Below are 71,844 nucleotides of genomic sequence, written 5' to 3'. Positions count from 1 at the left end.
GGAGAGGCCAGTGGAAAATATGGCTGCCTGGTTCCATTTGGGAACCAAAAGTATGCATGCATGCATGCGTGCTAAGTGGCTTCAGTTGTGTCTGACTCAGTGCAATCCCATAGACTTTAGCCTGCCAGGCTCCTCTGTCCATGGGGATTCTCCAGGCAAGAATACTAGAGTGGGTTGCCATGCTTTCCCACAGGGCCTCTTCCTGAGCCAGGAATTGAACCTGCAGCTCTTACGTCTTCTGCATTGGCCGGCGGGTTCTTTACCACCAGTGCCACCTGGGAAGCCCCCGCCAAAGGCTATGCTGTAATCCTGGATATCTATGAATGTGATCTTATTCAGAAAAAAATCTTTACAGATGTAATTAAGGATCTTGAGATGAGATCACCCTGGATTATCCAGCAGGTCTTATATCAAATGACAAGTATTCTCATAAAAGATGGAAGAGAAGACACAGACACAGGAAGGAGACCATGTAACCATGGAAACAGAGATCAGGGCGAGGCAGCCACAAGCCAAGGAATGCCTCAAGCCAGAGGAAGCTGGAAGAGGTGAGGAAGGACCTTTCCCTAGAGCATACAAAGGGAATATGGGCCTGCTGAAGTGGGCCTTAGAAAGCATCACTACGAACAAAGCTAGTGGAGGTGATGGAATTCCAGTGGAGCTGTTTCAAGTCCTGAAAGATGATGCTGTGAAAGTGCTGCACTCAATATGCCAGCAAATTTGGAAAACTCAGCAGTGACCGCAGGACTAGAAAAGGTCAGTTTTCATTCCAGTCCCAAAGAAAGGCAATGCAAAAGAATGCTCAAACTACCGCACAATTGCACTCATCTCACACGCTACTAAAGTAATGCTCAAAATTCTCCAAGCCAGACTTCAGCAATACGTGAACCATGAACTTCCTGATGTTCAAGCTGGTTTTAGCAAAGGCAGAGGAACCAGAGATCAAATTGCGAACATCTGCTGGATCATGGAAAAAGCAAGAGAGTTCCAGAAAAACATCTATTTCTGCTTTACTGACTATGATAAAGCCTTTGACTGTGTGGATCACAATAAACTGTGGAAAATTCTGAAAGATATGGGAATACCAGATCACCTGACCTGCCTCTTGAGAAATCTGTACGCTAGGTCAGGAAGCAACAGTTAGAACTGGACATGGAACAACAGACTGGTTCCAAATAGGAAAAGGAGTACATCAAGGCTGTATATTGTCACCCTGCTTATTTAACTTACATGCAGAGTACATCATGAGAAATGCTGGACTGGAAGAAACACAAGCTGGAATCAAGATTGCCAGGAGAAATATCAATAACCTCAGATATACAGATGACACCACCCTTATGGCAAAAAGTGAAGAGGAACTAAAAAGCCTCTTGATGAAAGTGAAAGTGGAAAGTGAAAAAGTTGGCTTAAAGCTCAACATTCAGAAAATGAAGATCATGGCATCTGGTCCCATCACTTCATGGGAAATAGATGGGGAAACAGTGGAAACACTGTCAGACTTCTATTTTGGGGGCGCTCCAAAATCACTGCAGATGGTGATTGCAGCCATAAAATTAAAAGACGCTTACTCCTTGGAAGAAAAGTTATAAGCAACCTAGATAGCATATTCAAAAGCAGAGATATTACTTTGCTGACTAAGGTCTGTCTAGTCAAGGCTATGGTTTTTCCTGTGGTCATGTATGGATGTGAGAGTTGGACTGTGAAGAAGGCTGAGTGCTGAAGAATTGATGCGTTTGAACTGTGGTGTTGGAGAAGACTCTTGAGAGTCCCTTGGACTGCAAGGAGATCCAACCAGTCCATTCTGAAGGAGATCAACCCTGGGATTTCTTTGGAAGGAATGATGCTAAAGCTGAAACTCGAGTACTTTGGCCACCTCATGCAAAGAGTTGACTCATTGGAAAAGACTCTGATGCTGGAAGGGGTTGGGGGCAGGAGAAGAAGGGGATGACAGAGGATGAGATGACTGGATGGCATCACTGACTCGATGGACGTGAGTCTGAGTGAACTCCGGGAGTTGGTGATGGACAGGGAGGCCTGGCGTGCTGCGATTCATGGGGTCGCAAAGAGTCAGACATGACTGAGCAACTGAACTGAACTGAACTGACACCTTGGTTTCAAACTTCAGGTCTCCAGAGTTGCAATAGAATAAGTTTCTACTGTTTCAAGCCCCCAAGGTTAGAGTGACTTTTTTATGACAGCCTCAGGAAACAAGTACACCCCATATACTCATCATGCAGATTCAAAACTACGATTTTGCCATATTTGCTTTACCTATTCTTTTTCCTTTCTGTAATACTCTCTCTCTTCTGAAATGCTTTAAGGCAAATTCCAAACATCATGTTTTTTCACCCCTATATACTTTAGAATACATCTCAGAATTTATGGATATTTAAAATCTTCACTGCAATACCATTATAACAGCTAACTTAAATAGCAACTAAATAACTAAAAATAAGTACATGGTATCCAAAATGTCTTTTTATTTTGCTTTAACTCAATCACTAAAATACTGTTAGATATTACCCCTCTTTGAATTACTCTGTTTTCCATCTATCTTTCTAGAAAAGAATTGCCCAAGATTAAATGCATTATTACAGGTTTGGGCTTGTAGATGTATGGGTTCTCTTATCCACTAAGTGATGAAAAATTCTTGGAATTTTTTTCTCTAGTTAAAAATAAAGACTTCTTTCTTCTTTTAAAATATAAGCTTTTGTCCAGGACTGACATTCATAAGTTCCACTTCAAAGTCATACTGGAGGTGGACAAGAATAAAGTCATGATAGAGAAAAGTAATCTGGATTCTAACATCTTTCCCCAAAATGTAGAAGATATTTGCTTTGAAAATATGAAACAGGGGCAAAAGAAAAAGGTGAAAACCAGGAAGTTACTCTACACTGGATTTTAAATAGCTCTTTCACAAGTTTCTCTTTTCTCTGAAAAACTTCTCCACCAGTTTCAAAATGAAAATTGTATGCTGTGAATAATGGCATTTGGCTAGCCTTTCAAGGAGAAGTAGGGTACCCATGGGCTGCATTCCAGTGTCTCTTCCTTTGGCACTTTTCCTGTGGTTCTAAAATTACTTTTTTTTTTTTTCTAAAGAGATTAATATTAAACTTTTCCTCTGCCCACTAATGAAAGGGATTAAGGGTAAATCATTTCTATGAAATGAGAGGATCTATAAGCATTGAGAGGATATGGTGTCAGAGGTTGGGTAGGATCCTCTGCCTGAGAAGCATAGTCTATATATCCTTGGTGACTATCTTAGGAGTTTCTTCTTGCTAAGGGAGCCCTTGTCAAGATTTACATACTCTCTGGGAAAGTCATACCTTTGCATGTTCTAGGATGTGGTCATGCAAGCAAGAAGATCATTCCTGTAGCTGATGACTACCTGAGAATCAGACTTTCAAAAACTGGGTACTGGATATTTTCAGAAAGATAGAAGAGAGGATTGTGCCATAAGAACTAGAGAAAGGCAGCCTAGATAACAGAAAAGGGTGAGGATTCCAAAGATAAACCCTCCAGATCCTTCTCCCATTTTTTTTTTCCCTTCAAACCCCATGTCTTGGGCTTAAAGCTAACTTGGCCATCATGGCAATTGCTGAGTTTCACTTTTTCTGCCTGAAAACAGTGGAACCTCCTCATCTGAAGTGGGTTTAGTCAGATCTTGAGATCTAGCCAAGTGACTCCCCCTCCCTTGCCTTCACTCACATATATTCCATGAATGGCTTTCTTTCAACAAGGCAACTACAACTCCCTCCTCTAGACTTTGAAGCCCTTGATTTATGTGACCTATTTGTGCATGCTTAAATGAAACCCTTGGCAGAGTAGAAAAGCTTGTTCAAATCTCTTCTCCGGGGTAGTATTTTCTTCTATCATAACCCAGTCAAGAGGAAGGAGGAGTGTATCTGATAAGCACACAGCTTATAGCATCAAGGGTTAGGAACTAAGAACGATGTGGATTGAATGTCATCACTTCGCCTCCCTTCCTTGCTAACTTTCTGCTTTAGTGTTCTCAGCTCTCTACCAGAAGGAAGGGTGAATAGAGAGTAGGCATCTTTCTCAGTATAGAGGCCCAGTTTCAGTGACAACATGTAAAATGCTTGGAAGTCATTCCTCCTGTTCTTACAATAAGAAAACAACAAAGCCAGCATGGGGGAAAAAAATAGTCTTACACTTATATAGGAGCAAAGATAGGAATTTTATCTGACTTCATCAGAAACCATGCAAGCAAGGAAAGAATGGAGCAAAATATGTAAAGCATTTAAAAGAAAAAACCCCACCAACCTACAGTTCCATAGCCAGTGGAATTATCCTTCAAAAGTGACAGAGAAAAACAACTTATTCAGACAAACAAAAAATTCATCACAGTAGACTTGCCTATGAGAGACATTAAAAGTAGTTTTTCAGAGAGAAGGAAAATGATATAGGTCAGAAACTCAGATCTACATGAAGAATGCTGGAGACGAATAAATGAAAATAGATAAGATCTTTTATTTTTCTATTATTTTTTAAAGGGTTGTTTTTATTTTTATTTTATTTATTATTTTTGGCTGTTCCACACGGCATGTAGGATCTTTGTTTCCTGACCAGAGTCGAACCCATGTCCCCTGTAGTGGGAGCTTGGAGTCTTAACCCCTAGACCTCCAGGGAAGTCCCTATTTTTCTTATTCTTAATTTATCTACTAGACAGCTGAGCAAAGTAATAGTAATAACAATGTATTAGATGATGATAGCATATAGGTCAGTGAAATTGATGACAGCCATGTTATAAGGGATGGGAGGAAGAAATCAGAAATGCTCTATGAAAAGCTATCTGCACTTTCCATGAATTTGTACAGCATTATTTGAAATGATTTGATAATTTCAACTTCACTTTCACTTCACTTTCATGCATTGGAGAAGGAAATGGCAACCCACTCCAGTGTTCTTGCCTGGAGAATCCCAGGGATGGTGGACCCTGGTGGGCTGCCGTCTATGGGGTCACACAGAGTCGGACACAACTGAAGTGACTTAGCAGCAGCAGCAGCAGCAGACTTAAGTTAATTGCAAATATGTACTGCAAATTCTAGGGCATACACCAAGAAAAATTTTTCTGAAAGATGTATAATTGATACACTGAAAGAGGAAATGGATTCACATAAAATGCTCAACTAAACAGCAAAAAAAAGATAAAATTTTCAAAAATAACAAGTGCAACAAACAAAAAAATGGTGATAAACATGGTAGATATTGATCCAAATATATCAATTATCACCTTACATGTGAATAGTCTAAATAACACCAATTAAAAGATATAGACTGTCAGAATTTAAAAACAAGATCCAAGAAATACACTTTAAGTATAAAGACAGAGACAGGTGAAAAGTAAAGAGCTGGAGAAAGATAAATCCATGCCAACACTCATTAAAATAAAGCTAGGGTAGCATGTGAATTTCAGACTATAGAATAAGGAAAATTATCATGGATAAAAAGAAGTATTACATAATGATAAAGGGGTCACTTCTTTAAGAAAGCATAACAGTCCTTAATGTATATGTGCCTGACAACAGAGAATAAAAATATGGGAGGCAAAAACTGCCAGGAGAAATAGATGAAGCCACTATCATAGCTGGAGGCATCAACACACTTCCATCAGTAGTTAATAGACCTGGCAGGCAGAAAATCAGAAAGGACATCGCTGAACGGAACTGTACTGTCAATCAACTGGACCTAATTGACATTTACAAAATATAGGCTACCTGACTTTAAACAAAATTGGAAATATGAAAAACACACTTAGGAAACCAGTAACTTTAGGTGCAATAATATACAAAAGAATTCTTCAATTTGCTGAAGTGTGTATGTCTATTCTTTATTGTACCTAATAATTTTTATAGCTTCCCTTTAAACATTTAAATTTTCCCTTTAAACATTTAAAGATTCCCAGATGGCTCAGTGGTAAAGAATCCACCTGCCAGTGCAGGAGACACAAGGGACAGGCTTCGATCCCTGGGTTGGGAAGATCCTCTGGGGTAGGAAATGGCAACCCACTCCAGTGTTCTTGCCTGGAAAATCCCACATAGAGAGGAGCCTGGTGGGTTACAGTCCACGGGGCTGCAAAGAGTTGGACATGACTGAGCAACCGAGCACACCCAAACCTGTAAATTACGAATCCAGTTAGAAATTTCCTGTATCTTTTAAAATAAACCATCATCATCCCCTCTAGATATTTGGAAAAGTGGACCTCAGAAGCATCAATGGATGTCACTGGCGATGTGACCAGCATACATACAACCTCTTAAGGAGCTCTTGCCAAAGAGCTTGCCTGGTGATTATGGGTTTTTCCCCTTCCTAAGTCTGAAGGAGAGAGTGACAGAGGGGTGCTGTTCTTCCAATCTGGGGGCCCCACTCTTTAGCGGCTATTAGGGGAGAGGGTGTTGAGGCTCATCCTTCACCAGGGCATCCCTGCAGGCTGCTTTTGTCTGGTTAATGCTTGACCTTCATTCATTCTTTCAGTAACATTTACTGAGCACCTGCTGTGGGTCAGGTGCTGCCCCAATTGACCCCAGACACTCAGGTCAGCTGGTGAGTCATTAACATTACTATATAGGTCAAAGCAATAATGACAGGCTAGAAAAAAATGGAAATTCTCAGCACAAGTTGCTCACTTTTGCATCTATTATCACCCATATGATCCTTAGGAAGATGGAATAAAAGTCACAGTAAATCAATCCCAGCTCTTCATCTATTTCCTCCCCTCTTCCTGTTCTCTGGGTGCACGGAAGCAGAATCACTGGTTAGCTAGTTGGGCCTTATTTCCTGAAGAGCTTCATGAAATTTTCATTAAACTCTTAATTAAATTTTCTTTTTCATTAAACTTCCATGAAGTTCTCCCAGCCACTTTGAATCCTTGGCGAGCTTCCTCTAGGACTTAAGGTAATTGTTCTCATTCATTCTTTCATACATTCAGTGCTCACTAGGTACAAGATATACTGTGCTGGGGATTATACAAAATGCAAAAATAAATAAGCCTCAGTCATTGTCCTTTAGCAGCTTGCAGTCTATCATAATCTATTCAAACAGTTCCCGCAAAGTTCTTACTTGTATCCTGCATTTCACAAATCTGGTTGCCCGCAAGTATGTTCAGTCATGTCTGACTCTTAGCAACCCCATGGACTGTAACCCATCAGGCTCTTCTGTCCGTGGGATTTCCCAGACAAGAATACTGGGGAGGGTTGCCATTTCCCCCTCCAGGGGGTCTTCTTGACCCAGGGATTGAACCTATGTCCTTTGTGTCTCTTAGCATGGCCCGGCAGACTCTTTACCCCCAAGCCAGCTGTGTGGTGACAAATTTGGTTACTTTTATTCAATTATGTTTTCTTCCTCACTTTTTACATGATGTGGGAATAATATAATTATCTATGTATACTGATAATTTCATAATCATCAAAAACAAAACCCTCCATAGCACAGATTTAAGAATTGAAATGTCTGGATCTGAGCCCCATCTCTGCCTGTGTGACCTCAGACCAGCCACTTAACCTCTCTGAGTCTCAGTTACTTTGCCTATCAAATAGAATTAAATATTTCTACCTTACATATTGCATAGTTGTGTGTGTGTGTGTGTGTGTGTATCAGACAAGCAAATGTACATGCAATCCTTTTCTACAACATAAAATGACACAAAGATGTAAACTGTTATTAAAACTCTGCAATGGAATCAACTTCAGGGTTTGCTTGTGTGTACAGTCCAAGTGCCATAGAAATAGTAACTAAAAGCAGAATTTGGCCCAGGGCACTTAACTACAGCATTTTTTATTTTAAGGGCAGAAGGAAAAAAAAAAATCAAAGACTTTTTATTCAAAGCAGAAAACTTTCAAACTAGTGTCAACACTTGCCAAGGATATAGTTACTGAGTGGCTCTCCTTGAGGGAAATCAGAGCGTGAAGGCCGGCTTCACTGAGCGGGACTGCCAGAGAGAAGTCTTTAATGTTATCATCTTCCTCCTCCGCCCGTGCTCAGAATCCCTTATCTAATCAGCTGGAGACACACATCTTAACGGTCAGACAATAAACATGGGATTCGGTCTAAGTATGGATCACGACAGAGGCCAAAACACATTCTGGTCGGGTGGCTATCATCCTGCCCAGAGGATGACACTTTCGCTTTAAGGGAACTATTAATACAAATCAAACTCCTCTCTCCTAGATTTCTGAAGTGTTTTGTGGTGAAATCTGCCTAACACACAGTGCTAAAAATGACCTTTTGTCCCCAGAACCTAGCAAAGTTTATGCGCAGCTCCTCTGATACGAAACGGGGAGGGCGGTGGGGGGCAGAGGAAGGAAGGACTGCAGCCACTCCGAATTTTTCCAGCCTGGCCTCCGTATCCAGACAACCGGTTCCAGAAAAATAGAAATAGACGGGTTAGTGGAAGTTTGCTTGGTGTAAGAGATGAAATGAAAACTGGTAAAGAGAACTGGAGAACAGTGACTGCTTCAATTAAAAACAAAGAAAAAGGGACCTCCCTGATGGTCCAGTGGTTAAGACATCACCTTCCAATGCAGGGGGTGTGGGTTGGAACCCTGGCCAGGCAGCCAAGATTCCACGTGCCTCACGGCCAAAAAAACCAAGACATAAAATAGAAGCAATATTGTAACAAATTCAATAAAGACTTTTAAAAAAGTCCACATTAAAAAATGTCTCTTAAAAAAAAATAAAGAATCTGTGTATTTGCGGTATTAAAGAAAAAAAAGAGAAATCTTAGATCCATTAGAATGGCTACTATCAAAAAACTAGAAAAAAAGCAAGTGTTGGCAAGGATGTGGAGAAACTAGGACCACTGTGTGTTGTTGGTAGGAATGTAAAATGATGCCAGCCCTATGGAAACAGTATGGTGATTCCTCAAATATTTTAAAACAGAATTACCATATGATCCAGCAATCCCACTTCTGGGCCTATATCCAAAGAATTGAAAACAGGAACTCAAAGTAATGATTGCACACCTGTGTTCATAATGGCATTGTTGATAATAGCCAAGAGATAGAAGCAATGTCCAGGTATCCATCAATGGATGAATAAATAAATAAAATATATGCTAGAGCTATACAATGGAATATTATTCAGCCTTGAGAAGGAAGGGAATCTTGTCACATGTCACAACATGGATGAACCTTGAGAAATAGTATGTTAAGTGAAATATGCCAGTCACAAAAAGACAAATACTGTATGATTCCACTTATATGCAGTACCTAAAGCAGTCATATTCATAGACAGAGAAAGCAGAATGGTAGTTGGCAAGGTCTGGGAGGAGGAAGTAATGGAAAGGTGTTGTTTAATGGGCACTGCGTTTTCGTTTTGCAATATGAAAATGTTGTGGAGATGTTCTGATCAACATTCTGAACAGGCTTAACTCTACTGAGCTGCATACTTAAAAATGGTTATGATGGTAAAAAATTTATGTGAATGTGTTTTTAACATAATTTTAAAAATTTATTTCCAACGAAAGGAAAAATCTAAATGAAACCTCAGTGTCCAGATTAACCTTAACTAATAACCAAGCCCTACGCTTATAGTTTTCCATGCCTGGAAGGTCCAAACTCTAGAACAGCACCAGTAGCCAACAAATGTTTAATGCTGGGCAAATCATGTCAGTCTTCTGTCGAGAATCCTCCAGTGGCCACAGTCACTTTTATGAGGGCTTCAAACGACTGGCATCATCTCCCCAGCCTGCACCCCGCTTCTCTGCCCTCACCTCCCTTCACAACCCCCTCAGTTACTCCAGCCCAGAGTGGCTTCCTTCTTGTTCTCTGACCCACTGGGCACGTTCTCCCTTTAGCGCCTTTACAAAGGTCTTTATTCTCTTCCTGAAATGTTCCTCTCCGAGGTTCCCACCTGGCTCACTACCTTACTGACTTAGGGTCTTTGATCAAGAGCTCCCTTCTGGAAATCCCCTTTCTAACCATCCCGGGAACTGCACCCCAGTCCATCTCCACCCCAGCACCCCCTAACTCCATCCCATCTGTATTTTTATTTATCTCCCTCCCTTCCATCACACTTACTACCAGGTGACATCTACTGTATTTATTTCTGTGGTCTTTTTCTCTTCATTGCAATGTCAGCACCACAAGGGCTAGCACTATTTTACTCTTTTAGTCACTGCTTTCTAAAAAATCCTCAGCATCTTGAACAGTGCCAACATATCATGAGCTTCCAATAAATAGTTGTCTAATGAATTAAATGACTGGATGGGATTTCCCTGGTGGTACCATGGATAGGAACCTGCCTGCCAGTGCAGGGGACACGGGTTGGATTTCTGGCCTGGGAAGATCCCATATGCCTCCGAGCAGTTAAGCCTTCACACTGCAGCTACTGAAGCCCATGCAGCCTGGAGCCCGTGCTCCACAGCAAGAGAAGCTACTGCAATGAGAAACCTGCACACCACCACTAGAGAACAGCCCTCCTTGCCCCAACTAGAAAAAGCCTGAGCACAGCCAAAGACCCAGTACAACCAAAACTACATAAAATAAGAATGACGGAGTGACCACAGAGAGCATTTGAAGTATAAGGTTACTGAATACTTTCTAATTGTTTATAACCCAAATCTTTTTCCTGCGACCACCATCCTGGGCTTGGGGAGGGGGGCAGGGAATTGCAATACAAGCTCTTTTTTGTCTTCATTGTACAGGACTTAACCTGTACACAGTAGCAACTGATTGCTGTTTTTCTGCTGGCACACTCTTTAATCATTTCCCATCAGAGATTAAAAGCAAAGGTCATGTTGGATAAGCACTCAATTAAGTCTTTAGATGATGTGTAAACAGACTTATTAGTCCATATGCGTAATTAATTCTCATGCTACTTGCAGATTGCTTCAACCCCGTGGTAACATGATTCCTGATAACTTGCTACCTGTATTCTATTATGAGTCTCAACCTTGCAGTAAGCCCCCTCCCAACATGTAATTGTGGAAATGTTTCAAAAGTATGGGCAAATGAAAAGACTGTGCAGTTAACCTCCATATACCTGCCCTTTCAATGCTACTATTAACATTTTAGCATATTTGCTTTAATACTTAACAGTGTATCTCTAATGGGGGGGGGTACAGGATACTTCACAGATGGCACATGACAAGGTAGGGCTCCTTAGCCCCTCCTCATCTTCAGGGTTCTGGGGTGGAAACTGTGTTGAGGATGGGAGATGCTCAGTGTGTTGGGGAACCGGGGTGGGCCAAGGTCTCCCCAGCAGCTAAAGGCCTCTCTCGTCTTCTCATGTTCTCACTGAGGCTGGTGGCCCAAGGGGCTCTTACTTCTCAGAGGCCACGTGGGCTCTAAGCCCAACCACACTGTTGCTGTAGGCAAAGCCATTGCCATACCAAGAAATGACCTTGACAAAGCGGTCATGAGGGGCAAGGCCAACCCCGGCACTGACTAAAGGAGAGCAGGTGCCACTGTTACAGGAGCCAACCTGGTCCTCAGTATGGCCCAGGGTGCTCTTTAGGGAGAACTCTGATGTCTGCTTCACCACCTTTTCTTAAAACATTTACTTATGTATCATATGTATTCATTTGGCTGCACCAGCTCTCAGTTGCAGCAAACAGGATCGTTAGTTGCAGCCTGTGAAATCTTAGTTGCAGCATGTGAGATCTACTTCCCTGACCAGGTTTTGAACCTAGATCCCTTGCAGTGGTAAAGAATCGGCTGCAATGCAGGCAGTGCAGAAGTAATCCCACTCCTGTGCATGTACCCAGACAAAACTATAATTCAAAAAGATACACACACCCCTGTGTTCATACCAGCACTATTCACAATAGTCAAGACAAGGAAAGAACCTAAATGTCCATCAACAGATGAATGGATAAAGAAGATAAGGTACATATATACAATGAAATACTCTACTCAGCTGTAAGAAGGAAAGAAATCATAACATTTGTAGCAACGTGGAGGGACTTAGAGGTTATCAGACTAAGTGAAGTAAGTCACAAAGAGAAAAACGAATACCACATGATGTCATTTATATGTGAAATCTAAAATATGACATAAATGAACCTGCCTGAGAAGCAGAAACAGACTGAGAGATCAGATGCATGGTCGCCAAGACGGAGGGATGGACTGGGAGTTTAGGGTTCAGTTCAGTTCAGTCGCTCAGTCGTGTCTGACTCTTTGCGACCCCATGAATTGCAGCACGCCAGGCCTCTCTGTCCATCACCAACTCCTGGAGTTCACTCAGACTCATGTCCATCGAGTCAGTGATGCCATCCAGCCATCTCATCCTCTGTCGTCCCCTTCTCCTCCTGCCCCCAATCCCTCCCAGGATCAGGGTCTTTTCCAATGAGTCAACTCTTCGCATGAGGTGGCCAGAGTACTGGAGTTTCAGCTTTAGCTTCATTCCTTCGAAAGAACACCCAGGACCGACTCCTTTAGAATGGACTAGCAGATATAAACCATCATATATAGAGGAGATAATAAGATCCTATATTTAATGTCCTGGGATAAACCATAATAGAAAAGGACATAAAAAAGAATGTATATATATACATCCTGTGCTTATCCACTCAGTCGTGTCCAACTCTTTTCAATTCCATGGACTATAGCCCACCAGGCTTCTCTGTCCATGGGGATTCTCCAGCCAAGAATACGGGAGTGGATTGCCATACCCTCCTCCAGGGGATCTTCCCAACCCAGGGATTGAACCCAGGTCTCTTGCATTGCAGGCAGATTCTTTACCAGCTGAGCTACCAGGGAAGCCTCATATATGCATATCACTTTGCTGTAGAGCAGAAATTCACACAACATTGTAAATCAACTACACTTCAATCAAAAAAAAAAAAAAAAAGAGGGATATGGTAACATGGAAAGCAGTATGTGACAAGAAAAAAAATAAGATTTTTCCCATCGGTGGCCCCTCTAACCAGTGTGGATGATTCCTCAGGTCAGTAGTACTTCACATGTGGCTGATACAAGGAAGCCTCAGACCAACCCCTTTGAAGAAAAGTGAAAGTGTTAGTCGCTGAGCCGTGTCCAACTGAATGGATTGTATCCCACTAGGCTCCTCTGTCCATGGAATTCTCCAGGCAAGAATACTAGAGTGGGTTGCCATTTCCTCCTGCAGGGGATCTTCCTGACCCAGGGATCAAACCTGGGTCTCCTGCATTGCGAGCGGACTCGTTACCATCTGAGCCACCTTGGAAGCCAGCATCCCTCTGAGCCTTGCACTAAACTCCATCACCAGCGTGGGAACAGTCCTCATCAGCCTATGTAACAGATGCAAAGTTTACAAAGCTTGAGTTGGCAAGAACGTGAGTGAAAAATAAATTCTAGCAAAGCTTTGATGATGGTGTCATTTGCTGGCTGACATCTGAAAATCGTTGGCAGTGTTTTGGGGCATATTTTGCCTTAACAAGTAGGGAAGATGTTTTAATTGGTGCCCTTTATTTATCATTTTTGTCATTCATGTACATGGAAAATTCTAGCATCTTCCACACTCCATCATTGGCAGCATACCAGACTAGCAACTGTTTCAATAGCGAGAAGTTTTTTCTCTCACTCAGGAAACATGTTTTATTGCTTGGAAGATTGCTCTCCATGAATGTTACCCAGTAAATCTTAATCCAGTTTTATAGATTAGAGCTATCCCCCTCATAACTGATTTTTCTATCATCCCATTTTAAAGGGTTAGTCAGCGTTGAATGAGTGCTCCTGTATCTCAAATTCTGTATGACACAGGACCGGGTTTACTCAGGGGTGATAAGAAACAGATGAGTCGTCACACACAGCACACATTATTATTATTTTTTGAAATCAGAATTTTTAAGTTAACTTCGCCAGAGTGACCTAGTTGCTTCTATTTATTTTTTATTATGGTAAAATATATGTAACATAAAACTTACCATTTTAACCATTTTAAGTGTACAGTAGCATTAAGTACACTGACAAGTGTTGTGTAATTATCACCACTGTCTATTCCAGAAACTTTTCATCACCCCAAGCAGAAACTCTGTAATCATTAAACAATAACCTCCCATCTTCCAGGCAGCCACCATTCTATTTTCTGCTTCTATGAATCTGCCTCATCTAAACATATAAATGGAATCCTACAATATTTGTCCTTTTGTGTCTGGCTTCTTTCACTTGGGAAAATGTTTTCAAGGTCCACCCATTTATAGTACATGCTGAATCATGGGTCAGGACTTCAGGATTTCTTTTTAAGGATGAATAATATTCCATTGTATGTATATGCTATATTTTGTTTATTCATTCATCTGTTGATAGGTATTTGGTTTGCTTACATCTTTTGACTATTTTGAATGATGCTGCAGTGAACACTGGCATACAAGTGTCCACTTGACTCTCTTCTTTCAGTTCTTTTGGGTATATTCCTAGGAGTGGAATTGTTTGGTCTTATGGTAATTTTATGTTTTGCTTTTGAAATACCACCAAACTGTTTTCCATAGAAGTTGTTCCATTTTACATTCTTATCAGCAAGGTGCAAGGGTCCCAGTTTCTTCACATCCTAGCCAATCCTTCTTATTTTCTGTTGTTATTGGGATGGTGGTACCATTTCCATCCTAGTGAGTGTGAAACAGTATCTCATTGTGGTTTTGATTTGCATTTCCTTAACACCTGGTGAAGTTGAACATATTTTCACATGCTCATTAGTCACTTACATATCTTCTTTTTCAATATTGTTTTGGCTATTTGAGATCCTTCTAACTTCCATGTGAATTTGAGGACATCTGCAAAAAAGGCCATTGACATTTTGATTGGGATTGCACGGACTCTGTCGATCTGGGAAGTATTGACATCTTAACAATATAAGTCCTCCAATCTATCTCTCCATTAATTTACATGCTCTTTCCCTTCTTTGAGCAATGTTTTGTAGTTTTCGGAGCACAAGTCTTACATCTTCTGGATTAAATTTATTCCTAAGCATTTTATTCTTTTTGATGCTAGTGTAAATTGAATTTTAAAAATTTGGAATTTTTGAATGTACTGTTTGATGAGTTTTAGTAAGTTTATACTATTGTTCAAGACTCATCACGATCTAGTTTGAGAATACTTCCATCACCCCCAAAAGTTCCCTGTGTGTACTGCAGTCAATCCTTGCTCTCACCTCTTAATCCCAGGCAACCTCTGAACTGTTCTCTTTCTCCACATTTTTTTCTGTTCTGCACATATAAGCAGGTGCTTATATTTATATAAAATGTAATTATCAGTATAGACAATGGAACATCCATCTTAGGACTCAAAAACAACACACATCCTGGCCAGTCCAAATGACCTCACCTCTTATGGTATAAACTAGTTAAATGAGATCTTGGCTCATCCTTATATCTGAAAGACAAGGAAAGGAAAGTTAGTCACACAGTCGTGTCTGACTTTTTGTGATCCCATGGACTGTAGCCCATCAGCTCCTTTGTCCATGGAATTCTCCAGGCAAGAATACTGGAGTGGTTGCCATTCCCTTCTCCAGGGGAATCTTCCCAACCCAGGGATCGAACCTGGGTCTCCCCCATTGCAGGCAGATTCTTTACCAACTGAGCTATTAGGGAAGTCCCACTTATGTTTGAGGAAGATATCAATAGTCAGGCTAACCAGAGCAGGCTCTGAGGGGGTTAGTTCTTGAGAAAACATCAAGAGATGTGTCTATTCTTCTAAGTATCTGAGGCTTGCGAGCATGCACTGAGTTTCTATTGGACAAATCTACCACAGAGAGAGACTCAGAAGGAGAGAGGACCGTTACGGTTCTTTCACTTTCTTCAAAACCCCAAATTACAGATGTTGTCCAGCCACCGTTTAGAATCCATTAGAAACTGCTGTGTGTGGTTAGCTTACTAGAATAAAGTCATGCTGGGAGTGAGGTTCAAGAGCTGCAATTGTGTGAAATGTGAGGTGGCATTATTAAAAAGTGAATGAAATGAAAACAGGGGCTGGCAGAGGAGGAGAGCCAATCACGGACTGCGAATACTGGATTCAAACACAGCTCCACCGTCCAAGCCTAAATCCTCTGGATGATGCCCAGGCATCGTAATAACTACAGGGTTTTCTGTACTCCCCTCTCTCCCGAGCCTTTGTTGCTCTTCCCTTTGAATTCCCAAGACCTCACATTTATGTTTTTGTTCAACGGTTCTCCTAAGGAGGGTCGAGCCATTGCAAACAATGACTCAAAGTGCTTTCATTAGCTCAGATAAAAGGCTCAGTTACTTTAGCCTACTTCTTCCTGCCAACTACAAAGGCAACAGGAGGCTCAGATGTTACTAGGAGTTGCTAAGAAGCACTTTGCTATTGAAAAGAATAAGACAACCAGGTTTCTTAGAAGACATCAAAATCTCTTCTCCTGAGGGGTTTAGGAATTGTTTAAAGGGTGGGAGATGGGGTTGCATTTTGCCTTGGGATGAGGGCCTGAGAGCCTGGGAATTTGAAATTAACCAGGTAAATATTGAAGCAGAGTTCACTGGAGCTGCTGCTGTATCTTTGTCAACTCTCAAGGATATGCAAATATTTATCAAGGACCTACTATGCGGCAGGCACTGTACTAGCTGCTGGGGATACAGCAATGAACAACATGGGCAAAAGTCCCTGCTTTTCTTTCATTCCGGTGGGAGGGAGAAGACAATACAATAAAGAAAACAAATAAAGGAAATGTATGTGGTGCATGGTGCTAAGGAGAAAACTAGAGCAGGGAAGAGAGCGAGTTCTAGGTGAGGAGGGATAATCAATACCTATGACTGTAAATCGAGCGGCCATGGAAGGCTCCACTTAGAACGTGGAAATTGAGTGAAGACTGAAGGAGCTGAGGGAACCATTCATGCAAGCATCTGGGGAAAAAGCAGGCCCAGTGGAAGGCGCAAAGGCCTTGATCTGGGAGCGAGCCTGGTATGAGCAACATCCAGGAGCCAGGAGGACTGCAGGGGAGACAGAGAGGGAAACAGGGAGATGAGACAGGGGGCAATGTGGATGGGGCAGGTCACTGGGGCCTTACAGGCCATTAGGATGCCTTTCGCTTTCTCCCAGAGTGGGATGGGAGCCATCGGAAGCTTTTGAGCAGAAGAGGGACGTGGTCCGATTTAGGTCTTGAGTTTTTGTCTCTGGTTGCTCTATTGACCACACTGGTTAAGATACTTGGCATCCTCCTGGGCACACGGTATGCATTCCATGAATGCCCATGTTTTGGTGTCTCTCAAATACATGCAAGCTATCCTTGATTGAAATTGGGAACATTTACTCATATAACTCTATAGTCCAAAAGTAGCACCTTCATTAACGTGTGGATGGTTTGCGATTGTTCAGCCATTCATTCGTTTACCAAATTTTTATTAACAGGTGCCACAAGGAGCCAGGCACTGTCCATTTTAAGCACTGAGGACTCAGTGGTGAGCGAACAAGCTAGAAAAAGTTCATGCCTCAACGGGGTTTTCATTGGAGTGATAGCAGGGCAGAAAACGAACAAATAAATAAATAAACAAATACACATATAATGTCAGGTGGTAACAAGTGCTAAGAAGATAAAGTACATAAAAGGTTACTGAGGGTGGGCCATTTTAAATGCAATGGTCAATGATGTGCTTCTTTAGCTCAACAATAGTTGTTCAGTTCTCACTGTATCAATGGACTTGAGTTTGAGCAAACTCCGGGAGATACTGAAGGACACAGAAGCCTGGTGTGTTGCAGTCCATGATGTTGAAAAGAGTCGGACCTGACTTAGCGACTGAACAACAACTCTATGTGCAGGCTCTCTGCTAAGCTCTGAAGCATTTTGTATACAATCTCTGCCCCCCAGGACCTAGTCTGTAGTGGGCAAAATTCTACGGTGGCCTCTAACATTCCTGCCCTGGTACACGCACCCTGCATAATCCTCAAGACTTGTGACTATGACATGAGAATCACTCCTTTGATTGGGTCATGTCATACGGCAGAGCTAAGAAAGGGAGGTGACCTGCTGAGTCTGACTGAGTCATGTACGTTCACCCTGAAGAAAAGATTGAAAGTGGGAAAGGGACTCAATACCAGGAAGGTTCTCTGCTGCTGGTTTTGAAGGTGGAGGGGGACACAGGGCAATGGCTTCTAAAAATCGAGAGTGACTTGAGATTAACCTCTACCAAGAAGACAAGAGACCTCAGTCCTACAACCACAAGGAATTGAATTATGTCAACAACCTGAGTGAGGCTCAGAGCAGATTCTTCATCAGTCAAGTCTCCAAATCAAGCCCAGCTGACACCATAATTTCAGCCTTGTGAGAGCCTGAGCTGAGAACTTGGCCATGTTGTACCTGGTTTTCACACTGGCAGAACTGTGGTATAATAAATCAGTATTATTTTAAGTAGCTAAATTTGTGGTAATCTGTTATTTAACAATAAAAACAAAGATAAACTCTAATAAGACTTCTGGTTTCTGGTCTAGCATATAAGAAGCTAAAAGTCACCTCTCTATCCTAACAACTCATGAGAGTCCCTTGGACTGCAAGGAAATCCAACCAGTCCATCCTAACGATCAGTCTTGGGTGTTCATTGGAAGGACTGACGTTGAAGCTGAAACTCCAATACTTTGGCCACCTGATGCGAAAAGCTGATTCATTTGAAAAGACCCTGATGCTGGGAAAGATTGAGGGCAGGAGGAGAAGGGGGTGACAGAGGATGAGATGGTTGGATGGCATCACTGACTCGACGGACGTGGGTTTGGGTGGACTCTGGGAGTTGATGATGGACAGGGAGGCCTGGCATGCTGTGGTTCATGGGGTCGCAAAGAGTCGGACACGACTGAGCGACTGAACTGAACTGAACTGAACTACCCTAACAACAAGTAAAAATCTGAACAAACTTGAGAATCAACTCTTTTTAAATCTGTAAGAGAAGGGAGGTCACAGGACAAACTGCTGCCCCCAGAATTAGACAGACTGACAAGCAAATACAAAGAATCACAACTTACTGGAGCAGAAACCTTTGCGGGAACCAGGGCTGGAGTAGGGAACTTGAGCTGTAGTTGACAAATTGCTGGAGGCTCCATGTGGATAAGACTAAGAGATAAAAACTCCAGAGGGACCCAGTAATTGGGAGCCACTCCACATTTTTGTGAGCTTTGCCTTCAGAATCTCTAGCAGGTCCTCACAGTGAGTTTCAGAGAAAAATCGCCTTGTGATTCCAGCAGAAGAGGAAAAGAAGTCATTTTGAAATACACCTGAAATACATTCTGCTCTTAACAAGCCCTGTTCTCAGGAGAAACTACTTAACCAGAGCTAATCTTCTGGGGTTTTATCAAAGACTAACTGATCTTGGGGGAGAAGGCAATGGCAACCCACTCCAGTACTCTTGCCTGGAAAATCCTGTGGACGGAGGAGCCTGGTAGGCTGAAGTCCATGGGGTCGCTAAGAGTCGGACACGACTGAGCGACTTCACTTTGACTTTTCACTTTCATGCATTGGAGAAGGAAATGGCAACCCACTCCAGTGTTCTTGCCTGGAGAGTCCCAGGGACAGGGGAGCCTGGTGGGCTGCCGTCTATGAGGTTGCACAGAGTCAGACATGACTAAAGTGACTTAGCAGCAGCAACTGATCTTGGGAGAGGAAAATACTTAACTAGCTGGCTCGAGCCTTCCACGTGACAGAAGAGAAATACCCAATTCCAGAGCCCACTCCAGTCATCCTGTCCTACTTGAAGAGGAGGCGGGAAACTGAGAATTATGTGTGAAGTTCACAGTCCAGAGGCTTAGGCGCACTAAAAGACCAAGTCCCAGGACTTCCCTGGCAATCCAGTGGTTAAGACTCTGTGTTTCTACTGAAGGGGGCGTGGGTTCAATCCCTGGTTGGGCAACTATGATCCCACGTGCATGCTACAGACAAAAAAAAGTTTTTAAACAAAAGAAAAAAGACTGAGTCCTAATCATAGGATGATTTAAAAAAGAAATGCTCCCCTTTATGTCACCCCTTATCAGCACATCACTGAAGGCCTGTTTATAGGAGTGGTTTCTTTTTTAAAACTCAGTACACCACATCCAGCATCGAATGAAAGACTACAAGGCAGACTAAAAGGCAAAAAACACAGAAGAGATGGAGCAAGCATGAGATCAGGCTGAGATATCACAGAGGTGTTAAAATTATCAAGCCAAGAATTTTAAATAACTATGATTAATATGCTAAGGGGTCTAATGGAAAAAACAGACATCGTGCAAGAATAGGCAGGGTAGGGATTTTCCTCACAGCTCAGTGGTTAAGACTCCATGCTCCCAAAGCATGGGGCCTAGGTTTCGTCCCTGGAGGGGGAAACTAGATCCCACATGCTGCCCACCACAGTGAAGATCAAAGGTCTTGAGTGCCGCAGCTAAGACCCAGTACAACCAAAGAAATAATAAATATGTTTTAAAAATCAATAACAAAGATATTAAAACCTTTTAATTTTTTTCTTCTTTTTCTCCAGGGACATGGTCATTTTCAGTTCCTTGGCACTTCCCCACGCCTCCTGCTGATGCTTCATGGAATTACCTCCCAAATAAACTAGAGTCTCAGGGTCTGCAAAGAAAGTACTCAAGTAGGGCTAGCTTCACGTGTGTGTGACCTATGAAAGACCTTGTGTCTGATTTAACACTCTCCTGTTGCCATCTTGAAATTATTAATAATTCGTAAACAAGGTGCCCCATGTTTTTATTTCACACTGGGTCCTGCAAATTATGTAGTCAGTCTTGACTTAAGACAGTGGTCTAGCCTTCCATTTAGGATTGGGGTCCTTAATAACTGTGTCATTCCTGGGCTCTGCAATTATGATTCATCATTCTATTACAAAGGCATGATAGAGAACTTAAGAGAATGACTGAATTTCACTCTTCTGTCAGGAGTCACACTTTGTGCTGTAAGACTTCCATTGGTGATCACATAGCTTGGGTTGGGGTTATTCCTTTAAGGTCAAAAGAAAGCTTATTATATTTGTAATGTGTCATCACTGATGCTCCATTGCCCTGCTGCTCATTATTGGAAACCCACAAACTTTTATTTTCCTGCAGAAAAATTTCCAAGGATTTCCACATCTTTGGGCCCTTCCAATCAATTTCTGAATGTGTGGCAGCATTTCCCATAGGAATAGTCAGTTGGCTCAGATTTCTCTGTTTCCTGTCCTATTTGTATTAATATAGACTTTCAATCCATAAAAATCTGTTCTCACGAGGAAGTAATTAAAAGAAACGTGGGAGATTGTTTATGTGGCGCTGGGCCTGCTCTGAATGATGAAATACATTGATTAAAATTCAAGACTTTGGCCAAAAGAGGGAACTCTTCTCATTTGTTGGTTGGCCAGACCAAAGCACTTCACACTTCAAGGGGGCTGTTTTCGAATGGATGGGCAATCCTCTCCCTCAGAGTCATCCCACCTCTTCAAGAAAGCTTTCTACTTTCCAGATTTAACATCATCAGATACATACCTTACTCTTCCCTCTCATCTCACAATAATCAAATAAGATAGTTTCAGCCTTTTCAACTGAAAACAGTCTCCCAACAGAATGTCTAAACATTAAGGAATTGTTGAGTGCGGGTGGAAAGCAGAATACGAATGCTCTAAACTTCAAATGGAAAAAACAGAGATTTCTGCATGGAGGGAAAGGTGGACCAGATGAACTTCTGCTAATTTCAGCGCCAATAAGCTGGTTAGGGAAACTACAAAGGGCAACAGCCAAAAGGCCTTTGGGGAAGTAAAGGCTTTGGGAAAATCGGCTAGAAAACGACGTGCTGATGTAGCCACATGGAAATGGTTGATGGGAATCCCTGCAGTAGATGCAGATTTATCCTTAGTCTCAACACTATGTTTTCTTCCCTTCTTGGCTTTGCTCATGGTGGCTCTTTCACCAGCCCCCTTCAGCTAGTCACTCCCCCTCATCCCTCCAAGCCTTTCTCTTGATGTAATTTCCTCCAGGAAGCCTTCCCTGTCCTCTCCTGCTGCCCGGTCCTGGGTTGGGCCACAATGATTCAGCACTGCTCCATAGTGCTCCCCAAACTCACTGTGCGTGGATCTTTGTTCAAACAGGCTGTCTACTGAGACTCCCCCCACTGGACTGTAAGCTCCTTGGGAGCAGGTGTGATGCCTTGTTTATCTTTAACTTTTGCACACAGTTGCAGCTTCTTACCAAACCTTGGTGGGATGCCCATCTGATTGGCTTCGCTGCCTGATCTCCTCCCCAAGAACTGTGACCACCGTGACCACCAGAGCCTTTCCAAGGACGAGGATGTGAAGGAAGAGGCACTGGCTACACAGGAGCTCAGAAAGTGAACTCTTCCCGGTGAATGAAAACGGCAGCTGGTCAAAGCTCAAATGCGATCTGAAGGGGAACATTTGCTGTATCAGACCACACCCGTGGACTTGGCTCGTTCTTCCTTATTTGAGGGTGTGTCGCTTCCTTTTGTCAGATGTCACCCTCGCCCCATGAGGAGGAGCTGTTTGTTTCCATTTTTAATGTTTTGTTTATACATTCTAAGTTTAACGAAGTAGGTGCCCGGAAGGTCCCTGAGCCTCCTATTGGGTGAAGGGCTTGCAGTACAGATATAATGGTCTCTGGGTACAATGGACGTAAATGAACACAGAGTCTGGAGGGAAACAGGACCCAGCCACTCAGTTCATCACTCTCTAGGCTTTCCTGACGAATGCAAAAGTGAACAGATTCTGGGAGCTGGCAGAGCCACGGGCTTTCAGTTAGAACTGGATTCAAGGAATTCCCTGGCCCAGGGGTTAGGGCTCTGTGCTTTCATTGCCAGGGGCCCAGGTTCAATCCCTGGCTGGGAAACTAAGAACCTGCTAAGTCACGTGTTTCAGTCTAAAACAAACAAACAACAAGCTAGATTCACGTTCTAGTTTTCTCAGCTTTTAGGCAAAGTCACTTCAGTTCAGTTCAGTTCAGTCGCTGTCGTGTCTGACTCTCCTCAACCCCATGGACCGCAGCACGCCAGGCCTCCCTGTCCATCACCAACTCCTGGAGTTTACTCAAACTCATGTCCATCAAGTCAGTGATGCCATCCAACCATCTCATCCTCTGTCGTCCCCTTCCCTTCCCGCCTTCCATCTTTCCTAGCATCAGGGTCTTTTCCAATGAATCAGTTCTTTGCATCAGGTGGCCAGAGTATTGGAGTTTCAGCTTCAGCATCAGTCCTTCCAATGAACACTTGGACTGATTTCATTTAGGACGGGCTGGTTGGATCTCCTTGCAGTCCAAGGGACTCTCAAGAGTTTTCTCCAACAACATAGTTCAAAAGCATCAATTCTTCGGTGCTCAGCTTTCTTTATAGTCCAACTCTCACATCCACACATGACTACTGGAAAAACCACAGCTTGGACTAGACGGACCTTTGTTGGCAATCTTCCATTGATAACTTTAAATGGTATAATTTATATACGAAATACTTGAAAGGAGATAATCAATCAATATTTCTTCCTTTGTCTCTGCACCTATTTGCCTCAAGGTCACTCACTCAGCAGTCTCTCTCTGGTAACTGCCCTTGAAGACTGTCTCAATTCTCAGTGGCTTAAGAATCACCTTGTTAAAAGGCAGTTCCCGGGCTCCACCTCCAAAGACCGTGGAACAGTGGGCCTGGGTTACAGCCTAGGAAGTGTCATTTTAAACAGCTCTCTCAGGTAATTCCAAGTCAGGTGGCTAGCTGTCCACACTTCTGGAAGCAGTTTGAAAACTTCAAAGTCTTTGTCTTAGCACTAAGATGACTTCCCTTTTCATTGGCAACAGCCTGAAGAAAAACCCCTTTACACCAAAATATTTAATTAGGTGCTCCACCCTGTTGAGGAAGTGCTGAGGTTAAAAAAAAAAAAAAAAAGACAGTAAGCTGAGGAGGTGTGGAAGAGGATGGGGAAAGCTGGTGGTTTTCATTGGCCTACAGAATGCTGTCCACACTCCTTGGGGAATGTGAGTAGGGAGCAATTTAGCAGATGGCTTCTGCTGGACCTGGAGACGCAAGAGGTGAGACGGACGGGAGAGCTTCCAGCTTACATCACCAGGACTTAGCATGCATGCTAAGTCGCTTCAGTTGTGTCCGACTCTTTGTGACCCCCATGGACTGTAGCCTGCCAGGCTCCTCTGTCCATGGAATTTTTCAGGCAAGAATACTTCAGTGGGTTGCCATAACCTTCTTCAGGGGATCTTCCAGACCCAGGGATCGAACCCACGTCTCTTATGTCTCCTGCATCGCCACCTGGAGCTTAGAAGTACGACTTCATTTTCATCCTTTATGAACTATAAATTCCCTCTCCATCACATCCATTCAATTGTAAACATCAGTACTCATACACAGCCCTAAGCCAAACAGAAGAGGCTTTGCTATCACCAGTGGTTTAGGGTTGCCCGGTCCCTGTGGCTTCATTAGAATGGGAAACGGAGGGGTGAGCAGACATCTGCTCAGCCTGCCCCTTGCAAAATCCCCTCTGAGACTTAGAAAATCCACGAGGTCTTGGGCTGCCTCATCTTGCCAGGTCCTCAGGCCGTTTTGCAAAGAACACCTGGCAGGGGTTCCCCTGTGGGCTGATCACTATCTAGGTGCCGGCTCTTGCTGGATTTTCTCTCTCGATTCTTACTTCCCACCCTCCCTCCTCTTTCTGAACACCACAGGCATCTGAAGTTCACTGCTCTTTGAAGAAGTGCAGTACACTGCTTTCAGGGTTCTCCCACCCCATGCAGCTTCTTCACCTGTGTTCTCCACCAAGTCTCCAGTACAGAAGCCAGCTGGTATTCTCAGCTCTGCGTCTATTTGGTGAACATTTTATTTTTCAGTTGTGGCAAAATACACGTGATACCAAATTTACCATCTTAAGCATCTTTAAGTGTACAGTTCAGAAGTGGTAGGTATATTCATTGTTGTGCAGGCCATCTCCAGAACTCTTTGCATCTTATGAAACTGAGACTCTACACCCATTAAACAACTCCCTGTTCCCCTCTTCTCCCAGTCCCTGGGTACTCACACTCTGTACTCTGTCTCTAGGGATTGACTGAGACATACAGTATTTGTTCTCCTGTGACTGGCTCATTGCACTCGGCATAATATTCTCCAGGCTTGTTCCTGCTGTCAAGTGTGTCAGAATTTCCTTCCTTGTTAAGGCAGAATCACATTTCATTGTATGTATAGACCATGTTTTGTTGATCCATTCATCTGTCAGTGGACACTTAAGTTGCTTCCACCATTGGGCTATTGTGAATAATGCCGCTATGAACATGGTGGACAAATATCTCTTCAGATCCTGCTTGCAATTCTTTCAAGGGCTTTGCCAGAAGTGGAATTGCTGGTGGTTCAGATGGTAAAGAATCTGCCTGAAATATAAGAGACACAGGTTCAATCCCTGGGTCAGGAAGATCTCCTGGAGAAGGGAATGGCTACCCACTCCAGTATTCTTGCCTGGGAAATCCCAGGGACAGAGGAGACTGACTGGCTATAGTCTAGGGGGTTGCAAAGAGTCAGACACAACTGAACAACTTACACTTCAATTTTTTTCACTTTTCACGGTAACTCCATGTTTAATTTTGTTAGAAACTACGATATTGTTTTCCACAGTGGCTGCACCATTGTACACTCTAACCAGTGGTGCACAAGGGTTCCAATTTCTCCCCACTCCAACAACACTAGCTTTTTTCTGATTTTTTAATAGGAGCCATTCTAATGGGTATGAGGTGGTATCTCATTGTGATTTTCACTGGCATTTTCCTAGTGGTTAGCGATGCTGAGCTTCTTTTCATGTGCTTGATGGTCATTTGTGCATCTTCTTTGGAGAAATTCAACAAATGTTTCTTTGTCATTTGTGAGTTGCCTATCTAACAGCTATTTCCCCTTGTCCTCTGGCTGACCTCTGATTTCACTTCTCCCTGATGTTCGGGGATAAGTCCTGATTCATCTAAGTCAGTGGTTCTCTATCCTGGCTAATCCAATGTGTTACCTGAATGATGCCCTGGAAACCTCTGGATTTGTGATTGTTAATGGTGTGTCCAAGGCCAAAATCTCTATGTAGAAAAGAGGTAGAAATTGCTTGTATTATTCTATGCATGAAAGAGAACACTCTAGTCCAAGGAAGGAAAAGAAGAGAAACAAAAAGTTACTTGAATGCTTACAAAGTGATTAATAATACCATAAGAAGAGTGTGAGCTGATAGCTGGCCATCTGAATTCGCCACTGTGGCCACGTTTATCTATGATGATAGAAGAAAGGAACGGAGCCATGGTTTTGAACAGACTTGAACCCTGGACTCTCATGGTGAAAGTCTGGTACTCTACCATCCAAGGGTTTTAAGTTTCATTCAGGAGAGACAGAAAACTGGAAACCTTGGACAGGCTGGGCTGTCAGAGCTAGACCAACGCTTCCCTGGTGGCCCAGTGGTTAAGAGTCCGCCCTGCAATGCAGGGGACATGGGTTCAATCCCTGGTCCGGGAAGATCTCGTATGCCATGGAGCAACTAAGCCTGTGAGCCATGGGCCACGACTACTGAAGCCCTTGAGCTGTGTTCCACAAGAGAAGCCACCATCGCTTGCCACAACTAGGGAAAGCAGCAATGAAGATCTGGTGCAACCATAAAGTAAATAAACAAAGAGCCAGACCAGAACTGAAAGCATCCTGAACTGAATCTTGTAACTGCCTCAGACCTTCCCTGTGGTTCCCAGCCAAGTCCTGAAATCTGGGTCAGTTACAGAGTTTAGATGCAATACTAGAAAGGAAAGAAGTTGAGTTCATAGAACATTCTGAGTCCAAACCACATAGGTCTTTAGAGATTAAATTTAACACCTTGATGTGATACCTGAGCCCAAACAAGTAACTTAGTTAAACTAATGGCCAGCCAGGTAGTACCGATCAGATTACCTGAGGCTCAGGTATATAGCAGAAGTAACCTTCTTTAGCTTCTTCTTTCCTGGATCTGGGTGTTATCAGATCAGGCATCGTTTCTGCTACGGTTTCCTTCAGTTGTACCTGGAGAGGGCCTTCCGAGTACGCACTGGCTATCACGACTTAGTGAGTCCCAGAGGGACGGCTGGTTGGCTGGATGAGGGGTACATGGGATAGTCTGTGGCTGGTTGTAGCTCTCTACCTATTTCCTATTAGAGTCTATGCTCCTTATGGACAAATCCCAACGCACACCAAAATGCTTAAAGGTGACACATGGTCAGCTGCTAGCTGACAGCCCTGTGTGACAAGAACCAGCCATAGGAAGGTCTGATTCAATATAAAATAGTCAGAAGGGTATGTATGTCTCTAAGAAAGCCATTAAAATAGAAAACACAAAAAATCTACTTACTGTCAACATTTCAGAATTTGCTTTCTGATTTACTCTTGCAGATAGTACCAAATTTTGAAATGAACATGGATGAGTATAAAGTTGATCCAAACTGCTGTGTGTGTGCTCAGTCGTGTCTGATTCTTTGGGACCCCCATGGATTGTTGCCTGCCAGGATCTTCTGTCCTTGGAATCTCCCAGGCAAGAAAACTGGGGTGGGTTGCCATTTCCTACTCCAGGGGATCTTCCCAACCCAAGAATTGAACCCACCTCTCTTGCACAAGTGCCACCTGGGAAGCCCATCCCAAGTGCTACCTGTCAATAATTCACACCTGGCCTTGGAAATGGCTTGGTTTGGCTTTGTGGTCTCCACAATGAAGCCACAGGCCCGAAACGCCTCAAAAAAAGTGATTTGTGTAGGATGCATCACAGTTTCAGAATGAATGGGAAAAATTCTGAGGGACAAATTGTGAGAAGTAGAAAAGTACATGAGGTGTTCATTCAATTGGATCAGCATGAATGTAGGTCCTGATATGATTTATCCTATGGAAGAAGAATGGTACTACCCAAAACTGTACCATGAAATCTGTAAAGAACCTTGAAAATTAGGGGATTTTAAACCTTAAAACTCTAAATTAGGGGATTTTAAACCTTAAAACTCTAAATGAAGAGAAATCATACCTATGTGTAAAGGATGTTCAGAATTACTGCTGGAGTTTTGTGGATACAATAAGGCAGATGATGTGGAAAACACAGAACATTTGAGAAAGATGAAAGACAGTAACACTCAGAGATAGCTGCTGGGGCTCATCAGGGAGGCTGATTCTCCCAGGCAAAGTATAAATGTTGAGACTTCCCTGGTGGTCCCGTGGTAGGGACTCCAGGCTCCCACTGCAGGGGGCACGGGTTCAATCCCTGGTCAGGGCACTAAGATCCCGCAAGCGGTGCCCAAGCAACAGCAGGAACAAAGCAGAGTACAAGTGAAAGCGCAAATGCCACCTTGCACAGAGAGCTACCTTGTCCGGAGACAAAAGGTTCAATGTGGGGCTGGAACTGGCTTGCGGGTGAGACACCTGATGTCTAGAGGGAGCCTCCAATGGCTGGATAATGTGCAGAGAAGTTTCACTGCTGGGCTGTTCCTAAAAAGGTGAGGAGAATTCAACAAAGGGGGCCAGTGGCTCTCGTGGCACTTCTGGGCAAGCCCTGCAAGGCATCAGAATGATCTGCTCTTTCCCACAAGCCCACCTTGGGGCGTGGATATATTGAGATACAATTAAGTCAAGGCTGATCTGAGTGAGCCCAGGTTGGTCTTTCTTCTCTAAACCTGCAAGAGATATTGGCTCATTGGAGCTCTTTACCCCTCCTTCACCCTCTCTCCCCCGCAAAAAAAAGAAAAAAAAAAAGTCCACACACAAAGACTTAGAGAAGGAGAGTTATCACTGGAAAAGCACCCAAATGCAGGAACTTGGAGTGACAGAAACCTGGGAGGGAGGATGAGAATTGAAGATAAGAATTAGAAAATGAAGACCCAGAAACAAGAACACCAAAGAAAAGGGCAGAATGAAATCATGGGGAGAAAGCGAAAAATGTGAAAATTCAGGCTGCCAGAACAGTATTTCCAGCAGCAGACCTGGGGTCAGGTAAGTCTGGAAAACACTGTACCCTATATCTAACCATTCCCTTTATTTTGCAATTTATAATGCAAAATAGCTTATCGCTAGCTTTAAGATCTATTGCAATAAAGAAACCCATTTAATTCATAAATTTAATTAAATACAGAACCTCTTTTTCCACATTACCACCTAGTAACATCCTGTGGGGCTAGAATTATACATTATATGTTTATCACATCCTTATATACATTATAGTAAGATAAGTAAATACCGTGGTTACAAGAAAAGTGTTTACTTATAGGAAAAAGCAGGATAACAATGGGAAAACCAAACTTGGTTAGGAGTCAGCAGAGCTGACATCAGCTGCTGACTCTCTGATTCTGCATATCTATGTAGAAAATACACTGTGTGCAGTTTATGTTGCTGAAAATCCAAAATCAGAGAGAATTCCAGTGGCAGCAAGGTTTAGAATTCTGGTTTTTCTCCTAAAAGATTAATCACTTGTCCAAGCTACTTAACCTCTTCGGGCTTCAATGTACTTATTTAGAAAGTTAGGGACTTAGACGTCAAGATTTCTGTTATCCTGTATGTGTGGCGGTGTGTGGGGGTGTGTGTGGGGGAGTGTGTGAGCGTGCCAGCTCAGTCGTGTCTGACCGTTTGCAACCCCAAGGACTGTAGCCTGCCAAACTCTTCTGTCCATGGGGTTTCCCAGGCAAGAATACTGGAGCGGGCGCTCGCTTTGGCAGGACATAGAGTAAAACTGGAACAATACAGAGAAGATTAACATGGCCCCTGAGCAAGGATGACATGCAAATTCCTGAAGCGTTCCATATCTTTTTTTAAAATAATAATACTGGAGTGAGCGGCCATTGCCTACTCCCCAGGGATTGAACCTGTGTCTCTTGCATCTTCTGCACTGGTAGGTGGATTCTTTACAATGGCATCACCTGGGAAGCCCTTTCTATGATCCTACCGAACTTGAGAACCTTTTGCATCACAGGAGCTCTGATAATCCAAAAAAAAAAAAATCCTTTCAATGGGTAGCAGGTGACTCTCCTCCCACTCCTCAAAAAAAAATAGACAGTGTAAGGACTTCCCTGGTGGTCCAGGGGTGAAGAGCCTGTACTTCAAAATGAAGTGGTCAGGGACCTAGGATCCCACATGCCACATGATGTAGCCAAACAAATGAAAAAGTCCAACAACATATTAGTAGTTTGACACCTCACTCAAAACTCAAAGGAGCCAATCATTTTCTTCTATTGTGAATCTCTGAGTACCGACTGAAAGCCAGCTTTGTGCTGCCTTGACATAAGGTGTAAAGCAAAGTCCTTGTAATATGAATACATGATATCTTCTAGGAGCCTGACCTTGGACTCTCATGAGGCTCGTTTAGATGAAAGTCATAGACACCCAGGTAGCTCGGTGGTAAAGAACCCACCTGCCAATGCAGGAGACGTGGGTTCGATCCCTGGGTCAGGAAGAATCCCTGCAGAAGGAAATGGCAACCCACTCCAGTATTCTTGCCTGGAGAATCCCATGGACAGAGGAGCCTGGAGGGCTACAGTCTACGGGTCGCAAGAGACAGACACGTCTGAGCAACTAAACAATAACAACAACACAGACACACAAGTCAAACTTGTTTTAGAACAGGAAACTTGTCAGCTCAGAGAAACAGGACATCCAGGGTGATACCCAGCTTTGGGAATAGAAAAACTGGGAGACCCAACGATGTTACACGGATGTCATCTTCCCCCGGCTTTCAGCTCTGCTTTCTTTTCTGCGGGCGTTGTTGTCAGGCAGGTTCTCCCTACACTCGAGCACAGATGGCTTCCTGCAGGTCTAAGCTTCATGATCGCTAACCTCTGTGCTTAAAAACGGAGGTACTGCCTTACCCCAAAACAGTTCAGGCAAAATAATGATTGCTAAGAGAGGCCGGACACCTGTCAGTGTTCTGCTGCACACGCATAGACTTCTGCAGGCCTCAGAAGTCTGCAAAGTGGGCACTATTAAATTTCCATTTTACAGAAAGAAACTAAGGCTCAGAGAGATTAAACAGTTTATCTACTGTTTGTCTATGTGACCTTCAGCAAATTACTTAGCTTCTCTGTGCCTCGGTCTCCCCACCTGTAAAAATGCCACTAGCAACTACCGACTGGACAAAAGTTCCTTTTGAGTTTTTCTTTAAGACATTATGGAAAGCATCTTGCAGACATACATAACATCTCACAGAAAAACCCGAATCGGCCTTTTGGCCAACCCAATATTTCCTAGGCTATGATGAGGATGAGATGAGTCTGTGTAAGAAATGAAGGCTGGTGCCCGGTGTAGAGTCTCTGCATCCAGTGAGAAGCTATTCATTCTCGGCACCGTTTCCACTTGGTACTCTCTTATCCTCTGCCTCTGTCCCAGTAATGGTCCAAAAATACTCAGCCTCATACACTCCCTGGTCTCTAACAGCATTAGGGAAGACAGAAAATGTCACCATGGGTCACAGCTAAGGGTGGAGGCAAGGATGCCTACAGCAGCCGAGCGAGAGCAAAGCTGGGGCCCAGATGTCATACCTGGGTTGGTACCACGGTGCTGAGGGTAAGAGCTCCAAGTCCAGGCTGCCCTTGGAGCCTAGATGGGAGCCAGTAGTGAGGCCTATGCCCTGGATGGCAGACCCCAGGCACCAGACAGGAAAACCTTTAAGTGGAAGCCTCTCATACTGCCCCTGGGGGTCCGGGGCAGAGTGTCCACTTCAGAGTGGACCAACTTCACCAGCTTCCACCGGGTCCAACTTCAGAGTGTGTCCACAGGAGAGCTGCAGGCAGGAGCCCTTCTCCCTGCGAGGGAGACGGTAATGAGTCGACCTGGCTGGGAGAGAGAGCATGGAACCCAAGCAAAGGTCACATCCTGACGGGAAGCCTTTCATTGATGGTGTGCACATGAAGACATGGTGCTAAGCAGTATTCATAAATTATTTGGCATGTTTCATAACAAAGACAGGATCTTATAGACACACGCTCTGGCACCCACTGCTGCTGCTGCTGCTAAGTCGCTTCAGTTGTGTCTGACTCTGTGCGACCCCATAGATGGCAGCCCACCAGGCTCCCCCGTCCCTGGGATCTCCAGGCAAGAACACTGGAGTGGGTTGCCATTTCCTTCTCCAATGCATGAAAGTGAAAAGTGAAAGTGAAGTCGCTCAGTCGTGTCCGACCCTCAGCGACCCCATGGACTGCAGCCTTCCAGGCTCCTTCGTCCAAGGGATTTTCCAGGCAACAGTACTGGAGTGGGGTGCTAGGCACCCCCAGGTGCCCTAAAATACTTTCAAACTCAGTTGTGAAATATCCCATCAAATCAACCCTCAATACCTGGAGAAGCTTTTCTCATATTCTGACCAAGTGCTGGATGCCTGGAGCCAAAACTCTTCTAATCTTTCATATTTCTCCATCATGGTTCTTTGAAAGCAGTCCCCGTTTCTGGCCTCTTTTGACATACAGTTTACGAGTCATGAAAAGTAGCTGCAGGTGAAAACCTGCAGTGTCTTTCTCTTGAATAGTTTGCCTCTGTTTGACCTGTTACAGCACAGGAGGGATGTCCCCTGAGTGGCTGAAGCTGGGGGAGGGGAGGACTCGAGTAATCAGTGCCAGGAGGCCCAGCAAGGTCCTGATTTAGCAACAAAGCAGGTGCCAAGCATCGAGAGGTGTCAAGACCACAGGAAACAGGAGGACACTTCCAACGGCAAGCATCTCTGGATCGGGGAAGTACGTGTTAGGTCCACGTGACGCCTCCTCCCATAAAATCTGTCACTGGCACAATGATGGGAAAGGACTAAATGTGGGAGAGGGTTATAAAATGTTTCACTGTGGGGAGGATTGCATTGTAACAACAAATGAGCTTTGTCCAAAGAGGGCACCTTTGACCTTTTTAAAATACATTTACTACTGTGGTGTTTAGTGAAATGTAAAAATATTTTTAAAAAAATACCTCAAGATGCTCAAAAACTCAGCTGAGCATCACTGACCATCAGCTGTCATCTTGCCTTCTTTACACAGTCCCCGAATGCTGACAGGCTACAGCAACAGAAAAATAGATCCTAACATCAGGACCACGAAGAATCAATACTTAAAGACAAATGTTTACTTTTAGTTTTTTAGTTTGTTTTGGATGAAGTGTCCAGCATTGATGACACCAATCAGTTTAGAATTCTAGGGTGATGTCATCTCTTCCAATATCTGTTCTGCTCTGGCTGCAGGGCCCGTCTCCCCCTCCCCCCCGCCCCATCCCCCCAGCTTGTGCTTTCCAGAGCACTCAACATCCTATGCCGTATTCTTCTGATTAGCTTGTCCATCTCCACACCCGACCCCCGACCATCAGCGCCTGGGAACCTTCACATCCTCACAGCTTTGCACCTTGTTCAACACAAAATGAGCACACAGGAAATGGTCAGTGATAAACTGCTTGCCAAAAAAAATAAAAATAAAAATAAAATAAATTTAAAAGGTTTTTTAAATTCCTGTTCCAGTATGATTGAGTAAGCTCCAACTAGCCCATCTTTCCACAGAAAACAACCATAAACTCTGAAAGGACACACATAAGGAAATTTCTTGGGCCACTAGATTTCACTGGTGAGCTCTATCAAACATTTAAGAAGAAATGACAACACTGTCATACAAATTCTTCCAGGAAATAAAGCTGGAAGGAACATTTCCCAACTTATTTTATGAGGCCAGCACCACCCTAACAGTAAAAGCTGACAAAGACATAACTCTCCCCTCGTCCCCAAAACCCTTATGAATTAACAGATTTTGTCTATAAGCAGAATGCATTTGAATATCCTGTGTTCAACTTGTACAGATAGTGCTGCTAGCAAATGTAACAAATTCATATAACGTATTTCGTACTGACTGGTCAGAGAAGAAAAGTTACTAATTTTAAGATTTATATTTTAGTGTCCACCAGAGGTGACTGGCACAATTTTGCGGAAATTAACTCCAAAATGTAATGGAATTGGCCTTCCTGTATCATCACTTTTAGTCCGTCCAGATTTATCCATCAGCGGTTTGAAAATGGAAATAGATTACACAGCACAGGGAACCACACTCAATATTTTACAATAACCCATAAGGGAAAAGAATCTAAAATAGATGTGTGTATAACTGAATCACTTTGGTGTGTATCTGAAACAAAAACGATAGTGTGAAACAACTCTGGTGGTGGTTTAGTCACTAAGTCGTGTCCGATTCTTGTGACCCCATGGACTGGAGCCCGCCAGGCTCCTGTGTCCACAGGATTCTCCAGGCAAGAATACTGGAGTGGGTTGCCGTTTCCTTGTCCAGAGGATCTTCCTGACCCAGGAATTGAACCCTGGTCTCCTGCATTGCAGGCAGATTCTTTACCGACTGAGCCAAGAGGGAACCCCATAAAACTAACTACACTTCAATTAAAAAAAAAAAAAAAAAAGGCAACCCCGCCACCTCAAGAAAAGAATCTAACTGGATCTCCTTGTCCCTTTTGAGAAAAGCTGTTCATCTGAGGCCAAGTTGTAGGCTAGCTTCCTGATCGAATTGAATATATTTGGCAGGACATTGATGGACAGGTTGCTCTTCATATTGGTGGCACTCCTATCCAACTAGGAAGCACAGCGGCCGAGGGCTAGCTCATCAGCAGGGCCTGTCGGGGAGGGGAGTAGGTTTTCCTTAGAAGGGGTGGTGGGCACGGTAGACAACAATGACGGCTCGGCACAGTCGCTGTGGTGAGTCCTGGCAGCCTCCCTCTCATATTTCCTACATATTCTTCAAGAAAACCCTTCATCTCCTTATCGACCATAGTACACCACCAGGGTGGTGATGGTCTAGTCGCTAAGCTGTGTCCGACTGTTTGCGACCCCATGGACTGTAGCCTGCCAGGCTCCTCTGTTCATGGAATTCTCCAGGCAAGAATACTGGAGTGGGTTGCCATTCCTTTCTCCAGTGGATCTTCCCAACCCGGGGATCGAACCTGGGTCCCCTGCATTGCAGGCTCCTTTACTGACTGAGCTACAGGGAAGCCTCAGAAGCCCCGGAGCGGATCGCTCTTAGTGGAGCGCCAGCCACCAGCCTTCATCTCGTCTCTCGGTGGCGGCGGAGGATGGTTAAATTGCCATCATCAGTGGGTCTTCCCCATTTTTCTGAGGTATATGGAATACTTCCTCAAAAGGCACACAATTCAAGGTCTGGATGAGGCACAAACAAGTTGCGATGCTTTGCGTCCCGGGATCCAGAGAGAGTGTGTCTAAGTAGAGGGAAGTGGTGTGACTCTGAACCACAGTCCTCAGGAAACGCCAAGGAAGAAGACTGTGAAAATCAAGTCCAGAGGGCAGAACAAGGCCAAAACCAGGAGACAGTCCGAGCCTCAGGAACTGGGCGAAACAAGAACAAACAGAGGGTGACGTGAGTGCTGCTGATTGGGCCTCTGCTTGCTTTTACGGACGCACCAGGTGGCGAGGGGTGGTGGGTAGCGCTGGCCTAAAGGCACCTGATTGAGGGGGATTTTCAGGAAAAGCCCTTTCCTTTTCCTTCTCCAGTTATTTGTGCTTGAGTTCTTTTGTCTCTGACCTCTGGAGAGTCATTCCAACTCTCCTCCATCCCTGGGAACTTCTTACTTTATTATTTTTTTTAAATTTTATAGATTTTTATTGGAGTGTAGTTGCTTTACAAGGTTGTGTTAGTCTCTGCTGTACAGCAAAGGGGATCAGCTACTGTTACATGTATCCCCCTCTTCTTTGTATTTCCTTCTCATTTAGGTCACCAGGGAGCATTGAGGAGAGGTCTCTGTGCTACACAGCAGGTTCTCATTAGTTATCTACTTTATACATAGTGTCAATAGTGTATATAGTCAATCCAATCCCCCAGTTCATCCCACCCCCTCCTATCCCCCTTGGTAGCCATATGTTTGTTCTCTATGTCTGTGTCTCTATTTTTGCTTTGCAAATAAGATCATCTGGAAAATGCCATGGACGGAGGAGCCTGGTGGGCTGCAGTCCATGGGGTGGCTAAGAGTCAGACACCACTGAGCGTCTTCACTTTCACTTTTCACTTTCATGCATTGGAGAAGGCAGTGGCAACCCACTCCAGTGTTCTTGCCTGGAGAATCCCAGGGACGAGGGAGCCTGGTGGGCTGCCATCCATGGGGTTGCACAGAGTTGGACACGACTGAAGTGACTTAGCAGCAGCAGCAGTACCATTTCTCTCGATTCCACGTATACGTGTTAATATCCAGTGTTGGTTTTCCTCTTTCTGACTTCTCTTTGTATGACAGACTCTAGGTCCATCCAGGTCTCTGCAAAAGGTACAGCTTTGAGGGACCTTTCTGCTGCGATGATTTCCTTTGGCCCACCTCAGACTCTCCAGTTCCTCTAACAATCTGGTGGTGTTCAGCAGGGTGTGGCTTGAGCGCTTTAACCAGCTTGCTTTAAAGAGCACCGCCCAGAAGGTGAATTTAGCATCTCTGTTACAGGTTACTGAACCTATCCCCTCAGCATGTGCATGCCTGTGGATCAGAAACAGCAAAATTGGTGTCTTCGGAAACCCTGCTCTCTATCTGCAGCCTGATCATCTACCAAGTAAAGGTAGCCGTTAACAAGATCACTTGTGATCACCTCTCTGATTTGCTCCCACGTCATCTTGGGAGCTCACACACCATTCTTCCGGCTGGGTAATCCACATGGTAACAAGGGATTTCTCCATACGTGCTGCATATATTCCACACCTGGCCTGAAAGACACACTCAGCTCCAGAGGCAAACATGATACCACTGATGATTCCAAATAAGAGAAGGTCTCTTGGACCTTCTTGGCTCAATGGACCCCAAGGCCTTAAAACGTCATTGTTCCCAAGGAAAACATTTGTAACATCAATCCATGGTTGCCCTATTCACAAATGACCAAGTACGAACCTGTATCTCCATCTGAGACAACTTTTCTTGTTATACAACTCAGCATACCTGTGATGCTGCTGACCTGAGGGTGATTTCTAAGGATAGGGTGACAGTGGGGGAGGTGGGGGCTCTTCCCAGAAGCCCTATTTGGGATGATGTATTCACAAATGGTGGTTGGTCCATGATGCCTGAAATCATATCAGTGCTACATAATGGGAACACTGACGCAAAATGGGCTTCTGTGGACTGGTGCGGGAGCCTAGCTCTCTCTTTTAGCTTCAAAGAACAGACTACAATCTTTTTCATAATTTGGGGGCTGTTTCTAGAATGTATGTTATATCTATGAAAATGCTTTGTAAATTAGAATCCTATTGCTGATAAAGCATCAGCTATTACCTAAAGCAAACCCTCACCTTTCAAAACCACTATTTCCTCCCCTTGGAAAAAGTTTTGCTACTGCTTCCGAGGTGCTGGCTATTTGGTATTTTTCCAACAGGCCTCAACTCTGAAATGTTATACCAGCTAGACACACAGCTTATAGAGAAGCAGCTACTTCACCTAAAATCTCCACCTATTCACTTAATCGATGCAACCTTAAAGCAGGCATCATCTTGGTCAAGCCATCACATCAAGAAGTAGTTGAAGTGTTTGAAAGTGAAAAGTGGAAGTGTTAGTCACCAAGTCATGTCTGACTCTTTGCAACCCCACAGACTGTAGCCCAACAGGCTCCTAGATCCATGGGATTTCCCAGGTAAGGATACTAGAGTGGGTTGCCATTCCCTTCTCCAGGGGATCTTCCTGACCCAGGGATCAAACCCCTATCTCCTGCATTGCAGGCAGATTCTTTATTGTCTGAGCCACGAGGGATTTACCAGTGGTTAAATGCCAACTCGGGGTCAAAGGAATTGTTTATTGAGTGCCTGGTGTTTGCAACATATGGGACAGACTTAAATAGACAGAGAAAAACCCCATCACAAAAGTTCTTCAGATTACCACTGATCATAAAAAGGCAAGAAAATCATTTCTGCCATGAACTGACTGTGGTGACTTATCTCTGTATTACACTAACAGAAATATCATCCGGCCCTCTAACACAAGTACATGTGTAGAGCACTCCACAGGCGTTCAGAACTTACATCAACACAAGTCTTTCTCTGGGACTTCCCTCCCAGTCCAGAGGCTAAGACTCTGCGCTCCCAATGCAGGGAGCACAGGTTTGATCCCTGGCCAAGGAACTAAGATCCCTCATGCCACGAGGAGGCCAAAAAAAAAAAATTTATTTTCAACAAATAGTGCTGGAATAATCAGACACCCTCATATCAAATAAATAAATAAATAACCTCAACCCATACTTCATGTTGTAGACAGGAATCAACTCGAAATGGGACACCCAAAAATATACCACTTGTAGAAGAAAACATAAGGGAAAAAAATCTTAGTTATTTTGATTAAGTAAAGATTTCTTAGAACACACACAAAAAAACCAAAGACACAAACCTTTCTCAACCAACCAAGTAGTATTTCCCAAGTGCCTATAGCAGGGGAGTTATAGGCACTAAGAGAAGTGTCGACCTTTTGAATGAGCAAAGTTGATTGCTTTTGCTTTTCAAGTAACTCAAGATCCACAGTAACTTCATCTAAAGAGCCATCAAAGGAACTGTATGTTGAACTAAACTGACGGCCACTACAAAAATCCTTTTTCTCTTGAACTCTATGAAGTCTCCTTTCTCTGTGCCTCTAAGTAAATAGCTACTTGTAAATAGAGTACATGTAGCAACAATATACACTCATATATATTTTTCCACATCTGTTGTCTTATTTAAGAGCAAGGGGTTTTGGAGTCAGAACTGAGTTCCATTTGTGACTGTCAGAGTAAGTAAATGTGACCTTGGGTAAATCTCTTTAGCCTCTATGGGTCTTAGTTTTCTCACCCTTAAAATGAGATACATGATAGAAATTACCACTGGGCCACTGAAAGGATTGAAGGGGCGAATATTCACAGATTTCTTAGCACTAGAAGTACATAATCCATCAATGGTAGATTTCATTATTATTCTTTAATAATGGCCCCCACCTTTGTAAAGTCTACCAGGCAGTTACAGTCATCTCTGTTGAATAGATAAGATTAAGTTGTTGATCCGGGGCTCAACAGGGGCGGCTCCGGGGCTTCTGGAGCAGGTCCCAGGACCCCCACCACGCCCCATCACCCCCAGTCAACCTTGTAGACTTTTACAGAATGGGCCGCGCTGTCCAGCACAAGAAGAGAACTCTCCTTGGTGAAGGTCAGCGCCACGGGATGCGAAAGACCGTGGGTGACGATGGGCTTCAGCACTGGAAACTCCTCGGGTTTGCCTAGACAGAGGACAGCCGCACTGGAAGTATCGGCAACCACCACGTTGCCCTGGTGATCGAAGGCCACGGCGGAGGCGGTGATTTTGGAAGGGAAAAAGAGGCTTAGCCCAAAGGAGTCCACCTGGCCGATGAGCTGCATGCTCGCGCTGAACACCTTCACGGTAGTGCTGCTGCAGGCGCCGGGCCCCAGCGGGTGCTCGAGGACCGCGATGGCCCCGGTGAGCCAGGACACCGCCACCCCCCGCGGGCGACGCAGGTGAGCCTGCAACCTTTCGGTCCTCCGGAGGACCCCTTCGGGAAAGTCGACTTCCAGGAGGTGCAGGGACCCCGCCTCCGCGTCCGTGACCAAGACCCCATTCTGCGGGGTGGTCTCCACACCCCACGGCAAGCAGAAGTGGCCTCCCAAGACGAGTTTGATCTGGCCGAAAAAGTCAAATACTTTGAGGGAGCGGTCGCCGGCGTCGGTGACGACCACGTGGCAGTCGCTGGTGACCGTGACGTCAACCGGGTACCGAAGGTCCTGGGCAGCGTCCCCTTTCTCTCCAAACTGATGCGCGCAGCCTCCCCCGGAGTCGAAGACCTTGACTCGCCTCTTGCCGTCGTGCACCACCACGACCCGCCCCGTCTTGGGACACAGAGCCAGCCCGGTGGGGTTGACCAGGGTCCCCCAGCCGCCGAAGGCGTGCTGGCAGGTGAGGACCCCCGGGGCGGCGGGCGCGGCGCGCGGGGCGGCCGGGCCCGGCCGCAGCGCGGAGCCCAGGAGCTCCAGGAAGTGGAGCACCGGCAGGCAGTCGCTGGTGTCGCAGCCCCGGCAGGCCCGCCGGCAGAAGGGGCACTCGAGGGCCAGCGTCCGCGGGTGCGCCAGGGCGGCCACGCAGGCCAGGCAGACCACGTGGCCGCAGGACAGGTTGCGTGGGCGCCGCTGCTGGCGGTGGCCGAACCGCTCGAAGCACACCTTGCACTCAAGCAGGCTGGTCTCCGCCTCGCGCAACAGCTCCCGCAGCGCCGGCCCGCTCCCAGCGGCCTCGGCCCCCATCGCGCGGCCCCCGCCCCGCACGCCCGGCCGCGCCGTCTGCCCGCAGAGCAGGACGCCGCGCCGGCGCGGCCTGGGGTCACGGCCACGGGGCGGGGCCGCTGGGCCTGACGTCCACTTTGTCCGGCCGCTCGGCCGAGACCTGCCGCCCCCTTGTGGGCGCGCGCGGCACTGTATCCGGAGAGGCGGACAGTGGATTTTAACAAGTTCTAATCCACAGAATAGACTGCGTGCTGCAGTCCGTGGGGTCGCAAAGAGTCGGACACAACTGACCGACTGAACTGAACTGAACTGATCCGCAGAATACTCATTGGAAGGACTGATGCTGAAGCTGAAACTCCAATACTTTGGCCACCTGATGCGAAGAACCGACTCACTGGAAAAGATCCTGATGCTGGGAAAGATGGAAGGCGGGAAGAGGGGGACGACAGAGGATGAGATGGTTGGATGGCATCACCAACTCTATGGACATGAGTTTGAGTAGGCTCTGGGAGTTGGTGATGGACAGGGAAGCCTGGCGTGCTGCAGTCCATGGGGTTGCAAAGAGTCGGACAAGACTGAGCAACTGAACTGAAATTGATCCACAGCCTTGACAGCGTATTAAAAAGCGGAGACATTCCTTTGCCAACAAATGTCCATATAGTCAAAGCTATGGCTTTTCCAGTAGTGATGTATGGATAGATGTGAGAGTTGGGCCATAAAGAAGGCTGAGCACCAAAGAATTGATGTTTTTGAACTGTGGTGTTGAAGAAGACTCTTGAGAGTCCCTTGGACTGCAAGGAGATCCAACCAGACCATCCTAAAGGAAATCAGTCCTGAATATTCATTGGAAGGACTGATGCTGAAGCTCCAATACTTTGGCCACCTAATGTGAAGAGCTGACTCATTGGAAAAGACCCTGATGCTAGGAAAGATGAAGGCGGGAGGAGAAGGGGACGACAGAGGATGAGATGGTTGGATGGCATCACCGCCTCAATGGACATGAGTTTGAGTAGGCTCTGGGAGTTAGTCATGGACGGGGAGCCTGGCGTGCAGCAGTCCATGGGGTTGCAGAGAGTTGGACAGGACTGAGTGACTGAACAACAATCCACAGCACGTGGTCAGACCTGTAATCTTCACACCAGTCATGGATGGAGCATCTTCCCTTTACACTTGAGGACACCTATTGAGGACAAGCAGGCTGCCCCCTGGTACCCAGCAAAGTGCCCTCTGATTTCCTGTCAGCAGCGCTGGGTGCTAGGGGCTCAGGCTGGCCAGGTGTGAAACCTAGTCTCAGAGCTCATGACGCTTATGAACTATTGGGAAAACACAGATGCACGAGGGAAATTAAAACCCAAGTGGATGGAGCAGGTGTGCGCATTTTCTTTTGGACCTTCTATAATTCTCATAGTAAGTTGTTGTTGTTGTTTAGTCACTAAGTCATGTCCGACTCTTTTGCAATCCCATCGACTGTAGCCTGCCAGGCCCCTCTGTCCATGGGTTTACTTAGGCAAGAATATTGGATGGGCTGCCATTTCCTTCTCCCAGGGATCTTCCCAATCCAGGGATCGAACTTGTGACTCTTGCATTGGCAGGTGGATTCTTTACTACTGAGCCACCAAGGAAACCCTCTCGTAGTAAAGTAGATAGATGCTCAATGAACACTTGCAAAATGAATTTATGTAAGACATCACTTTGCCAACAAAGGTCCCAATAGTCAAAGCTATGGTTTTTCTAGTAGTCATGTATGATGTGAGAGTTGGACCATAAAGAAGGCTGAGTGTTGAAGAATTGATGCTTTCAAACTGTGGTGCTGAAGAAGAGTCTTTAGAGTCCCTTGGACAGTAAGGAGATCAAACCAGTCAATCCTAAAGGAAATCAGTCCTGAATATTCATTGGAAGGACTGATGCTGGAGCTCCAATACTTTGGCCACCTGATGCAAACAGCTGACTCACTGGAAAAGACCCTGACGCTGGGAAAGATTGAAGACAGGAGGAGAAGGGGGCAACAGAGGATGAGATGGTTGGATGGCATCACCAACTTAATGGACATGAATTTGAGCAAACGCAGGGAGATAGTAGTGAAGGACAGGGAAGCCTGGCATGCAGCAGTCCATGGGGTCGCAAAGAGTTGGACATGACTGAGCGACTGAACAACCACAACAATGTGAACAAAGGACTGTCATAGGACAATACATGAAATACACAGGTGAATTTGTGTCAGAGGCAAGGACCAAGGCTGGAAATGTGTTCCAGAGAAATGAATATGAAATTAGAAAGCTGATAGTTAATAATCAACTTACTGCATGCCCACCCTCTTGTAAGTGGTTTGCATAGGTTATCTTATTTAAACCACACGACAGTCCTACAAGATGTGTTATTTTCATTACCCTGTTTCTGCCATAGAGTTTGCAGAGGTTAAGTTTCTTGCCCAGGGTCACGGGGCTTGGAAGCGACCAGGCTGGCTGGGCTTTGAAGCCAGGCAGTTTTCAGAGCCCACGTTCTTAACTATCCCAGTCATTTTCAATTTTGGTTGCACATGGCAAATACCTGGGTCTCATCCTCCAATGATTAATCTGTCCAGGGTGTGGTCTGGCAGCTGGGATGTTTTATTTTTATTTGGTTGCACTGGGTCTTACTTCTGGGATGAGGGATCTAGTTCCCCCACCAGGGATCGAGCCCAGTTCCCCTGCATTGGGAGTGTGGAGTCTCAGCCACTGGTCCACCAGGGAAGTCCTTGGGCAGCTGGGATTTTTTTAAAGTTCCCTTCGAGCTTATCACATACAGCCAAGTTTGAGAACCAGTGATACAAAAGTCCCTCAAATGACATCAAGTTAAATTCTTTCAACTTCAATCAATATGGAAAACATAGAGAATATACAATATGTTAAAAAAAAAATCTTCAAACAGGAGGTAACATAGTCTGTCAGGAATTACTGTGGAACTACAAGCAATCACTTTCAGGAATTCTCCCCTCAATGTCTGCATGAACATTGTCTTTGGCAAAATCACTTATCAGATCATTTCTACTCATTTAGAGATAATTACGGTGATCATTCACCCTCTTATTTGCTAGACTTCTGAGAAAACAGGAAATCTTTATCCCATTAAATCCCCTGGAGGAAGATTTAATGTAAGATAAGAAAGAACATTTTCCTACCATTACAAGAGTCAAAGATTATCTGTGTATTGGGACATAGTAATCAACTCAATATTATAATTTCAGACTATAATACATTTTCATTCCAAATAGAAATTGCTTTCTGCAGTAATCCTTAAGAAAAAACACTCAGGAAACCTAAATTTCCACCTAAAAGTGGAATGTTTTTAGAATTAATGTTATCTAATAGAAATATAATAAGAGCCACATATATAATATTAAATTTTCCAGTAGGCACATTTTAAAAAGGAAAAGAAGCTAGTGAAATGAGCTTAATTGGATATGCCTATTTTATTTAATCCAAAATATCCAAAATGCTATCCTTATGACATATAATCGCTGTAAAAATTATTGAGATATTTAACACTTTCTGTTTTATTAGCACTAGTCCAGTGTGTATTTTAAATTTATAGCACATCTTTTTTCAGTTTAGTAACCCCATGCAGCCAGTGATTACGGCGGAGGAACAGTTAGACCTCTAGTTAAGAGATCTAGACCAAGTCTCTGGTATATTACCTTCTCAAGATGCTTTCCAGACGGATTTCGTGGATGTTTGATGTGCCTTTAACTTGTCTCTGCTCCCACATTGTTTTAGAACGAATCCAAAGACCACCACCCCAGCCCTGCCACTCACTGCGGACTGTGACGGGCAACTGCGCTCGGGGAAGAGCCTGCCTTCTTCTTGATCCTGTGCTGCCCTCGCGTGGCAACCGGCGGCACTGCGCCAAGAGGTTGCCGGTGTTCAGCGAGGTAAATCCAGACAAACCTGCAAGAAATCCGCGTTCTTGAAGAATGTTCACAATAATCGGTTTAACCCTTGTCCTAGTAGACAGCACAGTGGTTCCGGAAGGCACCGTGCCACATACACACACAATCGACCCTAACCATTTGCTGTCAAGACTCTAATCGGTAAAGTATGGAAATCTAACTTCGTGGCATTTGATTGAGAGCTGAGGCCTTCTCAGTGACACAAAGCTTCAGAACTAAAAACGTGTAGGTTTGCAATCTTTCACAGCTGGGATACTGCCCCAGCGTTCCTGTCCACCCAACCCCCTCCCCCCACTTGTCCTTTTTCTACTTTACCAAGTGTATGGAGTCTAATTTTCCTATCTAATCTTAAAATTGTTATCTTCATCCCTTCTTTCTTTTTCCGAAGAGAGAAACCAAGTGCCAGAAGAGCAGTGCCTAGTGCTCGCCTGTGTACACAGAGGGAGACCAACACGTTATTTTTTATTTAATTTTATTTTTTTTGCTTCACCGTGTGGCATGTGGAGCGTCCCCCACCAAGGATGGAACCTTCACACCCCGGCAGTGGAAATGTGATCTTAACCACTGGACCACCAGGGAAGTTCTCAGTTCAGTTGCTCAGTCGTGTCCGACTCTTTGTGACCCCATGCATTGCAGCACGCTGGGCTTCCCTGTCCATCACCAGCTCCTGGAGCTTGCTCAAACTCATGTCCATCGAGTCAGTGATGCCATCCAACCATCTCATCCTCTATCGTCCCCGTCTCCTCCTGCCCCTCGATCTTTCCCAGCATCAGGGTCTTTTCCAATGAGTCGGTTCTTCACATCAGGTGGCCAAAGTATTGGAGCTTCAGCTTCAGCATCGGTCCTTCCAATGAATTTTCAGGGTTGATTTCTTTTAGGATTGACTGGTTGGATCTCCTTGCAGTCCAAGGGACTCTCAAGAGTCTTCTCTAACACCACAGTTCAAAAGCATCAATTCTTCGGCGCTCAGCCTTCTTTATGGTCCAACTCTCACATCCATTCACGACTACTGGAAAAACCATAGCTTTGACTAGCTTTGTCGGCAAAGTAATGTCTCTGCTTTTTAATATGCTGTCTAGGTTGATCATAGCTTTTCTTCCAACACATGTTTTTTAAATGGATGAACTAATGAACACTTAAAAGGATGCAACATACAGGCAGCAAACCCAATGTTATAACTTTCCTTTGATGGTTCTCTAGTATTTATAGGAAGCACTGTTAGGAAAATAGCATTTATCTAGGAAACATGCTAAGCACTTTCTTATCTCTAAAGTGCATGTTGAAGGGTTTCTCAAGTACCTTATAGAGTACTTGTCACATATGTACACATGATGATTAATAAAAGAAATTCCTTGAGTCTAACTCTGAGTTTCCTATGAAGAATCTTTCCTCCTCCGTGAAGTCTCCATGGATTTCCTGTGTACTTTCCTCTAATGCTCCTCCCTTAGAGGGCCCAGGAATAGCACGACCATCTCTTCCTGCTTCCACCCAGAAGGAGCCCCAAAGGGGACAAAGGGTTTGAAGAATGGGTCTTGTGGTCAGTGGCTGACTCCTGTGCAAAGTACCAGGCAGAAGAGGAGGGGAAATGAAGACCCAGCTCAAGCGGTGACAGCAGAGAGGGGGTGCAGGGTGACAGGCTGTGGAGTCTGGGAGAGCTCCAGCAGGCAGGCTGCTGGTTTTGCAAGCATGGGAAGACACCCCACATACATGCAGTTGAGAAGGAATCCCAGAACAAGTCCAAGGACACCGTTGTATCGCACAGCATACCTGACAACGATCAGAGAGGCAGGAAGAGAGCCAGTGGCACGGACTAGAAGCATCTCAGTCCAGGAGGACAGACGCAACCTTTGAACCGAGAAGGAGCAAAGACAGTAGGCACCTTAGCTCGGGCTTGTGAGCGCACAGGAGCAAAAACTCGCTACCACTGCCAGCCTGAACCCCTCCTGGGTTGGCGAGTTTTGAGCTTCAGGCCAGCCTTGGGGAACAACCTCCGTAATAGGCAGGTCTCCGTCACCTCCGTCCCTGGACCCGATCTGGGCTCGGGTGACGTCTCCAGCTCTGCTTTCCCCCAAGGGTACCTTGTCCTCCAGCACTCACCCGCCTATCTAATTTCATAAACTTGTGCCGCACCACATGCTCGGCTCCAGTGGTGAGGGATCTGCGGTGAGGGCTAAGTGGTAAGGGGTAAGTGGTAGAGGCTTGAACATTTCGAGCACCCACAGAAAAATGAGCTGGAGCTATATGGTTGGAAATGAGAATCTGGAAATGTCAACGCTTCTCAAATTTTCACACACACACCAGTAAATAATTTTAATAATGCACCCCAGCCTACTAAAATGAGCTAAACAAGCTAAATCGTTTAGGTATTAGGTGGTGCAGTAAGAGGGGAATGTCTGATTTAACAAAATGTGACTGTTAGTGAAAAATGAAAAGTTTTGAATCTAAAATTTCATAATGAACAGACATGAACCCAGCCCTAAGTACACCTTCACTTCTGAAGACATCATCATTTAAACAAGAAGAAATTAAGAGAAACCTGCCCAACACAGGAAAAAAACTTCTAAAAATAATTTATTTTTACAGTTTGGGAAAAAAATATTTTGTTCCATATAGAGTGGTCAATTTCATTAGTTAAAAATTTTTTTTCCTCATTCTGTCACATATAAAATTATATAAGAAAAAAATGTGAAAAGGAATGCTAGGATTTAGTACAATTTGATGGTTTACAGTAAAAATTAATGTTTTATTATAATGTCTTAGATGGTTAGCTTTTACCTTGAACCCTATTAAAAGTTACATCTCTTCAATGCTTCTAAACTTCAAAAAGATACCATTTTTTCTATTATATTTGTTACATACATTGCATTTCTTTTTTCTTTTTTAATTATATAAGTAATACATGCTGATTGTAAAAAATTCTTACAATCTGTAAGACATACAAGTATAATCTTTTATTCCCAGTCATACGCTCCTTTCCAAAATATGTGCTTTTTCTAAAAAGTCATAAGCATTTTTTAGCAAAGATCTGTGATATGATTTGCGAACAATTTTTTTTCCCCAAAAGTCACCCATTTTCAAGCCTTAGCACAATTTTCAGTTGTTCAAAAACATTTTGATATTATTTGTTTCTATTTAGGTCTCATTTACTTTTCTGTAAATAGATATAACCTTTCAATAATCTGGTCGATTCCCCAACTTTTATGTCGTTCTTCAAAAACATCAGCCTTCTCTAGACATTGAATATTGCATACTGAACCTGAAACAAAAAGAAAGTGGCAAGTTAAAATTTTATGACGAATACAATCAATTCTTCAAAAACATATCAAGTGATTTTTAAAAACTGTGTGTACTGAAGATTTTTTCCTTTCTTTTTAATGAAAATGGGGAAATACTAAGAGTACATTTTCTTAACTCTGAAGGTGATTATAATTTTTTTAACTCCTAAGAGTTAAAATAAATATACAATCTCTCTAGAAGAATTGAGATGTCTTTAACATAAACGTACCATTTAGCTAAAAAGGCATATTACAGAGATGGGTCCCTTTTGGGGGGATTAAAATAGTCTCCAATAAAATGGCTTTGGACTTTAAAGTACTTTAGATATTAATAGTTTGCTAACAGCTCAAAACAGTTGACTTTACTTAAAAAGTTATAGCACATATCTGTAACTTACCAAACAATTCTTTAACCTCCCCATCTGTAACGTAAAACGGTGGACCTAAGTAAAAGAGAAGCATGGTGAAGAGTAAGCTCTACAGATCTAATTCTAAAGAGAAACAAACCTTCAGGGCCCACTCCTCAGCTTATTCCCAATGACCTAGGGATATTCATTCCACATACAACTCGGTTATCCAAACAGGTGAGGATGGGACACGTTTTCTGCTTCTTATTTTGCACATCTTGTACTAAAGACCAGCTAACCACTGGTAACGGCAGACGCGCACCTCCAGCTTCTCTGAGACGCTGAGTCAGCCATGGGACTTGGGAAAAGGGATGTGAGAGTGGAGTTCATGAACAAATTCCCCTGGGACTTGCTGCTTCCAGAGTATAGATTTTCGACCATGCACAGTCCCTCATTCTACACATTCTGCCCATTTTGCTGCGGGCACTTTAAAGGAAACAGCTTCTTCCCCATTCTAGAAGGTATTCTGAGCCTCCACCCCAGACAAAGCTTGCTCTGTCTTCTTCCCACAGGCCCTTCCTTAGGCCTACTGCTCAGGAAGGGAATTTAACACATTATTGACTGGGGGATTTTTGCTGAAACTAACACCTGTGGCTGGCGATTTGTTATGTACGTGAATTTTGAAATGGCTCAGTCAATAACATTCTGGTGGCAGAGTGGTAAAGAACCTGCCTGCCAGTGCAGGAGACATAAAAGACACAGGTTCCATCCCTGGGTCAGGAAGATCCGCTGGAGGAGGAAACAGAAAACTGCTCCAGTATTCTTGCCTGGTAGATCCCATGGACAGAGGAACCAGGTGGGCTATATAGTCCATGGGGTCGCGAAGAGCAGACACAACTGAGCACACACACGACACACAAACGAAAGATGTATTAACATCTCTCTGGTCAGTAAGTTGCCAAATCACATTTGCAGGGCTGACATCTGTCTCCCTTAGTTTTTATTTCCATCTGACTGTTATCAGACTTAATTATAGCCAGTAGGTCTCATCTTTTAATGAGTTTTCAAGATCTGACTTCTTCAAACAGAAAAAAAAAAACAAACTAACATTAATATGTATAAAACAAGGCACTTTTTAAAAAGCTCCATTAAAAATCAAAATGGGAATGTTTACAAATTCAAAGTATATGCACTTGGTTTTCACTTCTTCCTGAAAAGCCATGACTTAAAAGGTCAAGTGTTAATGTTCAAACACATTTAAATGAATCCAGAAGAAAACATCCCTTTTACACATTCAAAAAATATATAGCTATTTTTAACACGTGCTACAGTCCATGGGGTCACAGAGAGTCGAACACAACTTAGTGACCGAACGAGAACATTTTTAACATGCAATAAATTATAAAATTCCAGCAATTAAAAAGCAGGAATAGTTCAGAGATTTTCCTGCCCACCTCCTACCTTCCCACGTGCACTTCTCACCCTATTTCCTATGAAGACGTATTTGTATTTGTTGGCATCAGCCCAACGCATCCCACCCCCCCATCATGGCTGACACAGACTTCATGTATATAAGCAAGATGCCTCCCATGAGATAAAGTAGGAGAAAATAATGCTATCCCCGTCATAGAAATCGGGAAACAAGGCAACTGGAAAAAGAACAAAAAGGAAACTTTACCTGCATGTTTAGTTGGATCGTAAGAAAGAACGGACAAGAGGTACTGAAACCCAGGTCTCGTCAGGGACAACATTACATCCGAGTAGCTGAAAAGAATACAAAAAGGCACGCCTTACATTTCTTTACAAAGTCAAGGCCTGTGGAAGACCAGACGCAGGGAGGGAAGCCCAGCTTTCCTTTCATCTGTTACTGAGTTTAATTCTCCGAAAAATCACATGAAGTCAAGTCTTATTCTAAACAGCCAGAAATGGGCTCAGCAAATAATGTTACCCACCTAAGCTGGGAGATAGAGAAGATGGGAATCAAAAAGAGCTCTTGGGACTTCCCTGGAGGTCAAGTGGTTAAAACTCTGCACTTCTAAAGCAGGGGTCGTGGGATCAATCCCTGATAGGGGAACTAAGATCCAAATGCCTTGGGGAATAGACCGTAAAAAAAAAAAAAAAAAAAAAAAAAAGGAAGCCAGGTTCAGGAAGGAGCCCCTCAGACCAGAAGACGTCAAATAAAGTGGAGGAGAGGCTCCTTCCAGAATGACTTGGACCCCGGAGGCTGGTCAGCTTTGAACATGTATTTCCCGAAGCACTGTCAGTTCTGGGGCAGTGGTTCCCAGACCAGGCTCGTATCGAGATGACCTGGGCATCTATGGGAAGAAAAGATGCCTGGGCATCAGTCATCCCAAGACTGAGTCAGTAGGTTTGCTGTGCGGCCGGGGATGCTGCAGTCTAACAAATATTCTGGGTGACGGGGTGGTCGCCAGGGGCTCAGATAAGAGGCACAAAACCACCCCTTTCCTCTTTTTAGCTGGAGAGGTCTCATAAATGGGCTTCCCAGGTGGCGCTATTGGTAAAGAAGCCATCTCCCAAGTGCAGGAGACATAAGAGATGCAGGTTCGATCCCTGGGCCAGGAAGATCCTCTGGAGGAGGGCGTGGCAACTCACTCCAGTCTTCTTGCCTGGACAATGCCATGGACAGAGGAGCTCAGTGGGCTACAGTCCATAGGGTCACAAAGAGTCAGATGCAACTGAAGTGACTTAGCACGCCCGCATGCAAGACTGATAAACAGGTCAAAATTCAAGAACATTAAAGTTCTGCAAGTATGGCATGACCCCTAAGTGCTACTGCAACTGTCCTTTGGAGCAGGTGTCCTGGGCGGCAGGCAATACCACTTCCCAGCCGTGTCTGATGGGTTCGGAGTGGGGACCAGATGCTAACAGGGCCCATCAGCAGACCAACCAGGAGGCAGAATGATGAATTTGACCAATCAGATGACTCCACTGGGAAACTGAGTTAGATCCAAAGGGAAGTTGCTCATAGATGGACCTATAGATTGTCATACTGAGTGAAGTAAGTCAGACAGAGAAGGATAAATACCCTATGACATCCCTTATTTACAGAATCTAAAAAGAAACGATACAAATGAATTTATTTACAAAACAGAAACAGAGTCGCAGTCTTAAGAGAATAAATTTACCGTTACCAGGGGCAGAGGGGGAGGATGGAGGAAGGGATAGTTAGGGAGTTTGGGATGGACATGGACACAATGCTGTATTTAAAATGGATAGCCAACAAGGTCCTACTGTATAGCACAGGGAACTCTGCTCAATGTTATGTGGCAGCCTGGACGGGAGGGGAGTTTGGGGAAGAATGGATACATGTATATATATGGCTGAGTCCCTCTGCTATCCACCTGAAAATATCGTAACATTGTTAATGGGCTATACTCCAATATAAAATATTGTTTGCTGTTATTAGTGGATAAGTTGTGTCTGACTCTTTGCGACACCATGGACTGTAGCCCACCAGGCTCCTCTGTCCATGGAATTCTCCAGGCAAGAATACTGGAGTGGGTTGGCCATTCCCTTTTCCAGGGGATCTTCCTGACCCAGGGACTCAACCCGTGTCTCCTGCATCGAAAGGTGGATTCTTTACCACTGAGTCACCAGGGAAGCCCCTAAAATAAAATAAAAAGTTTAAAAGAAAAAAAAAAAGAAGAGTTGGTAGTTTGCTGTGGTCTTTGAACTAAACACTGAAGTTGCTGTGCCGGGGGGTGGCTGGAGCTGAGAAGGCTAAGGGCTGTGAGTCAGATACATGTGAACAGGAGTGTGTCAGTGGAGAAAGCCGAGTGCTGAGGCAGGAGGACAGAGGACATGCACACAAGGAGGTGAGTGGCCGTGAGAGAGACAGACAGAGGCCAACAGGCTGCACAGCTCTGGGTAAGGTGCTTTGGCACTTGGCATACGGGTTTCCACCGGGTCCAGCTGTGATGCCGGCCCTGTCCAGAGCCCTGGGAGAAATCAGGGAGGCTGTCCAGGGTGAGGATTAGGAGGTCAGGCTCCACCAGGTCCCCAGGCTCAAAGTCCAACCTCTCCACCTACTGGCTGTGTAAGCTTGACGGTCTTTGCCCCTTTGTGCCTCAAGTTTCCCCATCTGTTAAATGGGGATAAGACTAGCAGTAAATGCACAGGCGGTTGTGAGGATTCAGTGAGCTCACACATAGAAAGTGCATAGAAAGGCACTGGTATGTACTTGTAAGCACCTGTATAAACACAGTATGTATTAAGAAGTCAGTGACTTCTTCCTTCGGCGTCCACGACATAAACTCCCCTAAACCTCGAGCTGGTTTGAGCTGGTCGCTCTTCCTCGCGTGTGAAAGAACCAGCCCTAAGCAAACTTCTGAGCAGAAACCGTCTTGTCTTAACTTTCCGATTATCATTTTTAAGAAGAAAGAACTCGCTGTCCCCATTAAGTGATGAGTCAGACGGGTTCGGCAGGGTGTCCTGGGGCCCACCAGCATCCTTCTTCTTGGAATGCAGACTTTCTCAACTCGTTTCCAAAAATTCAGAAAAATGAGAGATATGATTGATGTCAGACAAAAGGCCTAAGAGTCACAGCAGAAAACACAGCAGTTCTCACCCACATGTAATCTCAGCAGGAAGACACCCAGTACTGAGGGCAGGACTGGGATAAAGCACTAAGTATCTTAAATGTAAGATAAAGTCGTGGATCTGTCCAATGGCTCAAAATAAACAGTTTTTCCGGAAACAAAGGCCAGTGTTCTCTGGAGTTCTTGGGGCTGTGACCACAGACACTCTCACACACACAGAGATGGCTGAAAGGGGAGAAAAGAGAAGAAGGGCACCAGAAATAGAGTCCACAGCCAAACTGGAACTAGATTCTCTAAGAGCTCCAGAGGAGCCTCACGACTCTTTCTTACCATGAGTTAAACGGTTCAGGGGCCACTTGGAAGGCCTTCATTTCTAGGACGGAGGAGGCAATAGTGGCTGCTGGGAAACTGCATTTCCCTGGCTTTGAGTCTAATTTGTTCTCAATTATTGACTCAACACATATTTATTAAGCTTTTACTATGAGTTAGGAGAAGGAAATGGCCATCCACTCCAGTATTCTTGAAGCCTGGAGAATCCCATGGATGAAGGAGACTGGTAGGCTATAGTCCATGGGGTCACAAAGAGACACGACTGAGTGACTTCACTTTCACTTACTGTGCGTTAACATTTTATATCTATTTGGGGTTGGCCAAAAAGTTTGTTCGGGTTTTTTCTACAGCAGCTTTCAGAAAAGAACAGAACTAGAAATACAGAAACGACGAGGGCCAATACCAACGTGCGCTTGTTCAGTTATTTCCCCAACACCGTGTGTTTTTAGACACAGTAGGAACTTAACGTGTATTTGTTGACACTGGAATGAAAGTTTCCAGTAACAGGAGAGCTGAAGCAATCGTTGAAGGAGGGCGTACAGGGGAGAGGAAGGAACAGTCCCACTAAGGACGGTCCTTCAGGGAACAATGACTTTCAAGCATGTGAGGTAGGGAAGGGTCCCAGAGAAGGAAGAAGAGAGGCGCAGTGTCAGAAAGAAAAGGGAAAAAGACATATTAAGAGGATGTGGCATGGTCTAATTAAAAGAAGATGAGGTGTGGCAACAAGCCTAATTTGTCAAACAATTCACGTTTAAAATCTGAGATTTCATTTCACTGATGTGTAGTCCCAACCCTTTTAGCCACGTGCTATGAGTCTGCCTCCATAAAACTAAATAATTCAATATTTATGTGCTACACCCACATGAGTCTGTGAATGACATCTGGGTTGGAAAGCACACAGGAAAGATCACATTTCACTCAGTACGGCTTCTCATAGTTTAATTTTCTAATAAGACCAGGTACAGATGAAAGGCCACTCAAAATATCCAGATCAAAAGCCCTAATGCAGTAACGGCTAATATTTAAACTGTCATTTAGGGTCGACACAGCACTTTCTGCACGTGTCATTTCTTTCCATTCCCACAACAACCATATGAGGGGGCTGAGGCATGGGTGTGGCTTGAACTATTTTCATTTATTTTATTTTATCTTCTGGCTGCACTGTGAAGCATGTGGGATCTTAGTTCCTATACCACAGATCTCCTGCAGTGGAAGTGTGGAATCTTAATCCCTGGACCAGAGGGGAAGTTCCTGAATCTCAATTCTGTCATGATGCACTTGCTTGCTACCCTGTGGACATATAACTTTTAACCTCTCTGACCTTACTTTCCTCATCCGTAAAATGGGAATAATGATGGCCTAATACCTCACAGGGCTACTTTGTGGATGAACTTGTTGATAGACATAAAGAATTTCAACAAAGTCTGGCACATGGCAACAAGCCAACAAATATTATTAGCTGGCAGGGTCAGTGGAAGTGAGGAGGGTGGTATGAGTAGAAATATTACAGGTTTACAGAGGAGTAAACTGAGGCTTAGAGGAACTGACTGTTCTGACTAGAGTAACACCGCTTAGAAGTGACAGGGCCACAAGTCTTGCACCTGTGCCCCCGTGGCCAAATCCTATACTTTTTAGACCAAGATACTGTTAGATACAGGTCTTCTAATTCCAAATACAACAAGCTATTCCAAACTAGTAAAAGTCTAGGAATCTTCTAGAAACCAGAAAAAGTATGAGATACTGAATTAAGGCTAAAAAGGGGAGAGGGGGAAATAACATAATTAAAGAAACCAAATCACTAACCGTTTGCGATCACTTGGATTAACAGCGACTAAGGCTCCTCTATCCCAAATCCGGTCAAATTTGCCAATATTTGCTCTACCAGAAAGAAAAAGAAAAAAAAAATTCTGTAAGGAAAAACGAATCTTTAACAAGACAGGGTTCCCCACGGTATGTGCTGGAACCTCACCAGCAGTTAAGGAACTGGGATCTCACAGATGCTTTCCCTCAGAATCTCTAGGGATGTGTTGACACGTGTGTACACGTGTGTGTGTGTGTGTATGTGTGTGTGCAGCTGTCCATTTCCGCCTAATTCTAGGCACTGGTGGCAGCAGCTTGGACTTGGGAGCACAAAGGAAGCACAAGGGACAGTTTGCAACAACTCTGCTCTCAGCCTCTGGAATAGGTATCAGGAACTCTCAGAAGAGATCTCCCCTCTGTCCATCTGAGACTGAAATGCATTTCCGTTACAGACACAGGTGTGAAGTGGAAGACATTTTCTTCCCCCTCCTTTTCCCTACCTTCCTAGGATCAAAATAATTTTTCCAGAGCTTAGAAGTTACCCAAGGACAAAGATATCACGTGTGCAGACATGTAGGCTCTAGTAAAAACAGCTGCAGAACAGACTCAAATGAATGCTTCATGGATGCTACTGCAAATTGGATGGAAGTGATAAAAAGATTCTTAACCTACCTCATCACTGTCTAGCAAACACTCAGATTTTTAAAAGTGGAGAGGAAGACATCAGTCCTACCTGGGAAGATCAAAAAGGTTGCAGCAATACAATGAAATGTTCCCTGAAGAACTCTGCAATGAAAAAGTAAAACATAAAAAATCCATTTTATTAGGAGGTACCTGAATGGTCAGAGAAAAAAAAAGAAAAAGGGGACAAAACAAAGCATAGGTAGTAGAGAAAGAATATGTAATTAAACATAAAGGACATAATTTCATGGCAAATCATCTTTACACATCATTTGTTAAATGTTTATTTTTTAAGTTGTAAAATAAATATGGACCACATTATAAAGAATTTACATAATAAAGAAAAAAAACCTGCCTGCCACCATCTGAACAGTGATTTTCAATCATTTCGGTGAGTTCCTCTCGATTTTTTCCCCTCTCACTTCCTGCACCTTGCAACTTTCGCAAATATTTTTTAACTGAAAATAATGGCACTTAGAAAAATTAAAAACCAGTATGGGATTCTTTGGGATCAACTCAAAAAAAAAAAAAAAGGAAAATCAGATATTGGTTAACCCTGAAGATCAGTTAGCACTTACTTACTCTGGAACTTGTTAAATTTTAGCAAGGTTTCCTTCAGCAGAGTCTTGACATTTTAACTCCCTAAAGATGAGCACACAGATTGCTCAGTTACCAGGCAGACATTTTAAAAGTGCAGTTCTGTTGACTCCCCAGTTTCTCTCTTTCTTTCACTGGCCGACGAGCATTTATTTCCCAAGCGTCTAGCGGACAGGATTAGCCTGGGTTCTAGAGACTGCAGTAAATCTGAGACAGGCCTTGACCCCGGTGAGGACAGCCTGGTGGGGCAGCGAGGCGTGGGAACAGAGAGCCACCACGGTAGACGATGGGCTGTGCTCTTCTGGTTGTGTGCCCAGAACTGTGGGAACAGAGCAGACAGAGCGGGGCCTCACTTCACTGCCCTCGCTCGGGGAAAGGAGGAACAAAAGGTGGCCGCGGACAAACCGGCTAGATGCATCTGCTGACGTCACGGTGGTGGGCGGTGAGGAGCCTGGGGTTAGGGGAGGGGCAGGGTAGGAGAGGTACTGAAGGACCTGAAAATACTGGATTTTATTCTGAAATGAGGCGCCAACAGAGGCTACGATGAGAGAAGCGCAGGTCTTTGCAGACCTGTCTGGAAACACAAGGAGGAGGGGTCTAGAGGTCAGGAGAATAGCCCATGAATGTCAACTCGGGCTGCAGATGGGACTCACTGGGGAGGTTTACACAGACCTGGTGCCAGGCCCCACCTCTAGAGGTTATGACTTAATTAGCCTGAGCACTGGGAATCTTAAAAGATCCACAGACAATCTGAAAGGTGCCACTGGGGCTGAGACGGAGAGGGCAGTGGCGCCCCACTCCAGTATTCTTGCCTGGAAAATCCCATGGACGGAGGAGCCTGGTGGGCTGCAGTCCATGGGGTCGCTAAGAGTCAGACGTGACTGAGCAACTTCACTTTCACTTTTCACTTCCATGCATTGGAGAAGAAAATGGCAACACACACCATTATTCTTGCCTGGAGAATCCCAGGGACGGGGGAGCCTGATGGGCTGCCGTCTATGGGGTCACACAGAGTCAGCCACAACTGAAGTGACAGCAGCAGCAGCAGCAACTGGGGCTGAGAACCATGGCCCCCAGGAGGACTAGCTTCTCTGGACCGAGGCAACTGGGATTCTTAGATGATCTAAGAATGACCTGGGAGGAAGCTGTAAAATAAAGTACTCTCAAGCTTCCTACTGACCTGAGGGATTAATTTCAATCTTTAGAAGCGAGTACTTTGCGAGAGACTGAATGTACAAACACACAGTGGCCAGACTGCACGTACCAACAACTCATGTCTGATAAGAGAACTCGGACCCATGGCCTCTGCAGCAAGCAGCCTGGGAAGTCAAACCACAACCCTACAGGACGGTGGTCAATTGACCACCATCCTCCCTGATTTATAACACCACCCTTCCTCCCCCTCTCTTCCAACTCAAACACGCTTCCCAAAGCAGTCACCAGGGTGCTGCTCCAAGTTAGCGGATCGCACCTGAAGCCTTCACATCTTTCACCAGGAAGCTTTCCCACCCCACTGCTAGGCTTTGAGCCTCTGCCAAATCCAATTGGCTGACTCCCTCTGAACAAACAGTCTCTACTTGTTCTCATTCGGGTAGATTCTGTTTATTTCCACATTATTATTCCAAGCTAGTGCAGCAGTTTCACTGGATCATTCTGGTCACAGGCAGAAGACAACTCTCAAATCTATCATTTCCAGCCCAGACGCTCCCCCACGCTTTGGAGACAGTTGCCAGTACCTCCTTATCATACCACACATCGTTTCAACTAATCATCTCCAGAACAACGCTCATTTTCTCTGCTGTTCAACTTGTTTCTCCTTTATTCTCTGCCATCCAACCAGTCATCTGAGCTGGAAATGTAACCTCTTCACTCTCTGGATTCCCATTCAGTTAATCACCAAAGCCTTCCCAGTGTGACACCCTAAACATAGCTTTAAGCCATCTGTTCCTCTAAGCACCCCATCGCTCTTCTAGTGCAGCCCTTCAAGTTTTTTCCTGGACCACTGCTCACAACCTCCTATTTGGTCTCTCTGCCAGGGGGCTACCGCCCTTCAAACTCACTTCCCTTGAGGCTACAAGGGTGAAAGTGAAAGTGAAGTTGCTCAGTCAAGTCCGACTCTTTGCGACCCCAGAAACTGCATCCTATCAGGCTCCTCTGTCCATTGGATTTTCCTGGCAAGGGTACTAGAGTGGGTTGCCATTTCCTTCTCCAGGGGATCTTCCCCACCCAGGGATTGAACCTGGGTCTCCCACATTGCAGGTAGATGCTTTACCATCTGAGCCACTGTAGCTGGTTGCAAAAGAAAACCTGGCTGTCACGTTCCTACTTAAAACCCTGTGGTGCAGAATGAGGTACCAGCTTCACAGGGCATCTGAGCTGGCTGACCTGACACCCTGCCTGTCCCAGTCCTAACTGTCATCACACTTCAGGAAGCTCCCCTTAGGCTGGATTAGGAAACTTCCCTCTCGGTTTGCTTAATACCCCAAGTTGTTTCACTGAGCTCCCTGTATGCCAATCTCCTATGCTTCTCTTTTCTCCTAAGCTAAGCGATTCTTTAGAGCAGGGACCGTGTTTTCATCTCTTCGGTGTCTTACGCAGGGTGTGGCACTTGACAGATTCTCAGAAACATTTGTTGATAAATTAAAAAGCCAACAAACCCAAACCAAAAATATGACAAATAAGCTTTGATCTTGGCTTTTCATGTCTCTTTGTTCACATCTAGCTATGGTCTATCTTCTTATGTTCCTTATGCTATACAAAGTCCTGGTAAATCTGAAGATTAAGAGGGGTCATCTGATGTGTATAGTGCCTTCACTTACTCATGCTGAGAAAAACCTTTTTGAGGGGGTATAGAAATAATATTTGCCAAAACCAAAACACACCTTGAATATTTTGGCTCCAGGAATTTCCATAATTGGTTCTTCTGAGTAAGAAAGATTCTGCTCCATAAAAAATTCCCGTATCCCAAGTTCGCTGATTTCCACGCCTACTACACTGTGTCCTCGGTCTGCAAACCTGCATAAAATCATATAATTACACTTAAAGTTTTCTTTCGAGTACAGTACTAAATATAAGGGTATACACCAATGAGCATATGTTTTCCTTAATTTTAAGAGATCTGTATGAATTCAGACTCACAGGGTTTCACAGAACGAGTAGATCCATAGCAAGCAGATTTTTATATTCTCTGTATATTCTATGTAACACAATTTATATATTCTCAAATCCTATGCTATGTGGAGTTCTGAGAAAAGGGTTTATAGGACCTTGGGGAAATGTTAAAAGCTTGGAAAACTATACCTTAAAATGTTGATTTACTACAAATGGACTGGATTGGAAGAGTTTTTGATTTAACAGCATCCTATGAATTTGATATGCTTTTCAATTTCTCGAAATCAGCTCTGTCCATTAAAACTTTCAGTGATGAGAGGAGAATCTCTACTTGTGTTGTTCAATCCAGCAGCCACTAACCACATAGCTGAGGGCCCTTGAGACGTGGCTTGTGTGATTTAGTTTAAATAGCCACATGGGGCTGATAGATATAGTACTGGAGTACATCCATTTCTGTAACAATGTTAAAATTTCCACTTATTTACACTAAACTCTGTCCAGAAATTTGTTTCATTACCATATGCAAATAGCTAGTATTTTCCTGATTAGCTTTATGGTTACAGAATTCAGTCTTGGGATCTTAGACTTCAGAGAAAACAACACTAGTGGCACAAATACCCAGGTACAATATTGATTTTTATGCCACATTAAATAAACACATAACTCATTTATGCTATAATGCAATACATGCCTTCTTAAAAACCACTGCACCATGCAAAATCCTGCAATAAAATCATGAAGTTTATGGGGATGGGAGTTGGGGTACACATTAAAAAAACTTTACTGTCCCAATGAAATGTTATTCAGTCATAAATAATTGAACTCTTGACATTTATGACAACATGGATGGGCTCTGAGGGTATTATGCTAAGTGAAATGAATCAGTGAAGAATAGCATATAATCTCGCTTACATGTGGAATCTAACAAAAACAAGCTTATAGGTACAGAGGCCAGACTGGTAGTTGCCAGAGGCTGGGGGTGAGTGACGGGTGAAATGGGTGAAGGAAGTCAAAAAGTACAAATTTTTACATGTGGAAAAATGAAGCATAGCCTACGGTAGATTCACGCAGACTGGATTATACTGTAATGCACTGCCCTAAGAAAACCCCAAAACTAAGAAAATGTCCTAAACACTTTATGTTAATGTTTTCGAGTTTCAGCTAATAGTTTATCTATTCACACTGGATACCTGCACAGATCTTTAATACACAAATTTATTACATAAGTGAAAAATCCTCTAACATAACAACTTTTATACAATAGTCATGTTCAACTCTCTGCAGCCCCATGGACTGTAGCCCGCCAGGCTCCTCTGTCCATGGAACATTCTAGGTAACCTGGAGCGGGTTGCCATTTCTTACTCCAGGGTTTCTTCCCCATCCAGGGATCGAACCCTCCTCTTTTATGTCTCCTGCATTGGCAGGCAGATTCTTTACCACTGACCCACCTAGAAAGCCCATACAGTTACAGTAGCTTAGTTCTGGAATTCTTATTACAAATGACTTTAGACCCCGAAGTCTAAAGGAATCTTCAGCAATCACATTTAATCGGCTGTTTCCTTATACTGTTTTCTAATTTTGCCTCAAAGCTTCTGCTAGAACTAGGTTGTTAACACTTATGACAATAAGATGATCTGTTCATAGAGTTAATGTTTTTCTTGCAGGTAGTTTCCAAAGTAATTCTCTTGTCTGATTCAGTCAGTCAGTTAGGATGTAATGTTCTCAATTTTGTGGCCACCTAGATGGAGGAGCCTGGTAGGCTGCGGTCCATGGGGTTGCTAAGAGTCGGACACGACTGAGCGACTTCACTTTCACTTTTCACTTTCATGCATTGGAGAAGGAAATGGCAACCCACTCCAGTGTTCTTGGCTGGAGAATCAATCCCAGGGATGGGGGAGCCTGGTGGGCTGCCGTCTCTGGGGTCGCGCAGAGTTGGATACAACTGAAGCGACTTAGCAGCAGCAGCAGCAGCAGCAGACTCTTTAAGCCACAGCAGCCACTCGCAAAAGCTCTCAGCTACAAGTTGCGGGAGCGGTGGCAGCCTGCAAAAATGTCACCGTCCCCACTCAGAAATCCACTCCCAATGCATACAGATTCTGTGGTTTGGCCACCTATGTTTACATAGGGAACAGAGCATTTTTAAGTTACTGTATTTTTCACTTACTAATCGCTTTCATGTATTTTATTTATTTTATTTTATTTATAAGCATGAACGCTTATAAATGAATAGTACATCTTGGCACATAAGATAGCATCTGTACATCAATCATCACAACAAATTCTGTATAGGAAATAATTGTCAGGTTTGTGACTTTAGGGTGACCCATAGTGAGGGTGGCTTGTTAATTCAAGTGAATTCTTTTCACAGAGAATTACTCACAAGAAACACTTTCTTTATCACTGGTTTTATTAGCAATGATTCATGAAAACAAAAACTCCTACGTGCTGGTTGAGGGAAGGGAGGGTTGAGTTGAACTGTGGACTATACACATTCTTGCCAAAAAGCAGTAATTCATTTTTCTGTCCACCTCTATTTAAAATATCTAAAATTAACTTAGCCACATTCCTAAAACACCTACAAAAACTAAACCAGGCACAAAGGTGAAGGAGATTTAAGAAGGAAGACTGGTTCCATTTTTCCCTCTCCCATCTCAATGGTTCTAAACTAATTCTTTTTCGTAACTCAATACAGAAACACAAGTTGACCCCTCTGTTTCGGCAGTGTCTTCACTGTTTGAGAATATTACCTCTATGAAGCCATCAGTAATAGTCTACTAAATATAGAATCCCTGTACATTTCCTGAGAAAGGAACTTTTTAAACTTACATCCTGTTAAATATTCACCCATAGTATCTATCATCAAGACAAGAGAGGATGTTCATGCTTATCTGCTCATACCATTTCATTTCAACTGCTTTTCCACAAAGGGGAAAAAATACCCTCAGTGCTTTCTCGCCTTTAAGAAAAGTATCCAGATACTTCTTTAATAGCCTGGGAAGAAAAAAAAAAATTGTTTTAATTAGCCCAAGGCACAGAGGAAAGGACTACAATCATATAACGCTAAGTACTTTTCATGAATTATCTCACATAATATTTCCCAACAACTTTTACTCAGTAGAGAACCTTGGTTATTAAAATTGCCAGTTTACATATGAAGAAACAGGAAGATTAAGCAGCTTGCTCAGTCATGTAACTAGTGAGGGGTTAACCTGACCCAAACCTAGGATTTTCCTGGTTAGTAATTAAAAACAAAATTTTATTTTTCATTAGTTGCTATGTTTTAAAAATGTATTCCTATGTGATAGAGAAGGAATGGCAGCCTACTCCAGGATTCTCACCTGGAGAATCCCATGGACAGAGGAGCCTGGCTACACGGGCTACATAGTCCATGGGGTTGTAAAAGAGTCGGACCACCCACGACCACCACCACCACCTGTGTGCATGTTCTAAAGCCAGCTACACGACAGAGAGAACTCATACAATGGTTCTGGGATGATATCCCAACTATTACTCAGTGTGCAAACGTGATAATAGTAACAGTGTCCCCTAGGCAGTCAGGGTGGCTGCCTGGACGAAGGAACATCTGTCACGACCACTTTACTTGGCAATGGGCCATCGTCTATTGCTGCTGCTTCAAAGCTGACTTCGACTACCATTACATTGCTCAGCATGTAGCTCACATTAATTTCTCTCAACTTCTCTTCTTCCACCATGTAGACAGTACTTTAACATTTGGACATATGCTATTGGAAAGCGAAGTCATACCACCACTACTCTTCAGTATAAAGAGATAGCAGCATTAACATAGCTTGAGCATCTGGGTATGTATAAACACACATGACCAATGAATAGACGTTACAGGGGATTAAAGAAAGACATATTTCAAAAATTGAAGATGCCATCAACTGTAGGTCGCACCATGGTTTATACTCCACAGGAAGAAATATCACTGCCATTAAACCATGACATGCCACAGACACATTCTGACTTCAGAGATGCTCAAATGTGAAAAACTAAACCTGTGCATCTTAAAAATCAGTCAAGTAATGTGTACCTATATTATTATTTCTATTTCCAAAGTCAGTTTCTGATGGGGCATTTCTGTTATAGACCCACATTTAATATAAACATTTCTTACTGATGTCCTTGTTCTTGATGAAATCCAGTTTTGTGATTCACCCACTTTTCTTGCCATTCTTCCAGAGTCAGCACCCGGTCTTTCTGAACCTCAGTGTCTGGGTACTCTTCACTGTCAAGTACCGCTCTTGTATCAGCCATGGTTTTGTAGATGGCTCTGGCTCACAAACAAATGTCCCCAGTGCCTAAAAATGAAAAATGTCTGTAATGCTGTCATTTAAGGGCATTTCAATTCTATGATAAATGAAATAAAACCCTAATATTTTCAGCCGTGTAGCTTTAAAAAAAATATTTCAATATTCAAGGAAAAGCCACATGAAAGTTACTTTTCAGTGAGTCTGATGGTTTAGGCATACCTCATAATCCATATTAGGAAAGATCTTTAAATAAATTGAATTACATCTTAGAGTAAAAGAGTTTAACTTTTTTAAAAAGAGAGAGAGGATAAAAAAATAAACAGGCAGTATAACTTTTGTTAGCTGAGAACTTTTCCTAACATCTCATTCTTTTGCATTGGCAAGTGGATTCTTTACCACTGAGCCACTAGGGAAGTCCCTTTAACATCTCATTCTTTAATTTTGAAAACTTCGTTTAATGTTTACTTATTGTTTTTAACCAATGTTATGTTGTACACAATTCAGAGCTCAACAGAGTTATGAAAGCAGGTCCCCACTTCTGAGAGGCAACCATCTTTATTTCTTTTAGCTGAATCTTGACATATATCTCAAAATATGACTCAAATATCATGCTTATTTTGTATCTTAATTTTTCACTTCTAGGAAGCATCTAGAAAATATCAGCACTTAGCCCTCTTTCAACTTGCCAACACACACACACACACACATATCACCTTCTCATTTTTCCTATTGCATCCATACACACATAGCATATTTGTGATTAAATATTTCAAGTATACATTACAATGACTAGATAAATACTATTCTCAGCTAAGCCATGTAGAATTCTATGATTACTTTTCCTTTTCTGTACAACCTTTTAAATCTATAGTTAATAACTGTCTGGCTTTTTCATTTATAAAATTTCTATGTATTTATTACTAATTCAGCACTAAGTTCTCCCAGTCTCCTATCAGTACACTGTCAGTCTCTGCAGTTATCAGATATCCTATCAACGTCATCTTAGAGAAGAGCCTTCATACGTGGATGCTCTCTTCTCCTGGTACACAGCTGGCCTTCTGGGATCCTTCCCGATCATCATCCTGAAACTTTCTTTTTTATCTTGTGCTAGATCCCCTGTTTCCTTAATTGGCTACCCCCCTTTTTTTGTTATCACCCTTATATTGGTAAAGTATAACCTTCAGCAGCTTTCTGAGAAAGGGCGTATGGGAGAAAAGGGTTTCTTCTGCAACTTTGCATATATAAAATATCTTCATACTATTCCCCACCCACTGGCAACCCACTCCAGTATTCTTGCCTAGAAAATCCCATGGACAGAGGGGCGTGGAGGACTACAATCCATGGGGTTGCCAAGAGTCAGACGTAACTGGGCATTCCCCATCCTTGATGTGTAGTTTTGCTGCATAAGAATTCTCAGGTGGAAAACATTTTCACTCACAATTTTGAAGAAATCATTCCCTTATCATCTAGCTTGCAGAGTTAATGCTTAAATTCAAAGACATTCGGATTCTGATGGTTTTTCGATGTGGCCAATATTTTTCTCTCTCTCAAAGCTTTTCTTTGTCCCTTAGTTTGTGCAATTTCATAATTCTGGGCCTTACTCTGGGTCCACTTACATCTGTTTGGTGTAGTTCTTTTAATCTGGAAACTCATATTCTTCAATTCTGGAAGAAGTCTTGAATTATTCAGATGATTTTGACCCCCCCTGTTTTTTTCTATTTCTCTTTCTCAGATCCCTTTTATGTGGTTGTAGAACTTCCCAAATGGCTCAAGAGGTAAAGAATCTGCCTAGAGTGCAGCAAACACAGGTTCGATCCCTGGATTGGGAAGATCCCCTGGAGAAGGGAATAATGACAGTACATTCTAGTATTCTTGCCTGGGAAATCCCATGGACAGAGGAGCCTGGCGGGCTACAATCCGTGAGGTCCCAAAAGAGTAAGACACAACTGAGAGACTGAACAACAACAGCAATAGAATCTCCTGACCCAATACTGTAAATCGCTCACATTTTTTCTATTTTCCAGCTCTTCACCATTTGCCCTGTTTTTCGAGAGATCACCTTATTTTTATTTTTCTATTTAGTTTTTCTTTCCTGCTTTCAAGTCTTTACTTCTTAAGAGCTCCTTTTTGTTTCTGATGCTCTCTTTTCATTTTATTTTTATTTTATGTACAGAAAGGCTATAATATTTTCTTTTATTTACCTGCATGGTTTGTTACTGAGTCACTTTTTCTGTTGATTTTGTCTTGTCTTCCAAACTAGTGATTGCCCTTAAATGCCTAGCAATTGCTTAGTCACTCAGTCATGTCTGATTTTGTGACCCTATGGACTGTATGCAGCCTGCCAGGCTTCTCTGTCCACTTAATTTTCCAGACAAGAATACTGGAGTGGGTTGCTGTTTCCTTCTCCAGGGGATCTTCTTGACCCAGGGATTGAGCTTGCATCTCTGGCTTGGCAGGTGGATTCTTTACCACTGAGCAGCCAGGGAAGCCCCATTACCTACTCACATTTAAGAGTAAATACCAAAAAGCTGATTATAAGGTTAAGTTTGTGGATGGAGCTTACTGACTCTACGCTTTACTGTAGAATGATGTGAGCAGATATCATTTGGAAACTTAGATGTCATGATCTTTATTTTTTTGGACTTAAGACTTTCCATAAATGGACCTTCTAATTCCTGTTGAAAGCTTGAGTCCTTGGGACCATGATTCTATACTCACATGCTACTGCTGCTGCTGCTAAGTCGCTTCAGTCGTGTCCGACTCTGTGTGACCCTATAGACGGCAGCCCACCAGGCTCCCCCGTCCCTGGGATTCTCCAGGCAAGAACACTGGAGTGGGTTGCCATTTCCTTTTCCAATGCATGAAAGTGAAAAGTGAAAGTGAAGTCGCTCAGTCGTGTCTGACTCTTCGCAACCCCATGGACTCTAGCCTACCAGGCTCTTCCGCCCATGAGAAAAGGATAAAAACGGAAGAAGGTGCCAGCATTCATTTGCTTGTGTTCAGTTAATTTCTGTACTTTCAGTATGGTACTCCCATCCCCAGCTGTGAACTGTATCTTCCCAGTCCAAAGACTGCACCCTCTCCAGGGAATAAAGCCCCAAACGTCTGCTGATGCCAAGAGGAGCAGGAAGTTGGGGAAGGGATCAGGAACTTAGCTTTTCAGGAATCAGAATTTCAAACAATTGCCTTAATTTAGACCAGACCCTTCCATTTCCCAGAGATACCTGGTGCTGCTAACTTGGGAGCACTGGGGAATTCTACACTACAAGTAAGATTGCTCATTGGCTTCCCCATTGCTGGTTTAGAATTTAGCTTTGTTCAGTCTGCAAAATCCTTCACCACTTGTCCATCTGCTTTCTTGATTTAGAAATTCTTCTCTTCTGTCCTTCCTTTATGCCTTTAAAAATCCTGTTGTTGTTTTGGTGGAGTTTCAGGAAGGAATACAAGCAGATGCATGGATTCAGTATCCCACCTCTATCCCACAAGTCTGCATTTTCAAATAATTTTCTTAAACTTTTTTTTTTTGAATGGAAAATGCATACAAAGGTGTTGATCTAAAGAAAAACACACAACCTAAGAGTTATGAGTTTCAATTTTATTTGGGGACCTCACTGAGGACAATAGCCTAGGAGAGAGTCTTTCAGGGGCACAGCCTTTCAGAGCATAGCTCTGGGAAAATGCTCCTAATATGTACGTTCTGTATACATAAGATTTTTTTTTTTTTTTAACTAGGAAAAATATGTAGCCTAGCGTGCGTATGCATGCTAAGTCACTTCAGTCGTGCCTGACTCTTTGTGACCCTATGGACAGTAGCCCGCCAGGCTCCTCTATCCAGGGGGATTCTCCAGAATACTGGAGAGGGTTGCCATGCCCTCCTTTAGGGATCTTCCCCACTCAGAGATTGAACCTGCGTCTCCTGTGGCTCCTGCGTCGCAGGCAGATTCTTTACCGCTGAGCTACTGGGGAGGCCCGTAGTCTAGCATACATCTTGGTAAAAGATTACTGCTAATCACAAAGAACAGATACTTCAAGTTAATGATTTTAGTGATTTCTGTGTACAAAAAGTTGCAGGAATCTGGGACCACTGTATAATTCTCCCTGAAGCATGCTATCTAGGGGCCATTGATCCAAAACACATAATGCCTCACTCTTATTTTCCTTCCTGAAGTCCTGAAACACTTGGCGAATAAATATCACTCTCTGCAGGGGGTTGCAATTTAACCCTTACTATAACTGGATGATGAGCAATACTCTTTGTTCCTTATTTTTTTTCCTTTACAAAGAGAACTAAGGAAAAAAGACATGTGAACATAACTGCAAATCTACCTGAAGGTATGTGGAAAATGTCTGTCTTTTCAATATGAAATTTGTTACATAAGGACAATACAACACAATAGTTCTAACGTACCCTTTGAATCATTAGTGAAACTAATTTGGTTTGGATTACACTAGCAGGCTAATCTTAGTGGAGTTAATTTAATGATTCATCTGTGAGAACAGCAAACATCACGGATAAGAAGTTATTCAAGAAAAAGTTCCCTTTATGACAAATTGGGCTTCAGTGTGCTTAGGATTAAACGGAGAAGGCACCTCCCTTGGAATTAAGAACACAAATCACTTTCCAGCAAACATTTGTTAACAAATGGCTTTTTGAAAGGCCCTGACATGTCAGGAGGTGATCCTTGAGTCTTCTGAGAGGTGAGAGGAGTTATCTGACTATACTGTGTACAGAAAAGCGAGTTATAGTTTTCCCATTTCCATTTTCAGCCACAAATTTTGACACCTGAACTTGAGCCTGATTAAAACAGTTCTCTAAAAGGGAAGCATTTTATCATGGAACAAGGCCAACCTATTGGGCCCTTCTAGCTCAGTCGGTAAAGAATCTGACTGACACAAGCAATATTCTCTTTGAATCTGCCTGCAATGCAGGAGACCAGGGTTCGATCCCTGGGTCAGGAAGATCCTCCGGAGAAGGAAATGGCCACCCACTTGAGTCTTCCTGCCTGGAGAATCCCATGGACAGAGGAGCTTGGCAGGCTCCAGTCTGTGGGGTTGCAGGAGTTGGACATGACTGAGCAACTAAGCACAAGGGCAGCCTGGAATAGTTCAGCTCCGACTCGACTGAGTGACTAACAACAACCACCTCTCCTCCCAGCTGGCGCTAGTGGTAAAGAGCCTGCCTGCCAGTGCAGAAGACCTAAGAGACCTAGGCTCAATCCCTGGGTCAGGAGGATCCCCTGGAGAAGGGAATGGTGATCCACTCCAGTATTCCTGCCTGGAGAATCCCATGGACAGAGGAGCCTGGTGAGCTACAGTCCACGGGGTCGCAGAGAGTCAGATACGATTGAAGCAACTTAACACACATACCCCTCTCACAAAGACTTGGTATCATGAATATAATTTAGTCATTTCTTAGCTGTTCTCATAGCTTCTCAACATGTACTTAACTTGTCCACATCCCTTTCTGGAGAAAGAAAAAATTTCCTTCTATAACAAGATAAAAGTGCAAAATTATAAGAACCAGGACAGGCTAATTTCATAATCATTCTTACCCATACACAGAAATAGCAGATGTGCACAAATCTCCTTGGGTCTTCTCCCAAGTCTGGTTTCCTCCTCACCTTTTCGATAAAACCATGTTTCTGCTTTAAATTTATTTAAAAATTTTTAGCAAACTGAAAATTTAGTAAATTGAAGTTAAATTTTCCTAAATTAAAATTAGTAAAATTCAGTAAATTTATTTTAAAAATTTTGGTAAATTGTAGAATTTAGAAAACTGAAGTAAATTTAAAATTGAAGATTTTAAACTCAAGGGCACAAATTTTTAGAGTGTGGCTCAGTGATTTCCTATTACATATGCATACACCTATGCATTTACCATGGAGCAAGACAGGATATTTACAACACCCCATTTCTCCCACTTCCCCGCCCCCAGCGCATCACTCGTTTTTCTGGCAAGTACTTCTCTTTTCTTAAAATCAACCATGCCCGACAGTGATTTGGAGGTCACTTTAATCAGGGACTCAGAACACTGCGCTCCTTGAGTCCATTTCAGGGCGCGGATTGCCAGGCGGTGCGCACACCGTGGAGTGCCCCGTTCCCGATTCCGATCACACACTCACACTCGCAAAGTGCCCGTTGGTCACCGCACCCACCTCCGCGCCCAGCAGCCCCTACCTCGTGCGCTGTCCGCCCGCCGGCCGCTGACTCTGGCGCTGCCCCAGGGGCCGAACCGGCTGGGGACCCGCGCCCCCGGCTCAGCCCCGCCCCCGGGCCCGCCCCTCCCGCGGCGCACAGACCCCGCCCCCCTCCCCAGGCGCCCTGGCTTTGCGCAGCGGCGGAAATGGCCAGGGCGGGGCGAGCCGCGCGGCGGAGGCGAAGGCGGGGACCCGGCTCCTCCCCGGTCCCGCCGGCTCCTCCCACCACGGGTCACGTCGTGACAGGGGCGGAAGCGGCGGCGGCGGCAGCGGCCGAGTTGAGGCTGCGGCTCGCGGCGCGGATCCTGCTGTCCTGTGCGCGCAGCGCGCGGCTCCGGAGAGGCGCCCGCAGCCCGGGGCGGCGCGCTCGGTCTCGCCTGTGCTCCGAGGTGGGGGGGCGGGGAGGACGCGCGGCTCCGGGGGCGGGCGTGGGGGCAGCGGCGGATTTCTGGTGACAGCTCTGCACAAAGCAGCCTGGCCGGGGTGCAAGCTCTCCTGCCTCTGAGCCGCTCTCCTCGCCCGGGTGGGAGGTGGACTGGTCCCTCGGGGCTCTACCTCTGTCCTCGGGTTGGAAAGGGGCGAGGGGTGCGGGGGAGGGTCCCAGCCCGAGGAATTGGGGAGGGGGTGGATTCCTGGCCTGGGGTGTTGGAGCGACCGGCTTCCCGGATTCCTCGCGGTGTTGCGGGTTAATCCACCTCCTCACAATGTTTGCTTTCTGTACAGGGGTGCCGTCTCCCCGAGACTCCTTGCACGCCTCCAGCGCAAAGGTGAGCCTGGGGAGGCTGCGGCTTCTCCGACTTCGGAGGAGTCGAGAGAGCTTTTCGGAAAGCGAGGCGGCTGCCCGTGGCACAGGGAGCCTTTGGGGGCTCCCTCCTGGGGGCTGTCAGAGCCCTGTCACCCGGGGAGAGGCTGCTGCGAGGAAGGGGGCACCCACCGTCCGGGGGCTGGAACTCGGTCGCTTGCCTCCCAGCTTTGAGAGCGTGGCGGCGAGAAGCCGGTACGGCCTCGCAGGTGCTGTTAGCTGGACTGCAGCGCGGGGACCACGCATTAAGACGCTATCGGCATTGCCAGGTTGCTGGGGTGACTCCTCCGGGACCGGGGACCCGGAGGGGGCGGCCCGATTTCGGTAGCTGTTAGTCAACAGCCCAGCAGCTGGCAGGTGAAAGAGGAAGGAAGAGACAGGCCCAGCTGTAGCGAGTTGGGGGTTCTGTGACCTGGAACCTAGCCAGATGGAGGCCAGGCCTTCCTTTGGGAGAGCGTGCAGGCGTCCACACCACTTCGTTTGGAGGATCGGTCACTCCACCAGTGCACACACAGCTCAAGGCTTTTACACTTTGGTTGGTTGGTGGTTTTTTTTTTTTTTTAAACCGACTTTAGTGGAAGAAAGGTGAGTGGGAGAGGTTTTCTTCAGGAGGTACAGGAGAAAATGACCATCAATAATTAATTATACTCCGTGCAGAGAAAGTCCTAAACAAAGCATTCGGGCAATTGAACTGGATCCATATGTCTGAAAGTTGATTCTTGTGGGTGCAGTTTTAAGTGGCCGGAAGGGAAATTTTTGCCCCTGTTGTCTCTGGAGAAGTTTCTAGTAGTTTGTCCAGTTTCGAAAAATTATGTTAATGCCACTATACGTTTTTATTTCAACCTGGAGTCCTTTAATTCATATTTTTATGGATTCTGTGTGGGTTTTTTTTTCAGTTTTTTGAATAAGTTACTTCTGAAAAAATCTTGGAACTTACTAAACTAGAAATCTAGACATTGATATATTCACACATATTTAGGTAGCCCCCCCCCCAACCATTTTTTCCTTTTTTTTCGGTCATGTTAAGAGAAAACCAAAGCTACGAACTTAAAATTAGGAAGAACTATGCTTATAAGGTCATACTGAACCTGAAACAAATTGATTATATTTAAAGTTAGGTGTGTTTATTAGTTTGAGGGAAAAGCGGGAAAGCACTTCCAGTATACTAATTTGTTTAACTAACACTTGGTCAGTATTTCTAAGATTATATTTAAAAGCATAAGTAACTGTAGTCCTCCCAATTTAAAATTTTTTCCTCCATTTGAGGCCCCAAGAACCCAGCAACAGTGAAAATAAAGAAATTACAGTGTCACAAAAGAATGAAGGTACATAACTGTTAATGGTGTAATTAAAGGTGAAAATGTGCTACTCTGAAAATCTTCAATCATATTTTTCCCAGACCACACAGATTTCTTAACGGCTTTCATAGCTAATGTTTTCATTTCCTCTTAACCATTTCTTGGATTACATCATTCTTTTGCAATCAAAAATATGTTTTTCAGTATACAGTTGGGTTAAAATGTTTGATGAAATTTCCAGAAATTATGCTTTCCTTTGAGAGTGCTTGCATTCCCAAGTAACATGGTCAAATGTTGCTTGAACTGATTTTATTTGCATTCCTAAACCGCACATTAGACGCAAATATTTTTGCTGCAGTACTTAACATATACAGTGTACACGTTTACATTTGCTTTATTTGTGGTTCATTTTATGAATAATGTAGGTTATAAGTTTTATGTAAAGAGATTGTAAATTATTTTGAAAATGTGAGCCAGAAGCCCTTCTTAGGGTATAAGAATTAAGGTAGACTGTAGTACTTCTAAAACCACTTAGTGCTTTATCCCAGAGAAGGCGACGGTACCCACTCC

At 44.1% G+C, this 71,844-nt stretch overlaps 2 protein-coding genes and 1 non-coding gene across 4 annotated transcripts; 1 reads left to right on the top strand and 2 right to left on the bottom strand.

Moving 5' to 3' along the window:
• Positions 1–29,544: 29,544 nt before the first annotated feature.
• On the top strand, positions 29,545–29,649 carry LOC138069849 (U6 spliceosomal RNA). Its single transcript, XR_011144117.1, has one exon. It is a non-coding gene; the product is annotated as a U6 spliceosomal RNA (small nuclear RNA).
• Positions 29,650–38,840: 9,191 nt separating this feature from the next.
• On the bottom strand, positions 38,841–40,099 carry NHLRC1 (NHL repeat containing E3 ubiquitin protein ligase 1). The gene has a single exon (XM_068961130.1). It carries the CDS (start codon positions 40,097–40,099, stop codon positions 38,915–38,917), a length of 1,185 nt encoding a protein of 394 aa, XP_068817231.1. The 3' UTR covers positions 38,841–38,914.
• Positions 40,100–46,587: 6,488 nt separating this feature from the next.
• Positions 46,588–69,239, bottom strand: TPMT (thiopurine S-methyltransferase). Of its 2 annotated transcripts, none has more exons than XM_068960816.1 (9): positions 69,155–69,239; positions 62,842–63,025; positions 61,602–61,694; positions 58,475–58,607; positions 55,048–55,100; positions 54,318–54,392; positions 49,304–49,389; positions 47,677–47,721; positions 46,588–47,259 (listed from the first exon to the last, which is right to left on the bottom strand). In XM_068960816.1, the coding sequence occupies exons 2-9, from the start codon at positions 62,979–62,981 to the stop codon at positions 47,147–47,149; spliced, it is 738 nt and encodes a 245-aa protein (XP_068816917.1). In that variant the 5' UTR covers positions 62,982–63,025; positions 69,155–69,239; the 3' UTR covers positions 46,588–47,146. The 2 variants fall into 2 exon arrangements, with proteins under 2 accessions (XP_068816917.1, XP_068816916.1); XM_068960815.1 differs by having other exon boundaries at positions 62,842–63,042; positions 69,155–69,232.
• Positions 69,240–71,844: the final 2,605 nt, after the last annotated feature.

The sequence above is a fragment of the Capricornis sumatraensis genome, chromosome 22, assembly GCF_032405125.1.
Source record: "Capricornis sumatraensis isolate serow.1 chromosome 22, serow.2, whole genome shotgun sequence".
Classification (NCBI taxonomy): Eukaryota; Metazoa; Chordata; class Mammalia; order Artiodactyla; family Bovidae; genus Capricornis; species Capricornis sumatraensis.
This window is presented reverse-complemented; position numbering and strand designations above follow the sequence as displayed.

What these genes read in the sequence shown, in the direction of transcription:
- TPMT (XM_068960816.1), bottom strand. Translation starts at nt 62,981, where the DNA reads ATGGCTGATACAAGAGCGGTACTTGACAGTGAAGAGTACCCAGACACT. An exon ending in CTGGAGCCAAAATATTCAAG is followed by an intron (nt 55,101 to 58,474) that starts GTGTGTTTTGGT and finishes TTTTCATTGCAG; the next exon opens with AGTTCTTCAGGGAACATTTC. An exon ending in AACCTTTTTGATCTTCCCAG is followed by an intron (nt 54,393 to 55,047) that starts GTAGGACTGATG and finishes TCTTTCTGGTAG; the next exon opens with AGCAAATATTGGCAAATTTG.
- NHLRC1 (XM_068961130.1), bottom strand. Translation starts at nt 40,099, where the DNA reads ATGGGGGCCGAGGCCGCTGGGAGCGGGCCGGCGCTGCGGGAGCTGTTG.